General features: G+C 49.0%; 5 long non-coding RNA genes across 5 annotated transcripts; 2 read left to right on the top strand and 3 right to left on the bottom strand.

Annotated features, from left to right (window-relative positions):
• Positions 1 to 5,535: 5,535 nt before the first annotated feature.
• Positions 5,536 to 8,400, top strand: LOC148217674 (uncharacterized). Its single transcript, XR_015800872.1, has 3 exons — positions 5,536 to 5,929; positions 6,592 to 6,690; positions 8,200 to 8,400. It is a non-coding gene; the product is annotated as an uncharacterized LOC148217674 (long non-coding RNA).
• Positions 7,033 to 9,688, bottom strand: LOC148217673 (uncharacterized). The gene is made up of 2 exons (XR_015800873.1): positions 8,320 to 9,688; positions 7,033 to 8,002 (listed from the first exon to the last, which is right to left on the bottom strand). It is a non-coding gene; the product is annotated as an uncharacterized LOC148217673 (long non-coding RNA).
• A 14,530-nt stretch (positions 9,689 to 24,218) lies between these two features.
• Positions 24,219 to 26,905, top strand: LOC148217672 (uncharacterized). The gene is made up of 2 exons (XR_015800876.1): positions 24,219 to 24,652; positions 25,315 to 26,905. It is a non-coding gene; the product is annotated as an uncharacterized LOC148217672 (long non-coding RNA).
• Positions 25,756 to 28,468, bottom strand: LOC148217671 (uncharacterized). The gene is made up of 2 exons (XR_015800875.1): positions 27,052 to 28,468; positions 25,756 to 26,725 (listed from the first exon to the last, which is right to left on the bottom strand). It is a non-coding gene; the product is annotated as an uncharacterized LOC148217671 (long non-coding RNA).
• A 15,481-nt stretch (positions 28,469 to 43,949) lies between these two features.
• LOC148217670 (uncharacterized) lies at positions 43,950 to 46,683 on the bottom strand. Its single transcript, XR_015800874.1, has 3 exons — positions 46,515 to 46,683; positions 45,246 to 45,413; positions 43,950 to 44,919 (listed from the first exon to the last, which is right to left on the bottom strand). It is a non-coding gene; the product is annotated as an uncharacterized LOC148217670 (long non-coding RNA).
• Between the last annotated feature and the right edge of the window lie 16,700 nt (positions 46,684 to 63,383).

Below are 63,383 nucleotides of genomic sequence, written 5' to 3'. Positions count from 1 at the left end.
TCGGTATGGCTACTTTGAGCCTTGTAAAAGCTGCGTTAAGTCCAATTTCTTGGGTAGTTCTACTAGCTCTAGCCTTGCTTTTCATCCCCTCAGTAACAAAGCAACTCCCTCTCGAGAATGTTATTTACTTTCCATATGATGTGCCTACCAATTTCTGGAATTGCAAATGTCTTTGGATACATGCGTAAATTTAAGTTTCAAGAAAGCTGTCAAGCTAAAACAAAGGCTTGCCATAATGCAGAAGAAAATGTTTTATGGAAGAACTGAGAGGTCCCTACCTGGGCATAGAATTTGCTATACTAAGGTGTGTTCCAAACGGATCTGCCATCTAAACAAGCAGAAAAATAGTTGGAATGTAGTGAGTTCAATTTAACTATTGCTAGAAATAGGAATTATTAGCAGAGCTTGGAGCATGATATCACTAGCAGCAGTAAGACGCTTTTAGCTTGCTTCTCATAAATTACTTGTGAAAAGCATTTGTACCTAGTGTGTAGCAATTAATATTTCCCCATTTTCTTCCCCCCCCGCCCCCCAGTCTCAGGTACTCCTTTTATTTTACCCTTTTCTGTCTTGTAACATCACCTTCCTATATTTTATTCTATCTTCTGTTCTCAGAACATCGCAGCATCCTCTGTCAATGTGAAAGCATTTGTTCATCCTGTCTTGGAATGGCTGTCAATGTTGCCCTCTTCTGGATCACTTTTTTTTTTTTTTTTTTTAACAATATGTTGCTAAATGTCAGGAAAATTAATCCACAAACACCAGCGGTTTATGTCCAAAAAGGAAACGGAGGAGTCCTTTTTGCTTTATTCGAATAAAGGGAGAGGCCATGGGACATTCCCCTGGGATCTCTCAAATTTTTGGAGGACGCAGCCTCCTTTTTATCCTATTTTCCCGGCCGCATTTCCCTCTCTCTTTTCCCATTGGCTGAGGTACTTGAGAGGCACAGACTTCCCGGAACGCCTGATACCTGAAATTCCCCTCTAATGTATAACCCTCCCTTTTAATTTTTAATTCTTATAGAATTCATAGTTTCCCCCCGTTGCTTCTTTCATCTTTCGATATCCAATTTCATTTATCAGCAGCCCTGCAGTTTGTTTGTAAAGGCAACTATCTCTTTCCATTCATCAATCAGTGGAATCCATCCCATTGTTTCTTTTATCTCTCAGTGCTAGCCTTATCTACAGGCTGATCCACAGCTCATTTGTAAGACAAATTCAACATTCCTCTCAGCTAATAAATGAGAAGTTAGCTGAAAAAAGTAAAAACTGGATTTTTTTTCCGGTGTGTGTCGGACAATACAGTGGAGAGAATTTGCGGGAGGATGATCGAGGATATCCTATTATAATATCGTTCTCGGACATTTTACTATTTTAGATCATCAGTTGTATTCTGAAAGAAATATATTTTAATGATATGTGTACGTTTGCACGAAGTTATAGTTAAATATAGCTTGCGGCTGGGCTCTTTAATGAATAGGGGTATTTTTGGTTTTAATTCAATATTTTATGCTTGTGGTGTGTAGTGTGCTGATTTATTTTTTAATGTTATTTACTACGTGCGCTTTTGTTTTGAGTGAAGGTAACTTTCTGGATGGCTTTCTATTTGAGGCAGAATGAATTGAAGTAGGTTTTTAAAACTGATTTTTCATATGTACGATGGGGAGTTTAGTAGGGGCAGCTCTGATGGTGGGGGCTTGGTTGTTAATTTTATCAGACGGCTTTTGTTAGATACAGCTTTTAATTCTGGAAAGTTTTTTTTTCTAATGTCGTGCTTTGAAGGTGGTTTTCGAGGATGTATGGTATAGCTTTATTTTGTTTGTAGATGGTGTATGATAAGGGCTATGGTCTATTTATCTAATGCCATGTTTTTTCATTCAGGTGTTGATAAGGGAGTTCTTGAATGGCGTTTTGTGTTGTTTTTGTTTTTGGTGGGGCGTTGTTTTTAAAGGATACCTTGATAAGGTTTGCCGATGGCGTTCTAGCCTGTAGCATAAGGCATAGGGTAGTTTTTGAATTATTTTGTGGTGGCTTTGATTCTTGCCAGTATGTAGTGTTTGTTTGAGGTAATGCTGTGTAGCTAATTTCTGTTTTCTTATTAATATTAGAATTGGAGTGTTGTAGTATATGGGCTGTTATTATATCATAGGGGTTCTATTTATTTGGTTTGATTGTTTTCTAGTTATGGATAATTTTTCTCAAAAAACCATTTTCAGAATTTCAGGCGTGACACAAAAGAAGACTCAGATTGCTGGAAGGGAAAGGTGTGCCCAGATTGTCTCGAAGCAGTGCTGCTGTTGGTTCTCGTTCAGTTGTGTCTTCTGAAAATGAGACTGTTGTATTCATTGCGCTGTGCTAAACACTTGTCATTCTCCCAATGCCAGGAAACAGATGAAGCTTGAAGAAAGAGGAAGGAATTTGGAAGCGTACAAACAAGCTGAGAAGAGGTTCAGAGATCAGGGTGCTCACTGGCAGCAGGGGCTGGGGTTAGGGGCTGAGCAGGAGCAAAGCCGGAGCACATCAACCTCACCTCGTGTTTTCTCGGGGGCTTTATGGCCCTGGCAAGAGAGAGACGTTCACTGACGAGTCCCAGGCCGAGCCGTGAGCACAGCATGTTGTGTTGGAGCTGGGGGTTTTTTTTGAGACGTTCAGCAGCCACACTCTCTAGTCAAGAGTCCTGAGGTTTGTTGCTGCTCCACTTTCATCCTCATATCCAGCTTCCAGCCCTTTTCTTCTCTCTGTCCAGTGTGTCTTTTGTGTTCCTTTCTTGTCCTGTGTGCTCCCCATCCCATTCCCGTTCCCTACGGAGGGGGAGGGTGTGGAGACTGGGGGCTCCGACGTGGTTTGGGGCACCCCAAGGTCCCTGAGAAAGGGAGCCGGGCTGCGCTGGAGGAGCAGGTGAGTCGGGCATGGGGGGGGGGGGGGGGGGGGGATCATGCTGGGTGCCAGAACATTGAGAGGGAGGGGTGGGTGTAGAATGCATGAAAAACAGAACCATAAAAAATACCTAAATATAGTCTAAAAGGAATGTTTAAATGCTTTTTATTTGGGTAGAGGCACGGTTTTTATAGCTAATATAAAAATAAAATATAAAGAATAGAAATAGATTGGTATACATGTAAAATATAATGAAATATAAGTAGCAAATATCTATGAAAAATCTAGTGTATAACAGAAATAATGCAAATATAAGAATATGTATAAATATAAAATAGAGCTATGAGAATGGGAATAAGAATGGGGTAAAACATCAGTGAGAAATGGAAAAAAACCACATGAAAAATGGTGGAAAATCAGTGAGAAATGGAGAAAAATCAGTGAAAAACGGGGGGGGAATCTTTGAAAAATGGGGAAAAAAATCAGTGAGAAATGGGGGAAAAAAAATCCATGAAAAATGGGGGAATAAATCAGTGAGAAACGGGGAAAAGTGGGGAAAAAATAATTGAGAAATGGGGGAAAAAATCCGTGACGAATGGCGGGAAAAGTCATTAAGAAATGGGGAGAAAAATCAGTGAGAAACAGGGAAAAAAATCAATGAGAAATGGGGGAAAATTTGGGACAAAATCAGCGAGAAATGGGGGAAAAATCAGTGGTAAATGGGGGAAAAGTCGATGAAAAATGGGGGAATATTCAGTGAGAAATGGGGGGGGCGGGAAATCAGTGAGAAATGGGGAAAAAATCCATGGAAAACAGGCAAACAATCCATGGGCAATGGCGGGAACAGAGCGAGCTGTTGTTGCTCGTGCTGTGGTGGCCGATGCTGTGGGGAAAAAATAAGTGAAAAATGGGGGCAATAATCAGTGATAAATGGGGAGAAAATCAGTGATTAATGGGCGGAAAAATGCATGAAAAATGGAAGGAAAAATTCAGAGAGAAATGGGGGCAAATATCAGTGATAAATGGGGAAAAAAAATCAGTGATTAATGGGGGGAAAAATGCATGGAAAATGGGGGAAAATTCAGAGAGAAATGGGGGCAAAAATCAGTGAGCAATGGGGGGGAAAATCGGGAAATATCCATGGAAAAATGGGGGGAAAAAATCAGTGAGAAATGGGGAAAAAATCAGTGAGAAATGGGGAAAAAAAATCTTTGATAAATTGGGGAAACAAATCATTGAGAAATGGGGGGAAAAAATCAGTGAGAAATGGGGAAAATATGGGAAAAAATCCACGAAAATTGCGGGAAAAAATGCATGAAAAATTGGGGAAAAATCAGTAAGAAATGGGGGAAAAAATCCATGAAAAATGGCGGGAAAAATCAGATCGGCGATCGATAGCTAATGCGTGCCGATCGATTATATCGGCGATCGATTGCTAATGCCTGCCGATCGATTATATCGGCGATCGATTGCTAATGCCTGCCGATCGATTAGATCGGCGATCGATTGGTAATGCCTGCCGATCGATTAGATCGGCGATCGATTGCTAATGCCTGCCGATCGATTAGATCGGCGATCGATTGATCGCGCCTGCCGATCGATTAGATCGGCGATCGATTGCTAATGCCTGCCGATCGATTAGATCGGCGATCGATTGCTAATGCCTGCCGATCGATTAGATCGGCGATCGATTGATCGCGCCTGCCGATCGATTAGATCGGCGATCGATTGCTAATGCCTGCCGATCGATTAGATCGGCGATCGATTGATCGCGCCTGCCGATCGATTAGATCGGCGATCGATTGCTAATGCCTGCCGATCGATTAGATCGGCGATCGATTGCTAATGCCTGCCGATCGATTAGATCGGCGATCGATTGCTAATGCCTGCCGATCGATTAGATCGGCGATCGATTGATCACGACTACCGATCGATTAGATCGGCGATCGATTGATCGCGCCTGCCGATCGATTAGCTCGGCGATCGATTGCTAATGCCTGCCGATCGATTAGATCGGCGATCGATTGATCGCGCCTGCCGATCGATTAGATCGGCGATCGCTTTCCAATGCCTGCCGATCGATTGCTAATGCACACTATTTGCACACTCCTTGCACACCCTTTGCACTCATACAGATGCAGGAGGTTTCTCAGTTCTGGTCGGGGTTTTTTGGGGCGTTCATTCAGGGGGATTTCCTCAAGGATTGGGACACTCCTTGATTCCATCCCTTGCCTGTCTCCCAAGCGCCACCCTGTGGGCAGAGCGCGGTACTGCGCGCCTGCCTCTCCCAAGATGGCGGCTCGGGTGTCGCTCCCCGACCTTCTAACTCTGGCTGCAAAAGGAGGGGGGGCACAGCAAGGAGCCCGCTCGCTCTAGTGGGATGCCTGCGCACGACGCCGACACCGATCCCACGGGTGCGATTTTCGGCGGCGTTTCCAATCGTGCGGACATCTCCTTCAGCCCGCTTCGGCCCGGGGGAGAGGGGCGGGGCCGCCAGCGATGGTCCCGGCGCAGCCCGGGCAGGCTCGGGGCGGAGCCGGGGCTTGGCGAGGCGGGGCACGGAGGTCCCGGGGACGGGACCGGGCGGGGCCGGGGCGGTGCTTTAGGGGCGGTCCCCAGTGGTCCCGGGCGGCACCGGGGGGCGGGGCCGGGTGATCCCGGAGCGGTACCGAGCTGTGCTGGGGACGGTGCTGCAGGGGCGGTGCCGGGCCCGCCTCAGGGTGATTGAATGCCCAGAAATCGCCTCCTCTGCCCCGTGCTCACACTGAGCTGCGGGCTGCAGCGTGCTGTCGGAGCTCCGCACACAGCACGGATTTGGGCTTCCCCTCCTCTCAAACCCTCTCCCCCTTCTTCCTCCTCCTCATCTTCCTCTTTGTCCTCTGTCACTGCTGAGGCTCTGGAAAGAACTGAAATTCTGCAGGGAGAGATGTCCTCTCGTGGCCCCAGGGACTGCCTCGGCACGGGCCACGAGCGCCTCCGGCCCCTGCCTTCTCCTGCTTGAAAAGATCACCTGGAGCCCGAGCTCGGGGGGGGTGAAATCAGCTGAAATCCAGGTAACTCTGTCAAGTGCCCCCCAGGGACATCGGCGGGGCTGGGGGATGAGGGTTTGAAACAGCAAATTCTTTGGAATATACACCTGTCCCTGTGCCGATGCTGCTGAGCTTCCTGCCACAGTATATCCCCACTCCATGAGGCGCTGTGAGGTTATGGCAGTGGGAATTGAGCAGGGAATTCGGGGCTATGGGCATAATTCACGGGAGCTAGCAAAGCTGACAGCCAACCCCAAATCGGGGCACAGCACAGAGAACAATCTGTGTGCTGCCCTGTCAGCTCAAGCTCCTGGGCTGGCAAGTATTGGGAGTTAAATGTATGGAATTACACAAATCACAGCAACTGGCATCACCCAGAGGGACAATCCAAGGCCCAAACAATTCCTCCACAGTCCACTCTGGGAAAAACACCCTGTGCCTGCCAGGAGCTCTGACCCTGCTTTTCCTACCAGCTCCTGAGCAGTGTCAGGGCCACCACGACGCCTTTAAAATCCAGATAAACCCCAAATCCTACACAGTGAATAATCCAAAGAAAGTACTGAATTGTTGTCATTAAAAGCTCAAAACTCATTAAGAATTCTATGACAACAGTGTAATGGACTCCCAGGAACCTCATGAATGCTCTCGGTTTCATTTTTGTGTATTTTTACTCCCTCATTTGGCAGCTTGTAAAACTTATCCTGGAATTCAGAGGTCAAGCAGGATCGACTTTGGATTGACCTTCACCTCTGGTCCCACTTTGTGCAAACACAACTCGTGCCCAGGTGGGTGAACTCATCACCTCAGCTTTTCACTCCAGAGTATCCCCTCCTTATTTCCCTGTAGATGAACTCAGATCCACTCCTCACCTCCACTGGTCATCCAAGCGTCCATTCTGTTCCCCACAGGCCCTGGTGGCCCCAGGGAGCTCCCTTGGCCTTTCTCCTGCCCCTCTGCAGCCCGAGGTCGCTACACAAACAGTTCTTGTGTCCCCTCTAAATGACCCCGGGTTTTCTGCTCAATGAATGGCATGACCCGTGCCCACTGCTCATGATTCACACAACCAAAATCAAGAGCAAATGTTGCTTGGGCTTTAAGAACTTGAAATAACTCTGAAGCAAAAGAAATCACCTTTTTCTCCTGGTTTTTATTTTTATTTTTTCATTTAAGATGCTGGACTTGCCTCTGTGGATGTGTGCTGAGCTCTCACTGCAGGGGACTGTCAGGCCTGAATGGCTGTGAGTTCGTGTTCTTCTCAGTAGGGAATCAGAAATTATTCTTAGACCATAGAATTGTTTTCTGAAACCTTTCCCCTTTCCTCTTTGTGCCTTTGAATTTTTCAGCTGTTCCCTGTTGTCACTTCCCCTGCCTGACTTCTGTGCAGCTCCTAGCTGGGAAAAACTGGGAAAACTTAGGGGGTACAGAGGTGGAATTTTTGGCTGGATTTTTCTAACATTTCTAATTTTGCTGAACTTATTTCCCCAGTGAGAAGAGCACGAACTCACAGCCATGCAGGCCTGACAGTCACTGCGGGAAATCTGACACAGTATTAATAAGTAACCTTTCCTGAGAGCAGTCACCACCCCAGTCCTCCAGCCTTGTCAAATGTTTGCAATGAATGGACCCAAGTTCTAATCCTTAATCTAAATTTATGTCAGCTTTTGTTAGAAAGATACCGGACAGTAAATCATACAAGAGAATTTAAAAATTGCACAAAGAATAACAGGCCCAGACCAAACCCAACCGCCCCCATCAGTGCTCCACCCCAATTTTGGGAGAAACAGTGATACAGTTTATAAATACTCTCCTTCCACACTATTCAGTCCTTCACCGCACATCCCCAGAAAGGAGTCCCTCAGACCTTGCTCCCCTGAACACCAGGAGAGCTGGAGTTTCACCCAGATCCCACATTCCCATGGCAGTTAATCCCAGCAGGGAGGCAAAGAGGAACCCTGCATCCTCTGACATAGCCCACAGCACGGGCAGCACCAGGAGCCCTCCAGGCTCAGACCTCTGGTGCTGAAGCCTCTGGGCTTTGGCTGATCAAACACCACAGCTCTTGGCAAAGATGCCAGGAGAGTCGTGATTCTTCCTGTCCTGAAAGAGAGGAGGAAAAGAAAATTAAGTCGACTGCAGAAGGATTCCAGCTCTCAACTTCTGCTCTGATTCCTCACTCTGGGGTTTTATCCATGACAAGTGACACCAATTCAGAGTGCCCTTTTCCAGCATTTTTATTCCTAACTATTAAAAGGATGCTCATTTCTCTTATTGTATTCTTTGCTTAATTTTATTAGAGGCATTTTCATCCCAGACCCCACTTGTCAGTTCTTCAATCCTTTAGCACTGGACTTGGCACAAAGGGATACCCGTGGTGCTGCATCACAAGAAATCCCAAAGAGAAACCCCTTCCAAACCTGACGGAGAAAGCTTTCAAGGCACTCCAGAACACAGACAGCTTTTCCTGCCTTGTCAGGCCACACCAATTCTGTCCCATCCACCTGAACTGTGCAGGTGAGGAAAAGGCTTTCCTTGCTCCTCGGGAATCACTGTCTGAGACCACAGATGTCCATCCTGGGCAGCACCTGGAAACAACGTGGGAAAGGCAAAATGAGAGTGTTTTCTATCAGAAAATTACTACTACTAATAAAAATAACAATCAGAACTTCTGGACAAATTTAGTAACATCACTTTGATATGAGAAATACAGGCCATGCCCATCCTTGTAGCCCAGGTGAAAACAGGAAGGAGAACTAGAGGAAAAGCAGAGTCCCTTATTTGATCTCTGGACACAAACTGAGGCCTTTTCCCTGTGAAACCAAACTCACCCTTCCAGGGTTCCTGAGATCAGCTACGAGGAGGCTTTTGGCACTCCAAGAGCAGCTGGGTCACAGCTGGATGCGGCTTGGGTCTGGGAGACACCGTGCTCCTTCTGGAATTATAGCACGCAAATGCCTGCTCCTGGCCCCAGGCCCGGAGATAAAATCTGTGGGGTTTTTCCCTGTGCAACATTGCTCACCCCTCCCAGGTTCCTGAGATCTGCACAGAGGAGGCTTTGGGCACCCCAAAGGCAGCCAGGGTTACAGGTGGGGGCAGCTTGGGGCTGGGAGAAATCCTCATCCATTTGGAATTTTATCAGGCAGAAACCTGGCTGGGTGCACAGGTCTCTGGACACGACCAGTGGCCCTTTCCCCTGTGAAACAAAACTCACCCTGCCAGGCTCCTGAGACCACTTAGGAGGAGGGGTTTGACTCTCCAAGAGCAGTCGCAACGAGAGATGCTCACACAGAAGGCCATGCAGAAGAGGAAACGAGCGCACCCGCAGCCCCCCAAGGCGCGCCCCAACGCCCCAGACCCGGCACTGCCAGCTCGGGCAGTCCCATAAAGCATCCCCCGCCTCCGCAGCGGCGGGACAGGCGGGGCCCGGGGTCCCGAGGAAACCGAGCGTGCCCGGAGGCGCGGCAGGACGGCAGCGCAGCGCCGCCTGGCGGCGGAGCAGGAGAGCAGCGCCGGGCCCCATGGCAGTATCGGTACCCGTGCGCCCCCTGCTGTCCGCGGCGATGCAGCGCCCGATGCCGAGTTCCACGCCCGTGTCGCCGAGGGAGAGGGGCACCGCTGGCTGGGGCCTCCCCGCCGACACGGACAGAAGCCGAAGCAGAAGCCCCGGTGCCATTGGCGGCCCCTACCCAGCGGGCCGGGCTCCGCCGGGCCCGCGGCCCCGCGCGGTATCGGGTCGGCCCGCTCCCGTCTTCGTCGCACCCGGGCCCTGCTCCTGGCATGAAGCGCGTCACCGCCCCGCGCCGTCCCGCCCCCCGCGCGTCATCGCGTGCGTTCGGCGGCCCGCCCCGGGGGCGGTGCCGGGGGCGCTACCCGGGGCGGTGCCGGGGCAGTGCCGGGGGCGGCACCGGGGGCGGTGCCGGGGCGGTGCCGGGGGCGTTCCCGGTCGCCGTGCCGGGGTAGCCCGGGGAGCGGTTCCGGGAGCGGTTCGGGGGGCGGTGCCGATTGCAGTCCCGGTCACTGTCCCCAGTCCCCGTCCCCAGTCCTGGTCCCGGTCCCAGTCCCCGGTTCCGGTCCCCGATCCTGGTCCCAGTCCCAGTTCCCCGTCCCGGAACCCGATCACGGTCCTGGTCCCAGTCCCCAATCCCGGTCCCGGTCCCTGTCTCCAGTCCCCGTCCCCGATCCCGGTTCCGGTCCCTGTCCCAGGTCCCCGTCCGCGATCCCGGTCCCTGTCCCATTTCCCCGTCCCGGTCCCCGATCCCAGTCCCGGTCCACGTCCCCGATCCCGATTTTTCCCCCCCTTTCACACTGATTTTTCCCCCGATTTATCAATGATTTTTTTCCCCATTTTTTCCCATTTCTCACTGATATTTTCCCCCATTTTTCAGGGATTTTTTTCCCCATTTCTCACTGATTTTTTTTCCCATTCTTCATGGAGTTTTGCCCCCGTTTTTCACTGATTTTTCCCCATTTCTCACTGACTTTTTCCCCATTTTCCCCCATTTCTCACTGATATTTTCCCCCATTTTTCATGGATTTTTTCCAGATTTATCCCCATTTCCCACTGATTTTTCCCCATTTTTCATGGACTTTCCCCCCCGTTTCTTACTTATGTTTTTCCCCGATTTCTCATTGATTTCCCCCCCCCCCCCCCCCCCCCCCACCCATTTCTAACGGATTTTTTCCCCACTTTTCCCCATTTCTCACTGATTTTTCCCCCCATTCTTCAGGGATTTTTTTCCCCATTTCTCACTGATTTTTCCCCCCATTCTTCATGATTTACAGGATACTCTATCGTGAATGGAAAGCAATTAAAGGAAGGGGGGAGGTTACCAGCCACCTGGTCAGCTCAGACAGCAGAGCTGCACACGCTTGTGAGAGCCTGTGAATTATAGCAGGACAAGACATTAAATATATTTACTGATTCTAAATATGCATATGCGGTAATACATGCATTTGGAAAACTATGGGGAAAAAAAGAGGTTTATTAAGCTGCAGAAGAAAGAAGAAAAAAATTGGTTTACAAGGGATGGCAAGCAGTGGATACCAAAAGCTCTAGCCTTACAATTGTTAAAACAACTTCATTAAAGGAGTCGTTCTGTGCCTTCTTTGGGGTGAGGAAAAAAGGCTGAGGGGGGCTCCGACGTGGTTTGGGGCACCCCAAGGTCCCTGGGAGAGGGAGCCGGGCTGCGCTGGAGGAGCAGGTGAGTCGGGCATGGGGGGGGGGTCATGGTGGGTGCCAGAACATTGAGAGGGAGGGGTGGGTGTAGAATGCATGAAAAACAGAACCTTAAAAAATAGCTAAATATAGTCTAAAAGGAATGTTTTATTGGCTTGTGTTTGGATAGAGGTAGGGTTTTTTTATAGATACTGTAAATAGAAAAGATAAAGAATAAAAATATAGAAGCAAATATAAGAAACCAATATATAAATATATTACATTACATTATATTATGTTATGAAAATAGAAATATATAAATATTCAGACTTTAAAAGGAATGTTTTATTGGTTTTTATTTGGTTAGAGGAGGGTTTTTTGAAAATAATACAGGCAAAAATATACAAATATGCAAAAATAGATACTGACATAAAATTATTATAACTATATATGCATATATATATGTAAGTATAAATATATAGAAATAAATATAAATATAAAATACATGTATGTAGTATGTAATAGAAATAATTTATCGATTTTAATATGTTCTATTAAATAGTATGTTATAATAGAATGTAAATAGCATCTAGTATATTAATATACTAGTAAAAACTACATTAAATAGTATATAAATATAGAATACACAATATAGACATATAAATCTACAGATATAAATATGAAAACTAAATAGAAAAATATATTCAAATAGAATTTAAAATAATCGAGTTTTTTGTTTCTATTTGGTTAGAGGCAGAGCTTTTAAAGAAATAATATTAAAAACTATGAACCTCCAAATATAGATGGATATAGATAAAATAGAAATAACATTAGTAATATAAATCTATGTATATAATGAATAATAAAATAATATTGTATATATGATAAATAGAATAGCAATTAAATTGAATATATGAAATATGTCTAGATTATGACTAGAAATTAAATATTAAAAAATAGATGATTTATATATATAAAAGGTTTTTTTTTCATTTGGTCAGAGGCAGGGCATTTTTAGTTTGGGTCGGGGTTTTTTTGGGGCGTTCATTGAGAGGATTTTATGACGGGTGGGGACTCTGGTGCTTGGAACTCTCTCCCTTCTCTGTCTGTCCCTGACAGGGCGGCAGTGCCGGGCTGAGTTGGGCGGCAGTGCTGCCGCCGTGTGGACACGGGCGGGTACTGCACCGTGCCCCTCTCAGGATGGCGGAAGGGCCCGCGGGCCGGGACCCAGCCGTGCGGCAGCGCTCAAGATGGCGGCCTCTCTAGGACCCCGGCGGATAGGCGTCTACATAAAACGCCTGCCCGCGCCCGCCGGCGCCCTCACGCCCGCGGCACCGCGGACCGCGCGGCCGTTGTCGGCACGCTCTGAAACATCCGGGAAAATTGTCGGCGAGCGGATCGGCGTCGGCGATTTAATCAGGCATCTTATGCCTACACACCGGGGGTCCTGATTTTTTCCCGCCCTTTCTGCCGCCATTTTTGGCAGGTCAGCCGGGGTGCCTCCCGAGCCGCCATTTTGAGAGTGCGGACACACTCAAGATGGCGGCCTCTCTAGGACCCCGGCGGATAGGCGTTTACATAAAACGCCTGTTCGCGCCCGCCGGCGCCCTCACGCCCGCGGCACCGGGGACCGCGCGGCCGTTGTCGGCACGCTCTGACACGTCCGGGAAAATTGTCGGCGAGCGGATCGGCGTCGGCGATGTAATCAGGCATCTTATGCCTACACACCGGGGTCCTGATTTTTTCCCGCCCTTTCTGCCGCCATTTTTGGCAGGTCAGCCGGGGTGCCGCCCGAGCCGCCATTTTGAGAGTGCGGACACACTCAAGATGGCGGCCTCTCTAGGACCCCGGCGGATAGGCGTTTACATAAAACGCCTGCCCGCGCCCGCCGGCGCCCTCACGCCCGCGGCACCGGGGACCGCGCGGCCGTTGTCGGCACGCTCTGAAACATCCGGGAAAATTGTCGGCGAGCGGATCGGCGTCGGCGATTTAATCAGGCATCTTATGCCTACACACCGGGGTCCTGATTTTTTCCCGCCCTTTCTGCCGCCATTTTTGGCAGGTCAGCCGGGGTGCCGCCCGAGGCGCCATTTTGAGAGTCCCGACACGCTCAAGATGGCGGCCTCTCTAGGACCCCGGCGGATAGGCGTTTACATAAAACGCCTGCCCGCGTTCGCCGGCATAAAAATAAATATGCATAAATATAAACATAGACATAAACATGCACAAACGTTAACCTGCATAGATATAAACATAAACATAAACATAAACATAAACATAAACATAAACATAAACATAAACATAAACATGCAAAACAATAATAATAAATATAAATATAAATAGAAATAGAAATACAAACATTAATAAAATCAGTGAGAAAGGGGGTAAAATCAGTGAGAAATGGGGGGGAAAAACCATGAAAAATGATGGAAAAATCAGAGAGAAATGGGGGAAAAATCGGTGAGGAATGGGGAAAAAGATCAACGAAAAATTGGGAAAAATCAGTCAGAAGTGGGGGATAAAAATCAGTGAGAAATGGGGGGAAAAGTCGGTGAGAAATGGGGAAAAAATCAGTGATTAATGGGCGGGAAAATGCATGAAAAATGGGGGGAATAATTCAGAGAGAAATGGGGGCAAATATCAGTGAGAAATGGGGGGGAAAATCAGGAAATATCCATGAAAATTGGGGGAAACATCCATGAAAAATGGCGGAAAAAATCAGTGAGAAATGGGGAAAAATGGGGAAAAAGGAGTGATAAATGGGGGAAAAAATCAGTGAGAAATGGGGAAAAATGGGGAAAAAATCCACGAAAAATGGGTGGAAAAATCCATGAAAAATCAACGGAAAAATCAGTGAGAAATGGGGAAAACATCATGGTGAAATGGGGCAAAAATCAGAGAGAAATGGGGAAAAATTATTGAAAAATGGGGGATAAAAATCAGTGAGAAATGGGGGGAAAATGGGGAAAAACATCAGTGAGAAATGGGGAAAAAAAATCTTTGATAAATTGGGGCAAAAATCATTGAGAAATGGGGAAAATAATCAGTGAGAAATGGGGAAAATTTGGGAAAAATCCAGGAAAACTGCGGGAAAAATGCTTGAAAAATTGGGGAAAAAATCCGAGAGAAAATCCCCGGGAATCCCCGGGAAAAACCCCCCGGAATCCCCGAGAAAATCCCCCGGAATTCCCCGGGAAAATCCCCCCGGAATCCCCTGGAAAATCCCCCTGAATTCCCCGAGAAACTCATCCCGGAATCCCCGTGATAATCCGTCCGCTATCCCCGAGAAAATCCCCCAGGAATCCCCCAGAAAATCTCCCCGGAATCCCCGGGATAATCTCCCCGGAATCCCCGAGAAAATCCGCCCCGAATCCCCTGGAAGATTCCCCCGGAATCCCCGAGAAAATCCCTCGGAATTCCCCGGGAAAATCAACCCGGAATCCCCGAGAAAATCCCCCGGAATCCCCGGGAAAATCCCCCAGGAAAATCCCCGGGATAATCACCCCGGAATCCCCTGGAAAATCCCCTAGGAATCCCCGAGAAAATCCCCCCGGAATTCGCCGGGAAAATCCCCCCGGAATCCCCCAGAAAATCCCCCCGGAATACTCTGCAATATCCCCCCGGAATCCCCTGGATAATCCCCCCGGAATCCCCGATAAAATCCCCCTGGAATCTCCAGGAAAATGCCCCGGGAATACGGGAGAAAATCTCCCCGGAATCCCCGAGAAAATCCCCCCGGAATCCCGTGGAAAATCCCCCAGGAATCCCCCAGAAAATCTCCCCGGAATCCCCGGGATAATCTCCCCGGAATCCCCGAGAAAATCCCTCGGAATTCCCCGGGAAAATCCTCCCGGAATCCAAGAGAAAATCCTCCCGGAATCCACGAGAAAATCCGCCCGGAATCCCCGGGAAAATCCTCCAGAAATCCCCGAGAAAATCCCCCGGAGTCCCCGGGAAAATCAACCCGGAATCGCCGGGAAAATCCCCCCAGAATCCCCGAGAAAATCCCCCGGAATTCCCCTAGAAAATCCCCCCGGACTCCCCGAGAAATTTCCCCCGGAATCCCCGGGAAAATAGCCCCCGGAATCCGCGAGAAAATCCCCCCGGAATCCACGCGAAAATCCCCCAGAAATCCCTGTGAAAGCCCTCCCGGAATCCCCAAGAAAATCTCCCCGGAATCCCCGAGAAAATTCGCCCGTAATACTCGGGAAAATATGCCCGGAATCCCCTGGAAAAACCCCCCGGAATCCCCTGGATAATCCCCCCGGAATCCCCGATAAAATCCCCCTGGAATCTCCAGGAAAATGCCCCGGGAATACGCGAGAAAATCCCCCCGGAATCCCCTGGAAAATCCCCCCTGAATCCCCGAGAAAAACCCCCCTGAATCCCCGAGAAAATCCCCCCGGATTCCCCTGAAAATCCCTCGGAATCCCCGGGCAAATCTCCCCGGACTCCCCGAGAAAATCCCCCCGGAATTCCCCGGGAAAATCCCCCCGGAATCCCCGAGAAAATCCCCCCGGAATCGCCGGAATAATCCCCTGGAATTCCCCGGGAAAATCATCCCGGAATCCCCGAGAATATCCCCCCGGTATCGCCGAGAAAACCCCCCCGGAATTCCTCGTAAAATCCCCCCGGAATCCCCGGGAAAATCCCTCCGGACTCCCCGAAAAAATCCCCCGGAATACTCGGGAAAATCCCCCGGAATCCCCGAGAAAATCCCCCGGAATTTCCCGGGAAAATCACCCCGGAATCCCCGAGAAAATTCTCCCGAAATACTCGGCAAAATCCCCCAGGAATCCACGGAAAATTCCCCGGAATCCAGGAGAAAATACCCCGGAATCCCCATGAAAATCCCCCCGGAATCTCCGCGAATATCCCCCCGGAATCCCCGGGAAAATCCCCATGAATTCCCCGGGAAAATAATCTCGGAATCCCCGAGAAAATCTCCCCGGAATCACCGAGATAATGGCCCCGGAATACCCGAGAACATCCCCCGGAATTGCCCGAGAAAATCATCCCGTAATCCCCGAGGAAATCCCCCCGGAACACTCGGGAAAATCCCCCCGGAATTCCTCGTAAAATCACCCCGGATACCCCGGGAAAATCCCTCCGGACTCCCCGAAAAATCCCCCCGGAATCCCCGAGAAAATCCACCCGGAATCCCCTGGAAAATCCACCGGGAATTCCCCGGGAAATTCCTCGCTGAAACCCCTGGAAAATCCCCCCGGAATCCCGGAGAAAATCCCCCCGGAATTCCCCGGGAATATCCCCTCGGAATCCCCGGGAAAATCCCCCCGGACTCCCCGAAAAAATCCCCCCGGAATACTCGGGAAAATCCCCCCGGAATACTCGGGAAAATCCTCCCGGAATTCCCGAGAAAATCCCCCGGAATTCCCTGAGAAAATCGCCCCGGAATCCCAGTGAAAATCCCCCCGGAATCCCCGGGAAAATCCCCCAGGAATCCCCTGGAAAATCCCCCAGGTATCCCCGATAAAATCCCCCTGGAATCCCCTGGAAAATCCCCCTGGAATCGCGGGGAAAAAGCCCCCCGCATTTCCCGGGAAAAATCCCCCCGGAATCCCCGATAAAATCTCCCCGGAATCCCTGAGAAAATCCCCCCGGAATCCCCGATAAAATCTCCCCGGAATCCCTGAGAAAATCCCCCCGGAATCCGCGAGAAAATATGCCCAGAATCCCCGATAAAATCCCCCCGGAATCCCCGGGAATATCCCCCAGGAATCCCCGATAAAATCCCCCCGGAATCCCCCAGAAATTCCCCCCGGAATTCCCGACAAAATCCTCCCGGAATCCCCAGAAAATCCCCCCGGAATTCGCGAGAAAATCCCCCCGGAATCCCCGGAAAATCCCCCCGGAATTCCGGTCCATTTCTGTAGGAGAATAGTTTGTAAGGATAGTGCAGAAGGCACTAGTTGCCAACGAGTTACAGCTGTACTGATTAGCAAGGAGTGGAAACAGCCTTGCCTGCCCAGTGAGGCTGGTTGTTATAAAAGCGTGGGTCAGCTGGCTGCCAGTTTCACTAAGCACAGCTCCAGCTGGAGGTGCAGAGCCTGCTGCAGTGTGGGCTGGAGCCTGCTGGCTGTGCTGCGAGGAGGAAGGGACACGTGGCCGTGCAAGGGATGGACAAGGTGAGAGGATGCTGTGTGTGGGACAGACAGGCTCAGGTGGCTGGGGAAGGGACAGGCCGGGGTTTAGCCAGTCGTACAGAGGAGAGGAGGAGTCGGTGCTGTGTGGAGCTGCCTGTGAGAAAAGGAGTCAGAGTTGCCTCAAAGAAATCTGTGGAGAGAAGGCATGAAAAGTGTGTAATGAAAGACTAATGTTGGTGCCTGTCATGTCTGTCTTGATAGAATTGCTACACGTTTTCTCGGAATGCTTGAATTTAGACATAAAATGAAAACTTTATTGTAAGAAAGGAATGCATTTCTCACCAAAGTGGTGTAGGGTGGGGGATCACAACTCACAGATGGCCTGGAAGCGGAACGGCCACAGGGGTTACTGTAACTGGGCCTCCAGTACCAAAGCCCCAGTGGGTTTAAAGGCTAGAGCTGGGCTGGGATTAGCACGGGCTATGCAGCTGGGCTCATGCACAGGTCTGTCAGCACTCCTACCCGAGGACAGTCCCTCACCTAGGGAGAGGTTCTAGGCCTGGAGATGAGGCTGAGTTTGGGAAGGGTGATGAGGACATGGTTAGGGAGGGATGTAAATGCATATCAAAAGACTTAATTTTGAGGGGTGGCAAGCATTAGCTATAAACCAGTAAGTATTTACAGCTAAAGGCTGGAGGTGGGGGCTGTCTGAGGAGGACAGGACTGTTTAAGGCTGAAGTTGGAAGAGAAACCTTGGTGAAGCTTTTGCGTTAGAAACGGCCTCACCTGCCAAATCAGATTTTTGTCTTCAGGATTGCATGAGTGAGGATGCCACAGCCAAGGAAAAGGTTCAGGTTTGGGAGGCAAAGGCGAGTTAGGCAGGGCTGCAGGGCTGGGGCTTGGCTGTTTCCATACTGCTCAGGGCAGCAAAGGGTAGCTGGCTCACTGGGCCTTGGATCTAGAACTCTTTCTGGAACAAGGTGGAGAGCTGAGGTTCATGCAAGGAAGGGGCCAGGAATTCTTTGTCTGACTGGAAAATGCCAGAGGGGCAGTGTGTGACTCGGATAGGATGATATGTTCGTCTGGCGAGAGTCACAAAAGAATATTTTGGTTTACTGATAACTGGGCAGCTCAGAAGTTACTACTTGACTTAGTTGCTGCTCCCATCTGTTGCACACATAAACAGAGCAAAGCAGACGAATTCTCTCGGAGCCTGAGGTCTTTGACTGGCCCTCCAAAAATGCTGCCCGCTAAAAAACAGACGTGGGGGAGGAAAGTTGTCAGATACAATAGAGCAAGAAAAGGCCACGGGCTTCAAAGTGCCCTCCAGCAGACCATGGAAGTGACGTGTCTGGAAGTGAAACCAGCAGTCTGCTTCCCCAGCCTCCTGGAAGCCTCTAACAGCTACACAGGCAGTGAGGGGAGAGAACAATTCAACCTAAAAATAATTTTCAGTAGCGTTCTGCACTGCTGTTAAAAATACTGCAACCAGGGAATGTGGTGTGGTGATAACTATTAGGCCTGTAAGTCTGGTAACTGGGGCTTTTAGCTCAAACATCTCGGTATGGCTACTTTGAGCCTTGTAAAAGCTGCGTTAAGTCCAATTTCTTGGGTAGTTCTACTAGCTCTAGCCTTGCTTTTCATCCCCTCAGTAACAAAGCAACTCCCTCTCGAGAATGTTATTTACTTTCCATATGATGTGCCTACCAATTTCTGGAATTGCAAATGTCTTTGGATACATGCGTAAATTTAAGTTTCAAGAAAGCTGTCAAGCTAAAACAAAGGCTTGCCATAATGCAGAAGAAAATGTTTTATGGAAGAACTGAGAGGTCCCTACCTGGGCATAGAATTTGCTATACTAAGGTGTGTTCCAAACGGATCTGCCATCTAAACAAGCAGAAAAATAGTTGGAATGTAGTGAGTTCAATTTAACTATTGCTAGAAATAGGAATTATTAGCAGAGCTTGGAGCATGATATCACTAGCAGCAGTAAGACGCTTTTAGCTTGCTTCTCATAAATTACTTGTGAAAAGCATTTGTACCTAGTGTGTAGCAATTAATATTTCCCCATTTTCTTCCCCCCCCGCCCCCCAGTCTCAGGTACTCCTTTTATTTTACCCTTTTCTGTCTTGTAACATCACCTTCCTATATTTTATTCTATCTTCTGTTCTCAGAACATCGCAGCATCCTCTGTCAATGTGAAAGCATTTGTTCATCCTGTCTTGGAATGGCTGTCAATGTTGCCCTCTTCTGGATCACTTTTTTTTTTTTTTTTTTTTAACAATATGTTGCTAAATGTCAGGAAAATTAATCCACAAACACCAGCGGTTTATGTCCAAAAAGGAAACGGAGGAGTCCTTTTTGCTTTATTCGAATAAAGGGAGAGGCCATGGGACATTCCCCTGGGATCTCTCAAATTTTTGGAGGACGCAGCCTCCTTTTTATCCTATTTTCCCGGCCGCATTTCCCTCTCTCTTTTCCCATTGGCTGAGGTACTTGAGAGGCACAGACTTCCCGGAACGCCTGATACCTGAAATTCCCCTCTAATGTATAACCCTCCCTTTTAATTTTTAATTCTTATAGAATTCATAGTTTCCCCCCGTTGCTTCTTTCATCTTTTGATATCCAATTTCATTTATCAGCAGCCCTGCAGTTTGTTTGTAAAGGCAACTATCTCTTTCCATTCATCAATCAGTGGAATCCATCCCATTGTTTCTTTTATCTCTCAGTGCTAGCCTTATCTACAGGCTGATCCACAGCTCATTTGTAAAGACAAATTCAACATTCCTCTCAGCTAATAAATGAGAAGTTAGCTGAAAAAAGTAAAAACTGGATTTTTTTTCCGGTGTGTGTCGGACAATACAGTGGAGAGAATTTGCGGGAGGATGATCGAGGATATCCTATTATAATATCGTTCTCGGACATTTTACTATTTTAGATCATCAGTTGTATTCTGAAAGAAATATATTTTAATGATATGTGTACGTTTGCACGAAGTTATAGTTAAATATAGCTTGCGGCTGGGCTCTTTAATGAATAGGGGTATTTTTGGTTTTAATTCAATATTTTATGCTTGTGGTGTGTAGTGTGCTGATTTATTTTTTAATGTTATTTACTACGTGCGCTTTTGTTTTTGAGTGAAGGTAACTTTCTGGATGGCTTTCTATTTGAGGCAGAATGAATTGAAGTAGGTTTTTAAAACTGATTTTTCATATGTACGATGGGGAGTTTAGTAGGGGCAGCTCTGATGGTGGGGGCTTGGTTGTTAATTTTATCAGACGGCTTTTGTTAGATACAGCTTTTAATTCTGGAAAGTTTTTTTTTCTAATGTCGTGCTTTGAAGGTGGTTTTCGAGGATGTATGGTATAGCTTTATTTTGTTTGTAGATGGTGTATGATAAGGGCTATGGTCTATTTATCTAATGCCATGTTTTTTCATTCAGGTGTTGATAAGGGAGTTCTTGAATGGCGTTTTGTGTTGTTTTTGTTTTTGGTGGGGCGTTGTTTTTAAAGGATACCTTGATAAGGTTTGCCGATGGCGTTCTAGCCTGTAGCATAAGGCATAGGGTAGTTTTTGAATTATTTTGTGGTGGCTTTGATTCTTGCCAGTATGTAGTGTTTGTTTGAGGTAATGCTGTGTAGCTAATTTCTGTTTTCTTATTAATATTAGAATTGGAGTGTTGTAGTATATGGGCTGTTATTATATCATAGGGGTTCTATTTATTTGGTTTGATTGTTTTCTAGTTATGGATAATTTTTCTCAAAAAACCATTTTCAGAATTTCAGGCGTGACACAAAAGAAGACTCAGATTGCTGGAAGGGAAAGGTGTGCCCAGATTGTCTCGAAGCAGTGCTGCTGTTGGTTCTCGTTCAGTTGTGTCTTCTGAAAATGAGACTGTTGTATTCATTGCGCTGTGCTAAACACTTGTCATTCTCCCAATGCCAGGAAACAGATGAAGCTTGAAGAAAGAGGAAGGAATTTGGAAGCGTACAAACAAGCTGAGAAGAGGTTCAGAGATCAGGGTGCTCACTGGCAGCAGGGGCTGGGGTTAGGGCTGAGCAGGAGCAAAGCCGGAGCACATCAACCTCACCTCGTGTTTTCTCGGGGGCTTTATGGCCCTGGCAAGAGAGAGACGTTCACTGACGAGTCCCAGGCCGAGCCGTGAGCACAGCATGTTGTGTTGGAGCTGGGGGTTTTTTTTGAGACGTTCAGCAGCCACACTCTCTAGTCAAGAGTCCTGAGGTTTGTTGCTGCTCCACTTTCATCCTCATATCCAGCTTCCAGCCCTTTTCTTCTCTCTGTCCAGTGTGTCTTTTGTGTTCCTTTCTTGTCCTGTGTGCTCCCCATCCCATTCCCGTTCCCTACGGAGGGGGAGGGTGTGGAGACTGGGGGCTCCGACGTGGTTTGGGGCACCCCAAGGTCCCTGAGAAAGGGAGCCGGGCTGCGCTGGAGGAGCAGGTGAGTCGGGCATGGGGGGGGGGGGGGGGGGGGGGATCATGCTGGGTGCCAGAACATTGAGAGGGAGGGGTGGGTGTAGAATGCATGAAAAACAGAACCATAAAAAATACCTAAATATAGTCTAAAAGGAATGTTTAAATGCTTTTTATTTGGGTAGAGGCACGGTTTTTATAGCTAATATAAAAATAAAATATAAAGAATAGAAATAGATTGGTATACATGTAAAATATAATGAAATATAAGTAGCAAATATCTATGAAAAATCTAGTGTATAACAGAAATAATGCAAATATAAGAATATGTATAAATATAAAATAGAGCTATGAGAATGGGAATAAGAATGGGGTAAAACATCAGTGAGAAATGGAAAAAAACCACATGAAAAATGGTGGGAAAATCAGTGAGAAATGGAGAAAAATCAGTGAAAAACGGGGGGGGAATCTTTGAAAAATGGGGAAAAAAATCAGTGAGAAATGGGGGAAAAAAAATCCATGAAAAATGGGGGAATAAATCAGTGAGAAACGGGGAAAAGTGGGGGAAAAAATAATTGAGAAATGGGGGAAAAAATCCGTGACGAATGGCGGGAAAAGTCATTAAGAAATGGGGAGAAAAATCAGTGAGAAACAGGGAAAAAAATCAATGAGAAATGGGGGAAAATTTGGGACAAAATCAGCGAGAAATGGGGGAAAAATCAGTGGTAAATGGGGGAAAAGTCGATGAAAAATGGGGGAATATTCAGTGAGAAATGGGGGGGCGGGAAATCAGTGAGAAATGGGGAAAAAATCCATGGAAAACAGGCAAACAATCCATGGGCAATGGCGGGAACAGAGCGAGCTGTTGTTGCTCGTGCTGTGGTGGCCGATGCTGTGGGGAAAAAATAAGTGAAAAATGGGGGCAATAATCAGTGATAAATGGGGAGAAAATCAGTGATTAATGGGCGGAAAAATGCATGAAAAATGGAAGGAAAAATTCAGAGAGAAATGGGGGCAAATATCAGTGATAAATGGGGAAAAAAAATCAGTGATTAATGGGGGGAAAAATGCATGGAAAATGGGGGGAAAATTCAGAGAGAAATGGGGGCAAAAATCAGTGAGCAATGGGGGGGAAAATCGGGAAATATCCATGGAAAAATGGGGGGAAAAAATCAGTGAGAAATGGGGGAAAAAATCAGTGAGAAATGGGGAAAAAAAATCTTTGATAAATTGGGGAAACAAATCATTGAGAAATGGGGGGAAAAAATCAGTGAGAAATGGGGAAAATATGGGAAAAAATCCACGAAAATTGCGGGAAAAAATGCATGAAAAATTGGGGAAAAATCAGTAAGAAATGGGGGAAAAAATCCATGAAAAATGGCGGGAAAAATCAGATCGGCGATCGATAGCTAATGCGTGCCGATCGATTATATCGGCGATCGATTGCTAATGCCTGCCGATCGATTATATCGGCGATCGATTGCTAATGCCTGCCGATCGATTAGATCGGCGATCGATTGGTAATGCCTGCCGATCGATTAGATCGGCGATCGATTGCTAATGCCTGCCGATCGATTAGATCGGCGATCGATTGATCGCGCCTGCCGATCGATTAGATCGGCGATCGATTGATCGCGCCTGCCGATCGATTAGATCGGCGATCGATTGCTAATGCCTGCCGATCGATTAGATCGGCGATCGATTGATCGCGCCTGCCGATCGATTAGATCGGCGATCGATTGCTAATGCCTGCCGATCGATTAGATCGGCGATCGATTGATCGCGCCTGCCGATCGATTAGATCGGCGATCGATTGCTAATGCCTGCCGATCGATTAGATCGGCGATCGATTGATCGCGACTGCCGATCGATTAGATCGGCGATCGATTGCTAATGCCTGCCGATCGATTAGATCGGCGATCGATTGATCACGACTACCGATCGATTAGATCGGCGATCGATTGATCGCGCCTGCCGATCGATTAGCTCGGCGATCGATTGCTAATGCCTGCCGATCGATTAGATCGGCGATCGATTGATCGCGCCTGCCGATCGATTAGATCGGCGATCGCTTTCCAATGCCTGCCGATCGATTGCTAATGCACACTATTTGCACACTCCTTGCACACCCTTTGCACTCATACAGATGCAGGAGGTTTCTCAGTTCTGGTCGGGGTTTTTTGGGGCGTTCATTCAGGGGGATTTCCTCAAGGATTGGGACACTCCTTGATTCCATCCCTTGCCTGTCTCCCAAGCGCCACCCTGTGGGCAGAGCGCGGTACTGCGCGCCTGCCTCTCCCAAGATGGCGGCTCGGGTGTCGCTCCCCGACCTTCTAACTCTGGCTGCAAAAGGAGGGGGGCACAGCAAGGAGCCCGCTCGCTCTAGTGGGATGCCTGCGCACGACGCCGACACCGATCCCACGGGTGCGATTTTCGGCGGCGTTTCCAATCGTGCGGACATCTCCTTCAGCCCGCTTCGGCCCGGGGGAGAGGGGCGGGGCCGCCAGCGATGGTCCCGGCGCAGCCCGGGCAGGCTCGGGGCGGAGCCGGGGCTTGGCGAGGCGGGGCACGGAGGTCCCGGGGACGGGACCGGGCGGGGCCGGGGCGGTGCTTTAGGGGCGGTCCCCAGTGGTCCCGGGCGGCACCGGGGGCGGGGCCGGGTGATCCCGGAGCGGTACCGAGCTGTGCTGGGGACGGTGCTGCAGGGGCGGTGCCGGGCCCGCCTCAGGGTGATTGAATGCCCAGAAATCGCCTCCTCTGCCCCGTGCTCACACTGAGCTGCGGGCTGCAGCGTGCTGTCGGAGCTCCGCACACAGCACGGATTTGGGCTTCCCCTCCTCTCAAACCCTCTCCCCCTTCTTCCTCCTCCTCATCTTCCTCTTTGTCCTCTGTCACTGCTGAGGCTCTGGAAAGAACTGAAATTCTGCAGGGAGAGATGTCCTCTCGTGGCCCCAGGGACTGCCTCGGCACGGGCCACGAGCGCCTCCGGCCCCTGCCTTCTCCTGCTTGAAAAGATCACCTGGAGCCCGAGCTCGGGGGGGTGAAATCAGCTGAAATCCAGGTAACTCTGTCAAGTGCCCCCCAGGGACATCGGCGGGGCTGGGGGATGAGGGTTTGAAACAGCAAATTCTTTGGAATATACACCTGTCCCTGTGCCGATGCTGCTGAGCTTCCTGCCACAGTATATCCCCACTCCATGAGGCGCTGTGAGGTTATGGCAGTGGGAATTGAGCAGGGAATTCGGGGCTATGGGCATAATTCACGGGAGCTAGCAAAGCTGACAGCCAACCCCAAATCGGGGCACAGCACAGAGAACAATCTGTGTGCTGCCCTGTCAGCTCAAGCTCCTGGGCTGGCAAGTATTGGGAGTTAAATGTATGGAATTACACAAATCACAGCAACTGGCATCACCCAGAGGGACAATCCAAGGCCCAAACAATTCCTCCACAGTCCACTCTGGGAAAAACACCCTGTGCCTGCCAGGAGCTCTGACCCTGCTTTTCCTACCAGCTCCTGAGCAGTGTCAGGGCCACCACGACGCCTTTAAAATCCAGATAAACCCCAAATCCTACACAGTGAATAATCCAAAGAAAGTACTGAATTGTTGTCATTAAAAGCTCAAAACTCATTAAGAATTCTATGACAACAGTGTAATGGACTCCCAGGAACCTCATGAATGCTCTCGGTTTCATTTTTGTGTATTTTTACTCCCTCATTTGGCAGCTTGTAAAACTTATCCTGGAATTCAGAGGTCAAGCAGGATCGACTTTGGATTGACCTTCACCTCTGGTCCCACTTTGTGCAAACACAACTCGTGCCCAGGTGGGTGAACTCATCACCTCAGCTTTTCACTCCAGAGTATCCCCTCCTTATTTCCCTGTAGATGAACTCAGATCCACTCCTCACCTCCACTGGTCATCCAAGCGTCCATTCTGTTCCCCACAGGCCCTGGTGGCCCCAGGGAGCTCCCTTGGCCTTTCTCCTGCCCCTCTGCAGCCCGAGGTCGCTACACAAACAGTTCTTGTGTCCCCTCTAAATGACCCCGGGTTTTCTGCTCAATGAATGGCATGACCCGTGCCCACTGCTCATGATTCACCCAACCAAAATCAAGAGCAAATGTTGCTTGGGCTTTAAGAACTTGAAATAACTCTGAAGCAAAAGAAATCACCTTTTTCTCCTGGTTTTTATTTTTATTTTTTCATTTAAGATGCTGGACTTGCCTCTGTGGATGTGTGCTGAGCTCTCACTGCAGGGGACTGTCAGGCCTGAATGGCTGTGAGTTCGTGTTCTTCTCAGTAGGGAATCAGAAATTATTCTTAGACCATAGAATTGTTTTCTGAAACCTTTCCCCTTTCCTCTTTGTGCCTTTGAATTTTTCAGCTGTTCCCTGTTGTCACTTCCCCTGCCTGACTTCTGTGCAGCTCCTAGCTGGGAAAAACTGGGAAAACTTAGGGGGTACAGAGGTGGAATTTTTGGCTGGATTTTTCTAACATTTCTAATTTTGCTGAACTTATTTCCCCAGTGAGAAGAGCACGAACTCACAGCCATGCAGGCCTGACAGTCACTGCGGGAAATCTGACACAGTATTAATAAGTAACCTTTCCTGAGAGCAGTCACCACCCCAGTCCTCCAGCCTTGTCAAATGTTTGCAATGAATGGACCCAAGTTCTAATCCTTAATCTAAATTTATGTCAGCTTTTGTTAGAAAGATACCGGACAGTAAATCATACAAGAGAATTTAAAAATTGCACAAAGAATAACAGGCCCAGACCAAACCCAACCGCCCCCATCAGTGCTCCACCCCAATTTTGGGAGAAACAGTGATACAGTTTATAAATACTCTCCTTCCACACTATTCAGTCCTTCACCGCACATCCCCAGAGAGGAGTCCCTCAGACCTTGCTCCCCTGAACACCAGGAGAGCTGGAGTTTCACCCAGATCCCACATTCCCATGGCAGTTAATCCCAGCAGGGAGGCAAAGAGGAACCCTGCATCCTCTGACATAGCCCACAGCACGGGCAGCACCAGGAGCCCTCCAGGCTCAGACCTCTGGTGCTGAAGCCTCTGGGCTTTGGCTGATCAAACACCACAGCTCTTGGCAAAGATGCCAGGAGAGTCGTGATTCTTCCTGTCCTGAAAGAGAGGAGGAAAAGAAAATTAAGTCGACTGCAGAAGGATTCCAGCTCTCAACTTCTGCTCTGATTCCTCACTCTGGGGTTTTATCCATGACAAGTGACACCAATTCAGAGTGCCCTTTTCCAGCATTTTTATTCCTAACTATTTCAGACATTAAAAGGATGCTCATTTCTCTTATTGTATTCTTTGCTTAATTTTATTAGAGGCATTTTCATCCCAGACCCCACTTGTCAGTTCTTCAATCCTTTAGCACTGGACTTGGCACAAAGGGATACCCGTGGTGCTGCATCACAAGAAATCCCAAAGAGAAACCCCTTCCAAACCTGACGGAGAAAGCTTTCAAGGCACTCCAGAACACAGACAGCTTTTCCTGCCTTGTCAGGCCACACCAATTCTGTCCCATCCACCTGAACTGTGCAGGTGAGGAAAAGGCTTTCCTTGCTCCTCGGGAATCACTGTCTGAGACCACAGATGTCCATCCTGGGCAGCACCTGGAAACAACGTGGGAAAGGCAAAATGAGAGTGTTTTCTATCAGAAAATTACTACTACTAATAAAAATAACAATCAGAACTTCTGGACAAATTTAGTAACATCACTTTGATATGAGAAATACAGGCCATGCCCATCCTTGTAGCCCAGGTGAAAACAGGAAGGAGAACTAGAGGAAAAGCAGAGTCCCTTATTTGATCTCTGGACACAAACTGAGGCCTTTTCCCTGTGAAACCAAACTCACCCTTCCAGGGTTCCTGAGATCAGCTACGAGGAGGCTTTTGGCACTCCAAGAGCAGCTGGGTCACAGCTGGATGCGGCTTGGGTCTGGGAGACACCGTGCTCCTTCTGGAATTATAGCACGCAAATGCCTGCTCCTGGCCCCAGGCCCGGAGATAAAATCTGTGGGGTTTTTCCCTGTGCAACATTGTTCACCCCTCCCAGGTTCCTGAGATCTGCACAGAGGAGGCTTTGGGCACCCCAAAGGCAGCCAGGGTTACAGGTGGGGGCAGCTTGGGGCTGGGAGAAATCCTCATCCATTTGGAATTTTATCAGGCAGAAACCTGGCTGGGTGCACAGGTCTCTGGACACGACCAGTGGCCCTTTCCCCTGTGAAACAAAACTCACCCTGCCAGGCTCCTGAGACCACTTAGGAGGAGGGGTTTGACTCTCCAAGAGCAGTCGCAACGAGAGATGCTCACACAGAAGGCCATGCAGAAGAGGAAACGAGCGCACCCGCAGCCCCCCAAGGCGCGCCCCAACGCCCCAGACCCGGCACTGCCAGCTCGGGCAGTCCCATAAAGCATCCCCCGCCTCCGCAGCGGCGGGACAGGCGGGGCCCGGGGTCCCGAGGAAACCGAGCGTGCCCGGAGGCGCGGCAGGACGGCAGCGCAGCGCCGCCTGGCGGCGGAGCAGGAGAGCAGCGCCGGGCCCCATGGCAGTATCGGTACCCGTGCGCCCCCTGCTGTCCGCGGCGATGCAGCGCCCGATGCCGAGTTCCACGCCCGTGTCGCCGAGGGAGAGGGGCACCGCTGGCTGGGGCCTCCCCGCCGACACGGACAGAAGCCGAAGCAGAAGCCCCGGTGCCATTGGCGGCCCCTACCCAGCGGGCCGGGCTCCGCCGGGCCCGCGGCCCCGCGCGGTATCGGGTCGGCCCGCTCCCGTCTTCGTCGCACCCGGGCCCTGCTCCTGGCATGAAGCGCGTCACCGCCCCGCGCCGTCCCGCCCCCCGCGCGTCATCGCGTGCGTTCGGCGGCCCGCCCCGGGGGCGGTGCCGGGGGCGCTACCCGGGGCGGTGCCGGGGCAGTGCCGGGGGCGGCACCGGGGGCGGTGCCGGGGCGGTGCCGGGGGCGTTCCCGGTCGCCGTGCCGGGGTAGCCCGGGGAGCGGTTCCGGGAGCGGTTCGGGGGGCGGTGCCGATTGCAGTCCCGGTCACTGTCCCCAGTCCCCGTCCCCAGTCCTGGTCCCGGTCCCAGTCCCCGGTTCCGGTCCCCGATCCTGGTCCCAGTCCCAGTTCCCCGTCCCGGAACCCGATCACGGTCCTGGTCCCAGTCCCCAATCCCGGTCCCGGTCCCTGTCTCCAGTCCCCGTCCCCGATCCCGGTTCCGGTCCCTGTCCCAGGTCCCCGTCCGCGATCCCGGTCCCTGTCCCATTTCCCCGTCCCGGTCCCCGATCCCAGTCCCGGTCCACGTCCCCGATCCCGATTTTTCCCCCCCTTTCACACTGATTTTTCCCCCGATTTATCAATGATTTTTTCCCCATTTTTTCCCATTTCTCACTGATATTTTCCCCCATTTTTCAGGGATTTTTTTCCCCATTTCTCACTGATTTTTTTCCCCATTCTTCATGGAGTTTTCCCCCCGTTTTTCACTGATTTTTCCCCATTTCTCACTGACTTTTTCCCCATTTTCCCCCATTTCTCACTGATATTTTCCCCCATTTTTCATGGATTTTTTCCAGATTTATCCCCATTTCCCACTGATTTTTCCCCATTTTTCATGGACTTTTCCCCCCCGTTTCTTACTTATGTTTTTCCCCGATTTCTCATTGATTTCCCCCCCCCCCCCCCCCCCCCATTTCGCACTGATTTTTTACCCATTTTTCCCCATTTCTCACTGATTTCTTTCGCCATTTTTCATGGAATTTCCCCACCCATTTCTAACGGATTTTTTCCCCACTTTTCCCCATTTCTCACTGATTTTTCCCCCCATTCTTCAGGGATTTTTTTCCCCATTTCTCACTGATTTTTCCCCCATTCTTCATGATTTACAGGATACTCTATCGTGAATGGAAAGCAATTAAAGGAAGGGGGGAGGTTACCAGCCACCTGGTCAGCTCAGACAGCAGAGCTGCACACGCTTGTGAGAGCCTGTGAATTATAGCAGGACAAGACATTAAATATATTTACTGATTCTAAATATGCATATGCGGTAATACATGCATTTGGAAAACTATGGGGAAAAAAAGAGGTTTATTAAGCTGCAGAAGAAAGAAGAAAAAAATTGGTTTACAAGGGATGGCAAGCAGTGGATACCAAAAGCTCTAGCCTTACAATTGTTAAAACAACTTCATTAAAGGAGTCGTTCTGTGCCTTCTTTGGGGTGAGGAAAAAAGGCTGAGGGGGGCTCCGACGTGGTTTGGGGCACCCCAAGGTCCCTGGGAGAGGGAGCCGGGCTGCGCTGGAGGAGCAGGTGAGTCGGGCATGGGGGGGGGGTCATGGTGGGTGCCAGAACATTGAGAGGGAGGGGTGGGTGTAGAATGCATGAAAAACAGAACCTTAAAAAATAGCTAAATATAGTCTAAAAGGAATGTTTTATTGGCTTGTGTTTGGATAGAGGTAGGGTTTTTTTATAGATACTGTAAATAGAAAAGATAAAGAATAAAAATATAGAAGCAAATATAAGAAACCAATATATAAATATATTACATTACATTATATTATGTTATGAAAATAGAAATATATAAATATTCAGACTTTAAAAGGAATGTTTTATTGGTTTTTATTTGGTTAGAGGAGGGTTTTTTGAAAATAATATAGGCAAAAATATACAAATATGCAAAAATAGATACTGACATAAAATTATTATAACTATATATGCATATATATATGTAAGTATAAATATATAGAAATAAATATAAATATAAAATACATGTATGTAGTATGTAATAGAAATAATTTATCGATTTTAATATGTTCTATTAAATAGTATGTTATAATAGAATGTAAATAGCATCTAGTATATTAATATACTAGTAAAAACTACATTAAATAGTATATAAATATAGAATACACAATATAGACATATAAATCTACAGATATAAATATGAAAACTAAATAGAAAAATATATTCAAATAGAATTTAAAATAATCGAGTTTTTTGTTTCTATTTGGTTAGAGGCAGAGCTTTTAAAGAAATAATATTAAAAACTATGAACCTCCAAATATAGATGGATATAGATAAAATAGAAATAACATTAGTAATATAAATCTATGTATATAATGAATAATAAAATAATATTGTATATATGATAAATAGAATAGCAATTAAATTGAATATATGAAATATGTATAGATTATGACTAGAAATTAAATATTAAAAAATAGATGATTTATATATATAAAAGGGTTTTTTTTTCATTTGGTCAGAGGCAGGGCATTTTTAGTTTGGGTCGGGGTTTTTTTGGGGCGTTCATTGAGAGGATTTTATGACGGGTGGGGACTCTGGTGCTTGGAACTCTCTCCCTTCTCTGTCTGTCCCTGACAGGGCGGCAGTGCCGGGCTGAGTTGGGCGGCAGTGCTGCCGCCGTGTGGACACGGGCGGGTACTGCACGGTGCCCCTCTCAGGATGGCGGAAGGGCCCGCGGGCCGGGACCCAGCCCTGCGGCAGCGCTCAAGATGGCGGCCTCTCTAGGACCCCGGCGGATAGGCGTTTACATAAAACGCCTGCCCGCGCCCGCCGGCGCCCTCACGCCCGCGGCACCGCGGACCGCGCGGCCGTTGTCGGCACGCTCTGAAACATCCGGGAAAATTGGCGGCGAGCGGATCGGCGTCGGCGATGTAATCAGGCATCTTATGCCTACACACTGGGGTCCTGATTTTTTCCCGCCCTTTCTGCCGCCATTTTTGGCAGGTCAGCCGGGGTGCCGCCCGAGGCGCCATTTTGAGAGTCCCGACACGCTCAAGATGGCGGCCTCTCTAGGACCCCGGCGGATAGGCGTTTACATAAAACGCCTGCCCGCGTTCGCCGGCATAAAAATAAATATGCATAAATATAAACATAGACATAAACATGCACAAACGTTAACCTGCATAGATATAAACATAAACATAAACATAAACATAAACATAAACATAAACATGCAAAACAATAATAATAAATATAAATATAAACATAAATAGAAATAGAAATACAAACATTAATAAAATCAGTGAGAAAGGGGGTAAAATCAGTGAGAAATGTGGGGGAAAAACCATGAAAAATGATGGAAAAATCAGAGAGAAATGGGGGAAAAATCGGTGAGGAATGGGGAAAAAGATCAACGAAAAATTGGGAAAAATCAGTCAGAAGTGGGGGATAAAAATCAGTGAGAAATGGGGGGAAAAGTCGGTGAGAAATGGGGAAAAAATCAGTGATTAATGGGCGGGAAAATGCATGAAAAATGGGGGGAATAATTCAGAGAGAAATGGGGGCAAATATCAGTGAGAAATGGGGGGGAAAATCAGGAAATATCCATGAAAATTGGGGGAAACATCCATGAAAAATGGCGGAAAAAATCAATGAAAAATGGCGGAAAAGATCAGTGAGAATTGGGGAAAAATGGGGAAAAAGGAGTGATAAATGGGGGAAAAAATCAGTGAGAAATGGGGAAAAATGAGGAAAAAATCCACGAAAAATGGGTGGAAAAATCCATGAAAAATCAACGGAAAAATCAGTGAGAAATGGGGAAAACATCATGGTGAAATGGGGCAAAAATCAGAGAGAAATGGGGAAAAATTATTGAAAAATGGGGGATAAAAATCAGTGAGAAATGGGGGGAAAATGGGGAAAAACATCAGTGAGAAATGGGGAAAAAAAATCTTTGATAAATTGGGGCAAAAATCATTGAGAAATGGGGAAAATAATCAGTGAGAAATGGGGAAAATTTGGGAAAAATCCAGGAAAACTGCGGGAAAAAATGCTTGAAAAATTGGGGAAAAAATCCGAGAGAAAATCCCCGGGAATCCCCGGGAAAAACCCCCCGGAATCCCCGAGAAAATCCCCCGGAATTCCCCGGGAAAATCCCCCCGGAATCCCCTGGAAAATCCCCCTGAATTCCCCGAGAAACTCATCCCGGAATCCGCGTGATAATCCGTCCGCTATCCCCGAGAAAATCCCCCAGGAATCCCCCAGAAAATCTCCCCGAAATCCCCGGGATAATCTCCCCGGAATCCCCGAGAAAATCCGCCCCGAATCCCCTGGAAGATTCCCCCGGAATCCCCGAGAAAATCCCTCGGAATTCCCCGGGAAAATCAACCCGGAATCCCCGAGAAAATCCCCCGGAATCCCCGGGAAAATCCCCCAGGAAAATCCCCGGGATAATCACCCCGGAATCCCCTGGAAAATCCCCTAGGAATCCCCGAGAAAATCCCCCCGGAATTCGCCGGGAAAATCCCCCCGGAATCCCCCAGAAAATCCCCCCGGAATACTCTGCAATATCCCCCCGGAATCCCCTGGATAATCCCCCCGGAATCCCCGAGAAAATCCCCCTGGAATCTCCAGGAAAATGCCCCGGGAATCCCCGAGAAAATCCCCCCGGAATCCCGTGGAAAATCCCCCCGGAATCCCGTGGAAAATCCCCCCTGAATCCCCGAGAAAATCCCCCCGGAATCCCCGAGAAAATCCCCCCGGATTCCCCTGAAAATCCCTCGGAATTCCCCGGGAAAATCCTCCCGGAATCCAAGAGAAAATCCTCCCGGAATCCACGAGAAAATCCGCCCGGAATCCCCGGGAAAATCCTCCAGAAATCCCCGAGAAAATCCCCCGGAGTCCCCGGGAAAATCAACCCGGAATCGCCGGGAAAATCCCCCCAGAATCCCCGAGAAAATCCCCCGGAATTCCCCTAGAAAATCCCCCCGGACTCCCCGAGAAATTTCCCCCGGAATCCCCGGGAAAATAGCCCCCGGAATCCGCGAGAAAATCCCCCCGGAATCCACGCGAAAATCCCCCAGAAATCCCTGTGAAAGCCCCCCCGGAATCCCCAAGAAAATCTCCCCGGAATCCCCGAGAAAATTCGCCCGTAATACTCGGGAAAATATGCCCGGAATCCCCTGGAAAAACCCCCCGGAATCCCCTGGATAATCCCCCCGGAATCCCCGATAAAATCCCCCTGGAATCTCCAGGAAAATGCCCCGGGAATACGCGAGAAAATCCCCCCGGAATCCCCTGGAAAATCCCCCCTGAATCCCCGAGAAAATCCCCCCTGAATCCCCGAGAAAATCCCCCCGGATTCCCCTGAAAATCCCTCGGAATCCCCGGGCAAATCTCTCCGGACTCCCCGAGAAAATCCCCCCGGAATTCCCCGGGAAAATCCCCCCGGAATCCCCGAGAAAATCCCCTAGAATTCCCCGGGATAATCCCCCCGGAATCCCCGAGAAAATCCCCCCGGAATCGCCGGAATAATCCCCTGGAATTCCCCGGGAAAATCATCCCGGAATCCCCGAGAATATCCCCCCGGTATCGCCGAGAAAACCCCCCCGGAATTCCTCGTAAAATCCCCCCGGAATCCCCGGGAAAATCCCTCCGGACTCCCCGAAAAAATCCCCCGGAATACTCGGGAAAATCCCCCGGAATTTCCCGGGAAAATCACCCCGGAATCCCCGAGAAAATTCTCCCGAAATACTCGGCAAAATCCCCCAGGAATCCACGGAAAATTCCCCGGAATCCAGGAGAAAATACCCCGGAATCCCCATGAAAATCCCCCCGGAATCTCCGAGAAAATCCCCCGGAATCCCCGCGAATATCCCCCCGGAATCCCCGGGAAAATCCCCATGAATTCCCCGGGAAAATAATCTCGGAATCCCCGAGAAAATCTCCCCGGAATCACCGAGATAATGGCCCCGGAATACCCGAGAACATCCCCCGGAATTGCCCGAGAAAATCATCCCGTAATCCCCGAGGAAATCCCCCCGGAACACTCGGGAAAATCCCCCCGGAATTCCTCGTAAAATCACCCCGGATACCCCGGGAAAATCCCTCCGGACTCCCCGAAAAATTCCCCCCGGAATACTCGGGAAAATCCCCCCGGAATCCCCGAGAAAATCCACCCGGAATCCCCTGGAAAATCCACCGGGAATTCCCCGGGAAATTCCTCGCTGAAACCCCTGGAAAATCCCCCCGGAATCCCGGAGAAAATCCCCCCGGAATTCCCCGGGAATATCCCCTCGGAATCCCCGGGAAAATCCCCCCGAACTCCCCGAAAAAATCCCCCCGGAATACTCGGGAAAATCCCCCCGGAATACTCGGGAAAATCCTCCCGGAATTCCCGAGAAAATCCCCCGGAATTCCCTGAGAAAATCGCCCCGGAATCCCAGTGAAAATCCCCCCGGAATCCCCGTGAAAATCCCCCCGGAATCCCCGGGAAAATCCCCCAGGAATCCCCTGGAAAATCCCCCAGGTATCCCCGATAAAATCCCCCTGGAATCCCCTGGAAAATCCCCCTGGAATCGCGGGGAAAAAGCCCCCCGCATTTCCCGGGAAAAATCCCCCCGGAATCCCCGATAAAATCTCCCCGGAATCCCTGAGAAAATCCCCCCGGAATCCCCCAGAAATTCCCCCCGGAATCCCCGAGAAAATCCCCCCGGAATCCCCGGAAAATCCCCGCAGAATTCCGGTCCATTTCTGTAGGAGAATAGTTTGTAAGGATAGTGCAGAAGGCACTAGTTGCCAACGAGTTACAGCTGTACTGATTAGCAAGGAGTGGAAACAGCCTTGCCTGCCCAGTGAGGCTGGTTGTTATAAAAGCGTGGGTCAGCTGGCTGCCAGTTTCACTAAGCACAGCTCCAGCTGGAGGTGCAGAGCCTGCTGCAGTGTGGGCTGGAGCCTGCTGGCTGTGCTGCGAGGAGGAAGGGACACGTGGCCGTGCAAGGGATGGACAAGGTGAGAGGATGCTGTGTGTGGGACAGACAGGCTCAGGTGGCTGGGGAAGGGACAGGCTGGGGTTTAGCCAGTCGTACAGAGGAGAGGAGGAGTCGGTGCTGTGTGGAGCTGCCTGTGAGAAAAGGAGTCAGAGTTGCCTCAAAGAAATCTGTGGAGAGAAGGCATGAAAAGTGTGTAATGAAAGACTAATGTTGGTGCCTGTCATGTCTGTCTTGATAGAATTGCTACACGTTTTCTCGGAATGCTTGAATTTAGACATAAAATGAAAACTTTATTGTAAGAAAGGAATGCATTTCTCACCAAAGTGGTGTAGGGTGGGGGATCACAACTCCCAGATGGCCTGGAAGCGGAACGGCCACAGGGGTTACTGTAACTGGGCCTCCAGTACCAAAGCCCCAGTGGGTTTAAAGGCTAGAGCTGGGCTGGGATTAGCACGGGCTATGCAGCTGGGCTCATGCACAGGTCTGTCAGCACTCCTACCCGAGGACAGTCCCTCACCTAGGGAGAGGTTCTAGGCCTGGAGATGAGGCTGAGTTTGGGAAGGGTGATGAGGACATGGTTAGGGAGGGATGTAAATGCATATCAAAAGACTTAATTTTGAGGGGTGGCAAGCATTAGCTATAAACCAGTAAGTATTTACAGCTAAAGGCTGGAGGTGGGGGCTGTCTGAGGAGGACAGGACTGTTTAAGGCTGAAGTTGGAAGAGAAACCTTGGTGAAGCTTTTGCGTTAGAAACGGCCTCACCTGCCAAATCAGATTTTTGTCTTCAGGATTGCATGAGTGAGGATGCCACAGCCAAGGAAAAGGTTCAGGTTTGGGAGGCAAAGGCGAGTTAGGCAGGGCTGCAGGGCTGGGGCTTGGCTGTTTCCATACTGCTCAGGGCAGCAAAGGGTAGCTGGCTCACTGGGCCTTGGATCTAGAACTCTTTCTGGAACAAGGTGGAGAGCTGAGGTTCATGCAAGGAAGGGGCCAGGAATTCTTTGTCTGACTGGAAAATGCCAGAGGGGCAGTGTGTGACTCGGATAGGATGATATGTTCGTCTGGCGAGAGTCACAAAAGAATATTTTGGTTTACTGATAACTGGGCAGCTCAGAAGTTACTACTTGACTTAGTTGCTGCTCCCATCTGTTGCACACATAAACAGAGCAAAGCAGACGAATTCTCTCGGAGCCTGAGGTCTTTGACTGGCCCTCCAAAAATGCTGCCCGCTAAAAAACAGACGTGGGGGAGGAAAGTTGTCAGATACAATAGAGCAAGAAAAGGACACGGGCTTCAAAGTGCCCTCCAGCAGACCATGGAAGTGACCTGTCTGGAAGTGAAACCAGCAGTCTGCTTCCCCAGCCTCCTGGAAGCCTCTAACAGCTACACAGGCAGTGAGGGGAGAGAACAATTCAACCTAAAAATAATTTTCAGTAGCGTTCTGCACTGCTGTTAAAAATACTGCAACCAGGGAATGTGGTGTGGTGATAACTATTAGGCCTGTAAGTCTGGTAACTGGGGCTTTTAGCTCAAACATCTCGGTATGGCTACTTTGAGCCTTGTAAAAGCTGCGTTAAGTCCAATTTCTTGGGTAGTTCTACTACCTCTAGCCTTGCTTTTCATCCCCTCAGTAACAAAGCAACTCCCTCTCGAGAATGTTATTTACTTTCCATATGATGTGCCTACCAATTTCTGGAATTGCAAATGTCTTTGGACACATGCGTAAATTTAAGTTTCAAGAAAGCTGTCAAGCTAAAACAAAGGCTTGCCATAATGCAGAAGAAAATGTTTTATGGAAGAACTGAGAGGTCCCTACCTGGGCATAGAATTTGCTATACTAAGGTGTGTTCCAAACGGATCTGCCATCTAAACAAGCAGAAAAATAGTTGGAATGTAGTGAGTTCAATTTAACTATTGCTAGAAATAGGAATTATTAGCAGAGCTTGGAGCATGATATCACTAGCAGCAGTAAGACGCTTTTAGCTTGCTTCTCATAAATTACTTGTAAAAAGCATTTCTACCTAGTGTGTAGCAATTAATATTTCCCCATTTTCTTCCCCCCCGCCCCCCAGTCTCAGGTACTCCTTTTATTTTACCCTTTTCTGTCTTGTAACATCACCTTCCTTTATTTTATTCTATCTTCTGTTCTCAGAACATCGCAGCATCCTCTGTCAATGTGAAAGCATTTGTTCATCCTGTCTTGGAATGGCTGTCAATGTTGCCCTCTTCTGGACCACTTTTTTTTTTTTTTTTTTTTTTTTTTTTTTTTTTTTTTTTTTAACAATATGTTGCTAAATGTCAGGAAAATTAATCCACAAACACCAGCGGTTTATGTCCAAAAAGGAAACAGAGGAGTCCTTTTTGCTTTATTCGAATAAAGGGAGAGGCCATGGGACATTCCCCTGGGATCTCTCAAATTTTTGGAGGACGCAGCCTCCTTTTTATCCTATTTTCCCGGCCGCATTTCCCTCTCTCTTTTCCCATTGGCTGAGGTACTTGAGAGGCACAGACTTCCCGGAACGCCTGATACCTGAAATTCCCCTCTAATGTATAACCCTCCCTTTTAATTTTTAATTCTTATAGAATTCATAGTTTCCCCCCGTTGCTTCTTTCATCTTTCGATATCCAATTTCATTTATCAGCAGCCCTGCAGTTTGTTTGTAAAGGCAACTATCTCTTTCCATTCATCAATCAGTGGAATCCATCCCATTGTTTCTTTTATCTCTCAGTGCTAGCCTTATCTACAGGCTGATCCACAGCTCATTTGTAAAGACAAATTCAACATTCCTCTCAGCTAATAAATGAGAAGTTAGCTGAAAAAAGTAAAAACTGGATTTTTTTTCCGGTGTGTGTCGGACAATACAGTGGAGAGAATTTGCGGGAGGATGATCGAGGATATCCTATTATAATATCGTTCTCGGACACTTTACTATTTTAGATCATCAGTTGTATTCTGAAAGAAATATATTTTAATGATATGTGTACGTTTGCACGAAGTTATAGTTAAATATAGCTTGCGGCTGGGCTCTTTAATGAATAGGGGTATTTTTGGTTTTAATTCAATATTTTATGCTTGTGGTGTGTAGTGTGCTGATTTATTTTTTAATGTTATTTACTACGTGCGCTTTTGTTTTTGAGTGAAGGTAACTTTCTGGATGGCTTTCTATTTGAGGCAGAATGAATTGAAGTAGGTTTTTAAAACTGATTTTTCATATGTACGATGGGGAGTTTAGTAGGGGCAGCTCTGATGGTGGGGGCTTGGTTGTTAATTTTATCAGACGGCTTTTGTTAGATACAGCTTTTAATTCTGGAAAGTTTTTTTTTCTAATGTCGTGCTTTGAAGGTGGTTTTCGAGGATGTATGGTATAGCTTTATTTTGTTTGTAGATGGTGTATGATAAGGGCTATGGTCTATTTATCTAATGCCATGTTTTTTCATTCAGGTGTTGATAAGGGAGTTCTTGAATGGCGTTTTGTGTTGTTTTTGTTTTTGGTGGGGCGTTGTTTTTAAAGGATACCTTGATAAGGTTTGCCGATGGCGTTCTAGCCTGTAGCATAAGGCATAGGGTAGTTTTTGAATTATTTTGTGGTGGCTTTGATTCTTGCCAGTATGTAGTGTTTGTTTGAGGTAATGCTGTGTAGCTAATTTCTGTTTTCTTATTAATATTAGAATTGGAGTGTTGTAGTATATGGGCTGTTATTATATCATAGGGGTTCTATTTATTTGGTTTGATTGTTTTCTAGTTATGGATAATTTTTCTCAAAAAACCATTTTCAGAATTTCAGGCGTGACACAAAAGAAGACTCAGATTGCTGGAAGGGAAAGGTGTGCCCAGATTGTCTCGAAGCAGTGCTGCTGTTGGTTCTCGTTCAGTTGTGTCTTCTGAAAATGAGACTGTTGTATTCATTGCGCTGTGCTAAACACTTGTCATTCTCCCAATGCCAGGAAACAGATGAAGCTTGAAGAAAGAGGAAGGAATTTGGAAGCGTACAAACAAGCTGAGAAGAGGTTCAGAGATCAGGGTGCTCACTGGCAGCAGGGGCTGGGGTTAGGGCTGAGCAGGAGCAAAGCCGGAGCACATCAACCTCACCTCGTGTTTTCTCGGGGGCTTTATGGCCCTGGCAAGAGAGAGATGTTCACTGACGAGTCCCAGGCCGAGCCGTGAGCACAGCATGTTGTGTTGGAGCTGGGGTTTTTTTTTGAGACGTTCAGCAGCCACACTCTCTAGTCAAGAGTCCTGAGGTTTGTTGCTGCTCCACTTTCATCCTCATATCCAGCTTCCAGCCCTTTTCTTCTCTCTGTCCAGTGTGTCTTTTGTGTTCCTTTCTTGTCCTGTGTGCTCCCCATCCCATTCCCGTTCCCTACGGAGGGGGAGGGTGTGGAGACTGGGGGCTCCGACGTGGTTTGGGGCACCCCAAGGTCCCTGGGAAAGGGAGCCGGGCTGCGCTGGAGGAGCAGGTGAGTCGGGCATGGGGGGGGGGGGGGGGGTCATGCTGGGTGCCAGAACATTGAGAGGGAGGGGTGGGTGTAGAATGCATGAAAAACAGAACCATAAAAAATACCTAAATATAGTCTAAAAGGAATGTTTAAATGCTTTTTATTTGGGTAGAGGCACGGTTTTTATAGCTAATATAAAAATAAAATATAAAGAATAGAACTAGATTGGTATACATGTAAAATATAATGAAATCTAAGTAGCAAATATCTATGAAAAATCTAGTGTATAACAGAAATAATGCAAATATAAGAATATGTATAAATATAAAATAGAGCTATGAGAATGGGAATAAGAATGGGGTAAAACATCAGTGAGAAATGGAAAAAAAACACATGAAAAATGGTGGGAAAATCAGTGAGAAATGGAGAAAAATCAGTGAAAAACGGGGGGGGAATCTTTGAAAAATGGGGAAAAAAATCCGTGAGAAATGGGGGAAAAAAATCCATGAAAAATGGGGGAATAAATCAGTGAGAAACGGGGAAAAGTGGGGGAAAAAATAATTGAGAAATGGGGAAAAAAATCAGTGAGAAATGGGGGAAAAAATCCGTGACGAATGGCGGGAAAAGTCATTAAGAAATGGGGGAAAAATCAGTGAGAAACAGGGAAAAAAATCAATGAGAAATGGGGGAAAATTTGGGACAAAATCAGCGAGAAATGGGGGAAAAATCAGTGGTAAATGGGGGAAAAGTCGATGAAAAATGGGGGAATATTCAGTGAGAAATGGGGGGGGAAATCAGTGAGAAATGGGGAAAAAATCCATGGAAAACAATCCATGGGCAATGGCGGGAACAGAGCGAGCTGTTGTCGCTCGTGCTGTGGTGGCCGATGCTGTGGGGAAAAAATAAGTGAAAAATGGGGGCAATAATCAGTGATAAATGGGGAGAAAATCAGTGATTAATGGGCGGAAAAATGCATGAAAAATGGAAGGAAAAATTCAGAGAGAAATGGGGGCAAATATCAGTGATAAATGGGGAAAAAAATCAGTGATTAATGGGGGGAAAAATGCATGGAAAATGGGGGGAAAATTCAGAGAGAAATGGGGGCAAAAATCAGTGAGCAATGGGGGGGAAAATCGGGAAATATCCATGGAAAAATGGGGGGAAAAAATCAGTGAGAAATGGGGGAAAAAATCAGTGAGAAATGGGGGAAACATCATGGTGAAATGGGGAAAAAAATCTTTGATAAATTGGGGAAAAAAATCAGTGAGAAATGGGGGAAAAAAATCAGTGAGAAATGGGGAAAATATGGGAAAAAATCCACGAAAATTGCGGGAAAAAATGCATGAAAAATTGGGGAAAAATCAGTAAGAAATGGGGGAAAAAATCCATGAAAAATGGCGGGAAAAATCAGATCGGCGATCGATAGCTAATGCGTGCCGATCGATTAGATCGGCGATCGATTGATCACGACTACCGATCGATTATATCGGCGTTCGATTGCTAATGCCTGCCGATCGATTAGATCGGCGATCGATTGATCGCGCCTGCCGATCGATTAGATCGGCGATCGATTGCTAATGCCTGCCGATCGATTAGATCGGCGATCGATTGATCGCGCCTGCCGATCGATTAGATCGGCGATCGATTGCTAATGCCTGCCGATCGATTAGATCGGCGATCGATTGATCGCGCCTGCCGATCGATTAGATCGGCGATCGATTGATCGCGCCTGCCGATCGATTAGATCGGCGTTCGATTGCCAATGCCTGCCGATCGATTAGATCGGCGATCGATTGCCAATGCCTGCCGATCGATTAGATCGGCGATCGATTGCCAATGCCTGCCGATCGATTAGATCGGCGATCGATTGCTAATGCCTGCCGATCGATTAGATCGGCGATCGATTGCTAATGCCTGCCGATCGATTAGCTCGGCGATCGATTGATCGCGCCTGCCGATCGATTAGATCGGCGATCGATTGATCGCGCCTGCCGATCGATTAGATCGGCGATCGATTGCTAATGCCTGCCGATCGATTAGATCGGCGATTGATTGATCGCGCCTGCCGATCGATTAGATCGGCGATCGCTTTCCAATGCCTGCCGATCGATTGCTAATGCACACTATTTGCACACTCCTTGCACACCCTTTGCACTCATACAGAGGCAGGAGGTTTCTCAGTTCTGGTCGGGGTTTTTTGGGGCGTTCATTCCGGGGGATTTCCTCAAGGATTGGGACACTCCTTGATTCCATCCCTTGCCTGTCTCCCAAGCGCCACCCTGTGGGCAGAGCGCGGTACTGCGCGCCTGCCTCTCCCAAGATGGCGGCTCGGGTGTCGCTCCCCGACCTTCTAACTCTGGCTGCAAAAGGAGGGGGGCACAGCAAGGAGCCCGCTCGCTCTAGTGGGATGCCTGCGCACGACGCCGACACCGATCCCACGGGTGCGATTTTCGGCGGCGTTTCCAATCGTGCGGACATCTCCTTCAGCCCGCTTCGGCCCGGGGGAGAGGGGCGGGGCCGCCAGCGATGGTCCCGGCGCAGCCCGGGCAGGCTCGGGGCGGAGCCGGGGCTTGGCGAGGCGGGGCACGGAGGTCCCGGGGACGGGACCGGGCGGGGCCGGGGCGGTGCTTTAGGGGCGGTCCCCAGTGGTCCCGGGCGGCACCGGGGGCGGGGCCGGGTGATCCCGGAGCGGCACCGAGCTGTGCTGGGGACGGTGCTGCAGGGGCGGTGCCGGGCCCGCCTCAGGGTGATTGAATGCCCAGAAATCGCCTCCTCTGCCCCGTGCTCACACTGAGCTGCGGGCTGCAGCGTGCTGTCGGAGCTCCGCACACAGCACGGATTTGGGCTTCCCCTCCTCTCAAACCCTCTCCCCCTTCTTCCTCCTCCTCATCTTCCTCTTTGTCCTCTGTCACTGCTGAGGCTCTGGAAAGAACTGAAATTCTGCAGGGAGAGATGTCCTCTCGTGGCCCCAGGGACTGCCTCGGCACGGGCCACGAGCGCCTCCGGCCCCTGCCTTCTCCTGCTTGAAAAGATCACCTGGAGCCCGAGCTCGGGGGGGTGAAATCAGCTGAAATCCAGGTAACTCTGTCAAGTGCCCCCCAGGGACATCGGCGGGGCTGGGGGATGAGGGTTTGAAACAGCAAATTCTTTGGAATATACACCTGTCCCTGTGCCGATGCTGCTGAGCTTCCTGCCACAGTATATCCCCACTCCATGAGGCGCTGTGAGGTTATGGCAGTGGGAATTGAGCAGGGAATTCGGGGCTATGGGCATAATTCACGGGAGCTAGCAAAGCTGACAGCCAACCCCAAATCGGGGCACAGCACAGAGAACAATCTGTGTGCTGCCCTGTCAGCTCAAGCTCCTGGGCTGGGAAGTATTGGGAGTTAAATGTATGGAATTACACAAATCACAGCAACTGGCATCACCCAGAGGGACAATCCAAGGCCCAAACAATTCCTCCACAGTCCACTCTGGGAAAAACACCCTGTGCCTGCCAGGAGCTCTGACCCTGCTTTTCCTACCAGCTCCTGAGCAGTGTCAGGGCCACCACGACGCCTTTAAAATCCAGATAAACCCCAAATCCTACACAGTGAATAATCCAAAGAAAGTACTGAATTGTTGTCATTAAAAGCTCAAAACTCATTAAGAATTCTATGACAACAGTGTAATGGACTCCCAGGAACCTCATGAATGCTCTCGGTTTCATTTTTGTGTATTTTTACTCCCTCATTTGGCAGCTTGTAAAACTTATCCTGGAATTCAGAGGTCAAGCAGGATCGACTTTGGATTGACCTTCACCTCTGTTCCCACTTTGTGCAAACACAACTCGTGCCCAGGTGGGTGAACTCATCACCTCAGCTTTTCACTCCAGAGTATCCCCTCCTTATTTCCCTGTAGATGAACTCAGATCCACTCCTCACCTCCACTGGTCATCCAAGCGTCCATTCTGTTCCCCACAGGCCCTGGTGGCCCCAGGGAGCTCCCTTGGCCTTTCTCCTGCCCCTCTGCAGCCCGAGGTCGCTACACAAACAGTTCTTGTGTCCCCTCTAAATGACCCCGGGTTTTCTGCTCAATGAATGGCATGACCCGTGCCCACTGCTCATGATTCACCCAACCAAAATCAAGAGCAAATGTTGCTTGGGCTTTAAGAACTTGAAATAACTCTGAAGCAAAAGAAATCACCTTTTTCTTCTGGTTTTTATTTTTATTTTTTCATTTAAGATGCTGGACTTGCCTCTGTGGATGTGTGCTGAGCTCTCACTGCAGGGGACTGTCAGGCCTGAATGGCTGTGAGTTCGTGTTCTTCTCAGTAGGGAATCAGAAATTATTCTTAGACCATAGAATTGTTTTCTGAAACCTTTCCCCTTTCCTCTTTGTGCCTTTGAATTTTTCAGCTGTTCCCTGTTGTCACTTCCCCTGCCTGACTTCTGTGCAGCTCCTAGCTGGGAAAAACTGGGAAAACTTAGGGGGTACAGAGGTGGAATTTTTGGCTGGATTTTTCTAACATTTCTAATTTTGCTGAACTTATTTCCCCAGTGAGAAGAGCACGAACTCACAGCCATGCAGGCCTGACAGTCACTGCGGGAAATCTGACACAGTATTAATAAGTAACCTTTCCTGAGAGCAGTCACCACCCCAGTCCTCCAGCCTTGTCAAATGTTTGCAATGAATGGACCCAAGTTCTAATCCTTAATCTAAATTTATGTCAGCTTTTGTTAGAAAGATACCGGACAGTAAATCATACAAGAGAATTTAAAAATTGCACAAAGAATAACAGGCCCAGACCAAACCCAACCACCCCCATCACCGCTCCACCCCAATTTTGGGAGAAACAGTGATACAGTTTATAAATACTCTCCTTCCACACTATTCAGTCCTTCACCGCACATCCCCAGAGAGGAGTCCCTCAGACCTTGCTCCCCTGAACACCAGGAGAGCTGGAGTTTCACCCAGATCCCACATTCCCATGGCAGTTAATCCCAGCAGGGAGGCAAAGAGGAACCCTGCATCCTCTGGCATAGCCCACAGCACGGGCAGCACCAGGAGCCCTCCAGGCTCAGACCTCTGGTGCTGAAGCCTCTGGGCTTTGGCTGATCAAACACCACAGCTCTTGGCAAAGATGCCAGGAGAGTCGTGATTCTTCCTGTCCTGAAAGAGAGGAGGAAAAGAAAATTAAGTCGACTGCAGAAGGATTCCAGCTCTCAACTTCTGCTCTGATTCCTCACTCTGGGGTTTTATCCATGACAAGTGACACCAATTCAGAGTGCCCTTTTCCAGCATTTTTATTCCTAACTATTTCAGACATTAAAAGGATGCTCATTTCTCTTATTGTATTCTTTGCTTAATTTTATTAGAGGCATTTTCATCCCAGACCCCACTTGTCAGTTCTTCAATCCTTTAGCACTGGACTTGGCACAAAGGGATACCCGTGGTGCTGCATCACAAGAAATCCCAAAGAGAAACCCCTTCCAAACCTGACGGAGAAAGCTTTCAAGGCACTCCAGAACACAGACAGCTTTTCCTGCCTTGTCAGGCCACACCAATTCTGTCCCATCCACCTGAACTGTGCAGGTGAGGAAAAGGCTTTCCTTGCTCCTCGGGAATCACTGTCTGAGACCACAGATGTCCATCCTGGGCAGCACCTGGAAACAACGTGGGAAAGGCAAAATGAGAGTGTTTTCTATCAGAAAATTACTACTACTAATAAAAATAACAATCAGAACTTCTGGACAAATTTAGTAACATCACTTTGATATGAGAAATACAGGCCATGCCCATCCTTCTAGCCCAGGTGAAAACAGGAAGGAGAACTAGAGGAAAAGCAGAGTCCCTTATTTGATCTCTGGACACAAACGGAGGCCTTTTCCCTGTGAAACCAAACTCACCCTTCCAGGGTTCCTGAGATCAGCTACGAGGAGGCTTTTGGCACTCCAAGAGCAGCTGGGTCACAGCTGGATGCGGCTTGGGTCTGGGAGACACCGTGCTCCTTCTGGAATTATAGCACGCAAATGCCTGCTCCTGGCCCCAGGCCCGGAGATAAAATCTGTGGGGTTTTTCCCTGTGCAACATTGTTCACCCCTCCCAGGTTCCTGAGATCTGCACAGAGGAGGCTTTGGGCACCCCAAAGGCAGCCAGGGTTACAGGTGGGGGCAGCTTGGGGCTGGGAGAAATCCTCATCCATTTGGAATTTTATCAGGCAGAAACCTGGCTGGGTGCACAGGTCTCTGGACACGACCAGTGGCCCTTTCCCCTGTGAAACAAAACTCACCCTGCCAGGCTCCTGAGACCACTTAGGAGGAGGGGTTTGACTCTCCAAGAGCAGTCGCAACGAGAGATGCTCACACAGAAGGCCATGCAGAAGAGGAAACGAGCGCACCCGCAGCCCCCCAAGGCGCGCCCCAACGCCCCAGACCCGGCACTGCCAGCTCGGGCAGTCCCATAAAGCATCCCCCGCCTCCGCAGCGGCGGGACAGGCGGGGCCCGGGGTCCCGAGGAAACCGAGCGTGCCCGGAGGCGCGGCAGGACGGCAGCGCAGCGCCGCCTGGCGGCGGAGCAGGAGAGCAGCGCCGGGCCCCATGGCGGTATCGGTACCCGTGCGCCCCCTGCTGTCCGCGGCGATGCAGCGCCCGATGCCGAGTTCCACGCCCGTGTCGCCGAGGGAGAGGGGCACCGCTGGCTGGGGCCTCCCCGCCGACACGGACAGAAGCCGAAGCAGAAGCCCCGGTGCCATTGGCGGCCCCTACCCAGCGGGCCGGGCTCCGCCGGGCCCGCGGCCCCGCGCGGTATCGGGTCGGCCCGCTCCCGTCTTCGTCGCACCCGGCCCTGCTCCTGGCATGAAGCGCGTCACCGCCCCGCGCCGTCCCGCCCCCCGCGCGTCATCGCGTGCGTTCGGCGGCCCGCCCCGGGGGCGGTGCCGGGGGCGCTACCCGGGGCGGTGCCGGGGCAGTGCCGGGGGCGGCACCGGGGGCGGTGCCGGGGCGGTGCCGGGGGCGTTCCCGGTCGCCGTGCCGGGGTAGCCCGGGGAGCGGTTCCGGGAGCGGTTCGGGGGGCGGTGCCGATTGCAGTCCCGGTCACTGTCCCCAGTCCCCGTCCCCAGTCCTGGTCCCGGTCCCAGTCCCCGGTTCCGGTCCCCGATCCTGGTCCCAGTCCCAGTTCCCCGTCCCGGAACCCGATCACGGTCCTGGTCCCAGTCCCCAATCCCGGTCCCGGTCCCTGTCTCCAGTCCCCGTCCCCGATCCCGGTTCCGGTCCCTGTCCCAGGTCCCCGTCCGCGATCCCGGTCCCTGTCCCATTTCCCCGTCCCGGTCCCCGATCCCAGTCCCGGTCCACGTCCCCGATCCCGATTTTTCCCCCCCTTTCACACTGATTTTTCCCCCGATTTATCAATGATTTTTTTCCCTATTTTTTCCCATTTCTCACTGATATTTTCCCCCATTTTTCATGGATTTTTTCCAGATTTATCCCCATTTCCCACTGATTTTTCCCCATTTTTCATGGACTTTTCCCCCCGTTTCTTACTTATGTTTTTCCCCGATTTCTCATTGATTCCCGCCCCCCCCCCCCCCCCATTTCGCACTGATTTTTTACCCATTTTTCCCCATTTCTCACTGATTTCTTTCGCCATTTTTCATGGAATTTCCCCACCCATTTCTAACGGATTTTTTCCCCACTTTTCCCCATTTCTCACTGATTTTTTCCCCCCATTCTTCAGGGTTTTTTTTCCCCATTTCTCACTGATTTTTCCCCCCATTCTTCATGATTTACAGGATACTCTATCGTGAATGGAAAGCAATTAAAGGAAGGGGGGAGATTACCAGCCACCTGGTCAGCTCAGACAGCAGAGCTGCACACGCTTGTGAGAGCCTGTGAATTATAGCAGGACAAGACATTAAATATATTTACTGATTCTAAATATGCATATGCGGTAATACATGCATTTGGAAAACTATGGGGGAAAAAAGAGGTTTATTAAGCTGCAGAAGAAAGAAGAAAAAAATTGGTTTACAAGGGATGGCAAGCAGTGGATACCAAAAGCTCTAGCCTTACAATTGTTAAAACAACTTCATTAAAGGAGTCGTTCTGTGCCTTCTTTGGGGTGAGGAAAAAAGGCTGAGGGGGCTCTGACGTGGTTTGGGGCACCCCAAGGTCCCTGGGAGAGGGAGCCGGGCTGCGCTGGAGGAGCAGGTGAGTCGGGCATGGCGGGGGGTCATGGTGGGTGCCAGAACATTGAGAGGGAGGGGTGGGTGTAGAATGCATGAAAAACAGAACCATAAAAAATAGCTAAATATAGTCTAAAAGGAATGTTTTATTGGCTTGTGTTTGGATAGAGGTAGGGTTTTTTTATAGATACTGTAAATAGAAAAGATAAAGAATAAAAATATAGAAGCAAATATAAGAAACCAATATATAAATATATTACATTACATTATATTATGTTATGAAAATAGAAATATATAAATATTCAGACTTTAAAAGGAATGTTTTATTGGTTTTTATTTGGTTAGAGGAGGGTTTTTTGAAAATAATATAGGCAAAAATATACAAATATGCAAAAATAGATACTGACATAAAATTATTATAACTATATATGCATATATATATGTAAGTATAAATCTATAGAAATAAATATAAATATAAAATACATGTATGTAGTATGTAATAGAAATAATTTATCGATTTTAATATGTTCTATTAAATAGTATGTTATAATAGAATGTAAATAGCATCTAGTATATTAATATACTAGTAAAAACTACATTAAATAGTATATAAATATAGAATACACAATATAGACATATAAATCTACAGATATAAATATGAAAACTAAATAGAAAAATATATTCAAATATAAATTAAAATAATCGAGTTTTTTGTTTCTATTTGGTTAGAGGCAGAGCTTTTAAAGAAATAATATTAAAAACTATGAACCTCCAAATATAGATGGATATAGATAAAATAGAAATAACATTAGTAATATAAATCTATGTATATAATGAATAATAAAATAATATTGTATATATGATAAATAGAATAGCAATTAAATTGAATATATGAAATATGTATAGATTATGACTAGAAATTAAATATTAAAAAATAGATGATTTATATATATAAAAGGTTTTTTTTTTCATTTGGTCAGAGGCAGGGCATTTTTAGTTTGGGTCGGGGTTTTTTTGGGGCGTTCATTGAGAGGATTTTATGACGGGTGGGGACTCTGGTGCTTGGAACTCTCTCCCTTCTCTGTCTGTCCCTGACAGGGCGGCAGTGCCGGGCTGAGTTGGGCGGCAGTGCTGCCGCCGTGTGGACACAGGCGGGTACTGCACCGTGCCCCTCTCAGGATGGCGGAAGGGCCCGCGGGCCGGGACCCAGCCCTGCGGCAGCGCTCAAGATGGCGGCCGCTCTAGGACCCCGGCGGATAGGCGTTTACATAAAACGCCTGTCCGCGCTCGCCGGCGCCCTCACGCCCGCGGCACCGCGGACCGCGCGGCTGTTGTCGGCACGCTCTGACACGTCCGGGAAAATTGTCGGCGAGCGAATCGGCGTCGGCGATTTAATCAGGCATCTTATGCCTACACACCGGGGTCCTGATTTTTTCCCGCCCTTTCTGCCGCCATTTTTGGCAGGTCAGCCGGAGTGCCGCCCGAGCCGCCAATTTGAGAGTGCGGACACACTCAAGATGGCGGCCTCTCTAGGACCCCGGCGGATAGGCGTTTACATAAAACGCCTGTCCGCGCTTGCCGGCGCCCTCACGCCCGCGGCACCGCGGACCGCGCGGCCGTTGTCGGCACGTCTGAAACATCCGGGAAAATTGTCGGCGAGCGAATCGGCGTCGGCGATGTAATCAGGCATCTTATGCCTACACACCGGGGTCCTGATTTTTTCCCGCCCTTTCTGCCGCCATTTTTGGCAGGTCAGCCGGGGTACCGCCCGAGCCGCCATTTTGAGAGTGCGGACACACTCAAGAAGGCGGCCGCTCTAGGACCCCGGCGGATAGGCGTTTACATAAAACGCCTGTCCGCGCTCGCCGGCGCCCTCACGCCCGCGGCACCGCGGACCGCGCGGCCGTTGTCGGCACGCTCTGACACGTCCGGGAAAATTGTCGGCGAGCGGATCGGCGTCGGCGATTTAATCAGGCATCTTATGCCTACACACCGGGGTCCTGATTTTTTCCCGCCCTTTCTGCCGCCATTTTTGGCAGGTCAGCCGGGGTGCCGCCCGAGCCGCCATTTTGAGAGTGCGGACACACTCAAGATGGCGGCCTCTCTAGGACCCCGGCGGATAGGCGTTTACATAAAACGCCTGCCCGCGCTCGCCGGCGCCCTCACGCCCGCGGCACCGGGGACCGCGCGGCCGTTGTCGGCACGCTCTGAAACATCCGGGAAAATTGTCGGCGAGCGGATCGGCGTCGGCGATTTAATCAGGCATCTTATGCCTACACACCGGGGTCCTGATTTTTTCCCGCCCTTTCTGCCGCCATTTTTGGCAGGTCAGCCGGGGTGCCGCCCGAGGCGCCATTTTGAGAGTCCCGACACGCTCAAGATGGCGGCCTCTCTAGGACCCCGGCGGATAGGCGTTTACATAAAACGCCTGCCCGCGTTCGCCGGCATAAAAATAAATATGCATAAATATAAACATAGACATAAACATGCACAAACGTTAACCTGCATAGATATAAACATAAACATAAACATAAACATAAACATAAACATAAACATAAACATAAACATAAACATAAACATAAACATAAACATGCAAAACAATAATAATAAATATAAATATAAACATAAATAGAAATAGAAATACAAACATTAATAAAATCAGTGAGAAAGGGGGTAAAATCAGTGAGAAATGGGGGGGAAAAACCATGAAAAATGATGGAAAAATCAGAGAGAAATGGGGGAAAAATCGGTGAGGAATGGGGAAAAAGATCAACGAAAAATTGGGAAAAATCAGTCAGAAGTGGGGGATAAAAATCAGTGAGAAATGGGGGGAAAAGTCGGTGAGAAATGGGGAAAAAATCAGTGATTAATGGGCGGGAAAATGCATGAAAAATGGGGGGAATAATTCAGAGAGAAATGGGGGCAAATATCAGTGAGAAATGGGGGGGGAAATCAGGAAATATCCATGAAAATTGGGGGAAACATCCATGAAAAATGGCGGAAAAAATCAATGAAAAATGGCGGAAAAAATCAGTGAGAAATGGGGAAAAATGGGGAAAAAGGAGTGATAAATGGGGGAAAAAATCAGTGAGAAATGGGGAAAAATGGGGAAAAAATCCACGAAAAATGGGTGGAAAAATCCATGAAAAATCAACGGAAAAATCAGTGAGAAATGGGGAAAACATCATGGTGAAATGGGGCAAAAATCAGAGAGAAATGGGGAAAAATCATTGAAAAATGGGGGATAAAAATCAGTGAGAAATGGGGGGAAAATGGGGAAAAACATCAGTGAGAAATGGGGAAAAAAAATCTTTGATAAATTGGGGCAAAAATCATTGAGAAATGGGGAAAATAATCAGTGAGAAATGGGGAAAATTTGGGAAAAATCCAGGAAAATTGCGGGAAAAAATGCTTGAAAAATTGGGGAAAAAATCCGAGAGAAAATCCCCGGGAATCCCCGGGAAAAACCCCCCGGAATCCCCGAGAAAATCCCCCGGAATTCCCCGGGAAAATCCCCCCGGAATCCCCTGGAAAATCCCCCTGAATTCCCCGAGAAACTCATCCCGGAATCCCCGTGATAATCCGTCCGCTATCCCCGAGAAAATCCCCCAGGAATCCCCCAGAAAATCTCCCCGAAATCCCCGGGATAATCTCCCCGGAATCCCCGAGAAAATCCGCCCCGAATCCCCTGGAAGATTCCCCCGGAATCCCCGAGAAAATCCCTCGGAATTCCCCGGGAAAATCAACCCGGAATCCCCGAGAAAATCCCCCGGAATCCCCGGGAAAATCCCTCAGGAAAATCCCCGGGATAATCACCCCGGAATCCCCTGGAAAATCCCCTAGGAATCCCCGAGAAAATCCCCCCGGAATTCGCCGGGAAAATCCCCCCGGAATCCCCCAGAAAATCCCCCCGGAATACTCTGCAATATCCCCCCGGAATCCCCTGGATAATCCCCCCGGAATCCCCGATAAAATCCCCCTGGAATCTCCAGGAAAATGCCCCGGGAATACGTGAGAAAATCTCCCCGGAATCCCCGAGAAAATCCCCCCGGAATCCCGTGGAAAATCCCCCCTGAATCCCCGAGAAAATCCCCCCGGAATCCCCGAGAAAATCCCCCCGGATTCCCCTGAAAGTCCCTCGGAATTCCCCGGGAAAATCCTCCCGGAATCCAAGAGAAAATCCTCCCGGAATCCACGAGAAAATCCGCCCGGAATCCCCGGGAAAATCCTCCAGAAATCCCCGAGAAAATCCCCCGGAGTCCCCGGGAAAATCAACCCGGAATCGCCGGGAAAATCCCCCCAGAATCCCCGAGAAAATCCCCCGGAATTCCCCTAGAAAATCCCCCCGGACTCCCCGAGAAATTTCCCCCGGAATCCCCGGGAAAATAGCCCCCGGAATCCGCGAGAAAATCCCCCCGGAATCCACGCGAAAATCCCCCAGAAATCCCTGTGAAAGCCCCCCCGGAATCCCCAAGAAAATCTCCCCGGAATCCCCGAGAAAATTCGCCCGTAATACTCGGGAAAATATGCCCGGAATCCCCTGGAAAAACCCCCCGGAATCCCCTGGATAATCCCCCCGGAATCCCCGATAAAATCCCCCTGGAATCTCCAGGAAAATGCCCCGGGAATACGTGAGAAAATCTCCCCGGAATCCCCGAGAAAATCCCCCCGGAATCCCGTGGAAAATCCCCCCTGAATCCCCGAGAAAATCCCCCCGGAATCCCCGAGAAAATCCCCCCGGATTCCCCTGAAAATCCCTCGGAATTCCCCGGGAAAATCCTCCCGGAATCCAAGAGAAAATCCTCCCGGAATCCACGAGAAAATCCGCCCGGAATCCCCGGGAAAATCCTCCAGAAATCCCCGAGAAAATCCCCCGGAGTCCCCGGGAAAATCAACCCGGAATCGCCGGGAAAATCCCCCCAGAATCCCCGAGAAAATCCCCCGGAATTCCCCTAGAAAATCCCCCCGGACTCCCCGAGAAATTTCCCCCGGAATCCCCGGGAAAATAGCCCCCGGAATCCGCGAGAAAATCCCCCCGGAATCCACGCGAAAATCCCCCAGAAATCCCTGTGAAAGCCCCCCCGGAATCCCCAAGAAAATCTCCCCGGAATCCCCGAGAAAATTCGCCCGTAATACTCGGGAAAATATGCCCGGAATCCCCTGGAAAAACCCCCCGGAATCCCCTGGATAATCCCCCCGGAATCCCCGATAAAATCCCCCTGGAATCTCCAGGAAAATGCCCCGGGAATACGCGAGAAAATCCCCCCGGAATCCCCTGGAAAATCCCCCCTGAATCCCCGAGAAAAACCCCCCTGAATCCCCGAGAAAATCCCCCCGGATTCCCCTGAAAATCCCTCGGAATCCCCGGGCAAATCTCCCCGGACTCCCCGAGAAAATCCCCCCGGAATTCCCCGGGAAAATCCCCCCGGAATCCCCGAGAAAATCCCCTAGAATTCCCCGGGATAATCCCCCCGGAATCCCCGAGAAAATCCCCCCGGAATCGCCGGAATAATCCCCTGGAATTCCCCGGGAAAATCATCCCGGAATCCCCGAGAATATCCCCCCGGTATCGCCGAGAAAACCCCCCCGGAATTCCTCGTAAAATCCCCCCGGAATCCCCGGGAAAATCCCTCCGGACTCCCCGAAAAAATCCCCCGGAATACTCGGGAAAATCCCCCGGGAATCCCCGAGAAAATCCCTCGGAATTCCCCGGGAAAATCAACCCGGAATCCCCGAGAAAATCCCCCGGAATCCCCGGGAAAATCCCTCAGGAAAATCCCCGGGATAATCACCCCGGAATCCCCTGGAAAATCCCCTAGGAATCCCCGAGAAAATCCCCCCGGAATTCGCCGGGAAAATCCCCCCGGAATCCCCCAGAAAATCCCCCCGGAATACTCTGCAATATCCCCCCGGAATCCCCTGGATAATCCCCCCGGAATCCCCGATAAAATCCCCCTGGAATCTCCAGGAAAATGCCCCGGGAATACGTGAGAAAATCTCCCCGGAATCCCCGAGAAAATCCCCCCGGAATCCCGTGGAAAATCCCCCCTGAATCCCCGAGAAAATCCCCCCGGAATCCCCGAGAAAATCCCCCCGGATTCCCCTGAAAATCCCTCGGAATTCCCCGGGAAAATCCTCCCGGAATCCAAGAGAAAATCCTCCCGGAATCCACGAGAAAATCCGCCCGGAATCCCCGGGAAAATCCTCCAGAAATCCCCGAGAAAATCCCCCGGAGTCCCCGGGAAAATCAACCCGGAATCGCCGGGAAAATCCCCCCAGAATCCCCGAGAAAATCCCCCGGAATTCCCCTAGAAAATCCCCCCGGACTCCCCGAGAAATTTCCCCCGGAATCCCCGGGAAAATAGCCCCCGGAATCCGCGAGAAAATCCCCCCGGAATCCACGCGAAAATCCCCCAGAAATCCCTGTGAAAGCCCCCCCGGAATCCCCAAGAAAATCTCCCCGGAATCCCCGAGAAAATTCGCCCGTAATACTCGGGAAAATATGCCCGGAATCCCCTGGAAAAACCCCCCGGAATCCCCTGGATAATCCCCCCGGAATCCCCGATAAAATCCCCCTGGAATCTCCAGGAAAATGCCCCGGGAATACGCGAGAAAATCCCCCCGGAATCCCCTGGAAAATCCCCCCTGAATCCCCGAGAAAAACCCCCCTGAATCCCCGAGAAAATCCCCCCGGATTCCCCTGAAAATCCCTCGGAATCCCCGGGCAAATCTCCCCGGACTCCCCGAGAAAATCCCCCCGGAATTCCCCGGGAAAATCCCCCCGGAATCCCCGAGAAAATCCCCTAGAATTCCCCGGGATAATCCCCCCGGAATCCCCGAGAAAATCCCCCCGGAATCGCCGGAATAATCCCCTGGAATTCCCCGGGAAAATCATCCCGGAATCCCCGAGAATATCCCCCCGGTATCGCCGAGAAAACCCCCCCGGAATTCCTCGTAAAATCCCCCCGGAATCCCCGGGAAAATCCCTCCGGACTCCCCGAAAAAATCCCCCGGAATACTCGGGAAAATCCCCCGGGAATCCCCGAGAAAATCCCCCGGAATTTCCCGGGAAAATCACCCCGGAATCCCCGAGAAAATTCTCCCGAAATACTCGGCAAAATCCCCCAGGAATCCACGGAAAATTCCCCGGAATCCAGGAGAAAATACCCCGGAATCCCCATGAAAATCCCCCCGGAATCTCCGAGAAAATCCCCCGGAATCCCCGCGAATATCCCCCCGGAATCCCCGGGAAAATCCCCATGAATTCCCCGGGAAAATAATCTCGGAATCCCCGAGAAAATCTCCCCGGAATCACCGAGATAATGGCCCCGGAATACCCGAGAACATCCCCCGGAATTGCCCGAGAAAATCATCCCGTAATCCCCGAGGAAATCCCCCCGGAACACTCGGGAAAATCCCCCCGGAATTCCTCGTAAAATCACCCCGGATACCCCGGGAAAATCCCTCCGGACTCCCCGAAAAATTCCCCCCGGAATACTCGGGAAAATCCCCCCGGAATCCCCGAGAAAATCCACCCGGAATCCCCTGGAAAATCCACCGGGAATTCCCCGGGAAATTCCTCGCTGAAACCCCTGGAAAATCCCCCCGGAATCCCGGAGAAAATCCCCCCGGAATTCCCGACAAAATCCTCCCGGAATCCCCAGAAAATCCCCCCGGAATTCCCGAGAAAATCCCCCCGGAATCCCCGGAAAATCCCCGCAGAATTCCGGTCCATTTCTGTAGGAGAATAGTTTGTAAGGATAGTGCAGAAGGCACTAGTTGCCAACGAGTTACAGCTGTACTGATTAGCAAGGAGTGGAAACAGCCTTGCCTGCCCAGTGAGGCTGGTTGTTATAAAAGCGTGGGTCAGCTGGCTGCCAGTTTCACTAAGCACAGCTCCAGCTGGAGGTGCAGAGCCTGCTGCAGTGTGGGCTGGAGCCTGCTGGCTGTGCTGCGAGGAGGAAGGGACACGTGGCCGTGCAAGGGATGGACAAGGTGAGAGGATGCTGTGTGTGGGACAGACAGGCTCAGGTGGCTGGGGAAGGGACAGGCTGGGGTTTAGCCAGTCGTACAGAGGAGAGGAGCAGTCGGTGCTGTGTGGAGCTGCCTGTGAGAAAAGGAGTCAGAGTTGCCTCAAAGAAATCTGTGGAGAGAAGGCATGAAAAGTGTGTAATGAAAGACTAATGTTGGTGCCTGTCATGTCTGTCTTGATAGAATTGCTACACGTTTTCTCGGAATGCTTGAATTTAGACATAAAATGAAAACTTTATTGTAAGAAAGGAATGCATTTCTCACCAAAGTGGTGTAGGGTGGGGGATCACAACTGACAGATGGCCTGGAAGCGGAACGGCCACAGGGGTTACTGTAACTGGGCCTCCAGTACCAAAGCCCCAGTGGGTTTAAAGGCTAGAGCTGGGCTGGGATTAGCACGGGCTATGCAGCTGGGCTCATGCACAGGTCTGTCAGCACTCCTACCCGAGGACAGTCCCTCACCTAGGGAGAGGTTCTAGGCCTGGAGATGAGGCTGAGTTTGGGAAGGGTGATGAGGACATGGTTAGGGAGGGATGTAAATGCATATCAAAAGACTTAATTTTGAGGGGTGGCAAGCATTAGCTATAAACCAGTAAGTATTTACAGCTAAAGGCTGGAGGTGGGGGCTGTCTGAGGAGGACAGGACTGTTTAAGGCTGAAGTTGGAAGAGAAACCTTGGTGAAGCTTTTGCGTTAGAAACGGCCTCACCTGCCAAATCAGATTTTTGTCTTCAGGATTGCATGAGTGAGGATGCCACAGCCAAGGAAAAGGTTCAGGTTTGGGAGGCAAAGGCGAGTTAGGCAGGGCTGCAGGGCTGGGGCTTGGCTGTTTCCATACTGCTCAGGGCAGCAAAGGGTAGCTGGCTCACTGGGCCTTGGATCTAGAACTCTTTCTGGAACAAGGTGGAGAGCTGAGGTTCATGCAAGGAAGGGGCCAGGAATTCTTTGTCTGACTGGAAAATGCCAGAGGGGCAGTGTGTGACTCGGATAGGATGATATGTTCGTCTGGCGAGAGTCACAAAAGAATATTTTGGTTTACTGATAACTGGGCAGCTCAGAAGTTACTACTTGACTTAGTTGCTGCTCCCATCTGTTGCACACATAAACAGAGCAAAGCAGATGAATTCTCTCGGAGCCTGAAGTCTTTGACTGGCCCTCCAAAAATGCTGCCCGCTAAAAAACAGACGTGGGGGAGGAAAGTTGTCAGATACAATAGAGCAAGAAAAGGACACGGGCTTCAAAGTGCCCTCCAGCAGACCATGGAAGTGACCTGTCTGGAAGTGAAACCAGCAGTCTGCTTCCCCAGCCTCCTGGAAGCCTCTAACAGCTACACAGGCAGTGAGGGGAGAGAACAATTCAACCTAAAAATAATTTTCAGTAGCGTTCTGCACTGCTGTTAAAAATACTGCAACCAGGGAATGTGGTGTGGTGATAACTATTAGGCCTGTAAGTCTGGTAACTGGGGCTTTTAGCTCAAACATCTCGGTATGGCTACTTTGAGCCTTGTAAAAGCTGCGTTAAGTCCAATTTCTTGGGTAGTTCTACTAGCTCTAGCCTTGCTTTTCATCCCCTCAGTAACAAAGCAACTCCCTCTCGAGAATGTTATTTACTTTCCATATGATGTGCCTACCAATTTCTGGAATTGCAAATGTCTTTGGATACATGCGTAAATTTAAGTTTCAAGAAAGCTGTCAAGCTAAAACAAAGGCTTGCCATAATGCAGAAGAAAATGTTTTATGGAAGAACTGAGAGGTCCCTACCTGGGCATAGAATTTGCTATACTAAGGTGTGTTCCAAACGGATCTGCCATCTAAACAAGCAGAAAAATAGTTGGAATGTAGTGAGTTCAATTTAACTATTGCTAGAAATAGGAATTATTAGCAGAGCTTGGAGCATGATATCACTAGCAGCAGTAAGACGCTTTTAGCTTGCTTCTCATAAATTACTTGTAAAAAGCATTTGTACCTAGTGTGTAGCAATTAATATTTCCTCATTTTCTTCCCCCCCGCCCCCCAGTCTCAGGTACTCCTTTTATTTTACCCTTTTCTGTCTTGTAACATCACCTTCCTTTATTTTATTCTATCTTCTGTTCTCAGAACATCGCAGCATCCTCTGTCAATGTGAAAGCATTTGTTCATCCTGTCTTGGAATGGCTGTCAATGTTGCCCTCTTCTGGATCACTTTTTTTTTTTTTTTTTTTTTTTTTTTAACAATATGTTGCTAAATGTCAGGAAAATTAATCCACAAACACCAGCGGTTTATGTCCAAAAAGGAAACAGAGGAGTCCTTTTTGCTTTATTCGAATAAAGGGAGAGGCCATGGGACATTCCCCTGGGATCTCTCAAATTTTTGGAGGACGCAGCCTCCTTTTTATCCTATTTTCCCGGCCGCATTTCCCTCTCTCTTTTCCCATTGGCTGAGGTACTTGAGAGGCACAGACTTCCCGGAACGCCTGATACCTGAAATTCCCCTCTAATGTATAACCCTCCCTTTTAATTTTTAATTCTTATAGAATTCATAGTTTCCCCCCGTTGCTTCTTTCATCTTTCGATATCCAATTTCATTTATCAGCAGCCCTGCAGTTTGTTTGTCAAGGCAACTATCTCTTTCCATTCATCAATCAGTGGAATCCATCCCATTGTTTCTTTTATCTCTCAGTGCTAGCCTTATCTACAGGCTGATCCACAGCTCATTTGTAAAGACAAATTCAACATTCCTCTCAGCTAATAAATGAGAAGTTAGCTGAAAAAAGTAAAAACTGGATTTTTTTTCTGGTGTGTGTCGGACAATACAGTGGAGAGAATTTGCGGGAGGATGATCGAGGATATCCTATTATAATATCGTTCTCGGACATTTTACTATTTTAGATCATCAGTTGTATTCTGAAAGAAATCTATTTTAATGATATGTGTACGTTTGCACGAAGTTATAGTTAAATATAGCTTGCGGCTGGGCTCTTTAATGAATAGGGGTATTTTTGGTTTTAATTCAATATTTTATGCTTGTGGTGTGTAGTGTGCTGATTTATTTTTTAATGTTATTTACTACGTGCGCTTTTGTTTTTGAGTGAAGGTAACTTTCTGGATGGCTTTGTATTTGAGGCAGAATGAATTGAAGTAGGTTTTTAAAACTGATTTTTCATATGTACGATGGGGAGTTTAGTAGGGGCAGCTCTGATGGTGGGGGCTTGGTTGTTAATTTTATCAGACGGCTTTTGTTAGATACAGCTTTTAATTCTGGAAAGTTTTTTTTTCTAATGTCGTGCTTTGAAGGTGGTTTTCGAGGATGTATGGTATAGCTTTATTTTGTTTGTAGATGGTGTATGATAAGGGCTATGGTCTATTTATCTAATGCCATGTTTTTTCATTCAGGTGTTGATAAGGGAGTTCTTGAATGGCGTTTTGTGTTGTTTTTGTTTTTGGTGGGGCGTTGTTTTTAAAGAATACCTTGATAAGGTTTGCCGATGGCGTTCTAGCCTGTAGCATAAGGCATAGGGTAGTTTTTGAATTATTTTGTGGTGGCTTTGATTCTTGCCAGTATGTAGTGTTTGTTTGAGGTAATGCTGTGTAGCTAATTTCTGTTTTCTTATTAATATTAGAATTGGAGTGTTGTAGTATATGGGCTGTTATTATATCCTAGGGGTTCTATTTATTTGGTTTGATTGTTTTCTAGTTATGGATAATTTTTCTCAAAAAACCATTTTCAGAATTTCAGGCGTGACACAAAAGAACACTCAGATTGCTGGAAGGGAAACGTGTGCCCAGATTGTCTCGAAGCAGTGCTGCTGTCGGTTCTCGTTCAGTTGTGTCTTCTGAAAATGAGACTGTTGTATTCATTGCGCTGTGCTAAACACTTGTCATTCTCCCAATGCCAGGAAACAGATGAAGCTTGAAGAAAGAGGAAGGAATTTGGAAGCGTACAAACAAGCTGAGAAGAGGTTCAGAGATCAGGGTGCTCACTGGCAGCAGGGGCTGGGGTTAGGGCTGAGCAGGAGCAAAGCCGGAGCACATCAACCTCACCTCGTGTTTTCTCGGGGGCTTTATGGCCCTGGCAAGAGAGAGATGTTCACTGATGAGTCCCAGGCCGAGCCGTGAGCACAGCATGTTGTGTTGGAGCTGGGGGTTTTTTTTGAGACGTTCAGCAGCCACACTCTCTAGTCAAGAGTCCTGAGGTTTGTTGCTGCTCCACTTTCATCCTCATATCCAGCTTCCAGCCCTTTTCTTCTCTCTGTCCAGTGTGTCTTTTGTGTTCCTTTCTTGTCCTGTGTGCTCCCCATCCCATTCCCGTTCCCTACGGAGGGGGAGGGTGTGGAGACTGGGGGCTCCGACGTGGTTTGGGGCACCCCAAGGTCCCTGGGAAAGGGAGCCGGGCTGCGCTGGAGGAGCAGGTGAGTCGGGCATGGGGGGGGGGGGGGGGGGTCATGCTGGGTGCCAGAACATTGAGAGGGAGGGGTGGGTGTAGAATGCATGAAAAACAGAACCATAAAAAATACCTAAATATAGTCTAAAAGGAATGTTTAAATGCTTTTTATTTGGGTAGAGGCACGGTTTTTATAGCTAATATAAAAATAAAATATAAAGAATAGAAATAGATTGGTATACATGTAAAATATAATGAAATATAAGTAGCAAATATCTATGAAAAATCTAGTGTATAACAGAAATAATGCAAATATAAGAATATGTATAAATATAAAATAGAGCTATGAGAATGGGAATAAGAATGGGGTAAAACATCAGTGAGAAATGGAAAAAAAACACATGAAAAATGGTGGGAAAATCAGTGAGAAATGGAGAAAAATCAGTGAAAAACGGGGGGGGAATCTTTGAAAAATGGGGAAAAAAATCCGTGAGAAATGGGGGAAAAAAAATCCATGAAAAATGGGGGAATAAATCAGTGAGAAACGGGGAAAAGTGGGGGAAAAAATAATTGAGAAATGGGGAAAAAATCAGTGAGAAATGGGGGAAAAAATCCGTGACGAATGGCGGGAAAAGTCATTAAGAAATGGGGGAAAAATCAGTGAGAAACAGGGAAAAAAATCAATGAGAAATGGGGGAAAATTTGGGACAAAATCAGCGAGAAATGGGGGAAAAATCAGTGGTAAATGGGGGAAAAGTCGATGAAAAATGGGGGAATATTCAGTGAGAAATGGGGGGGGAAATCAGTGAGAAATGGGGAAAAAATCCATGGAAAACAATCCATGGGCAATGGCGGGAACAGAGCGAGCTGTTGTCGCTCGTGCTGTGGTGGCCGATGCTGTGGGGAAAAAATAAGTGAAAAATGGGGGCAATAATCAGTGATAAATGGGGAGAAAATCAGTGATTAATGGGCGGAAAAATGCATGAAAAATGGAAGGAAAAATTCAGAGAGAAATGGGGGCAAATATCAGTGATAAATGGGGAAAAAAATCAGTGATTAATGGGGGGAAAAATGCATGGAAAATGGGGGGAAAATTCAGAGAGAAATGGGGGCAAAAATCAGTGAGCAATGGGGGGGAAAATCGGGAAATATCCATGGAAAAATGGGGGGAAAAAATCAGTGAGAAATGGGGGAAAAAATCAGTGAGAAATGGGGGAAACATCATGGTGAAATGGGGAAAAAAATCTTTGATAAATTGGGGAAAAAAATCAGTGAGAAATGGGGGAAAAAAATCAGTGAGAAATGGGGAAAATATGGGAAAAAATCCACGAAAATTGCGGGAAAAAATGCATGAAAAATTGGGGAAAAATCAGTAAGAAATGGGGGAAAAAATCCATGAAAAATGGCGGGAAAAATCAGATCGGCGATCGATAGCTAATGCGTGCCGATCGATTAGATCGGCGATCGATTGATCACGACTACCGATCGATTATATCGGCGTTCGATTGCTAATGCCTGCCGATCGATTAGATCGGCGATCGATTGATCGCGCCTGCCGATCGATTAGATCGGCGATCGATTGCTAATGCCTGCCGATCGATTAGATCGGCGATCGATTGATCGCGCCTGCCGATCGATTAGATCGGCGATCGATTGCTAATGCCTGCCGATCGATTAGATCGGCGATCGATTGATCGCGCCTGCCGATCGATTAGATCGGCGATCGATTGATCGCGCCTGCCGATCGATTAGATCGGCGTTCGATTGCCAATGCCTGCCGATCGATTAGATCGGCGATCGATTGCCAATGCCTGCCGATCGATTAGATCGGCGATCGATTGCCAATGCCTGCCGATCGATTAGATCGGCGATCGATTGCTAATGCCTGCCGATCGATTAGATCGGCGATCGATTGCTAATGCCTGCCGATCGATTAGCTCGGCGATCGATTGATCGCGCCTGCCGATCGATTAGATCGGCGATCGATTGATCGCGCCTGCCGATCGATTAGATCGGCGATCGATTGCTAATGCCTGCCGATCGATTAGATCGGCGATTGATTGATCGCGCCTGCCGATCGATTAGATCGGCGATCGCTTTCCAATGCCTGCCGATCGATTGCTAATGCACACTATTTGCACACTCCTTGCACACCCTTTGCACTCATACAGAGGCAGGAGGTTTCTCAGTTCTGGTCGGGGTTTTTTGGGGCGTTCATTCCGGGGGATTTCCTCAAGGATTGGGACACTCCTTGATTCCATCCCTTGCCTGTCTCCCAAGCGCCACCCTGTGGGCAGAGCGCGGTACTGCGCGCCTGCCTCTCCCAAGATGGCGGCTCGGGTGTCGCTCCCCGACCTTCTAACTCTGGCTGCAAAAGGAGGGGGGCACAGCAAGGAGCCCGCTCGCTCTAGTGGGATGCCTGCGCACGACGCCGACACCGATCCCACGGGTGCGATTTTCGGCGGCGTTTCCAATCGTGCGGACATCTCCTTCAGCCCGCTTCGGCCCGGGGGAGAGGGGCGGGGCCGCCAGCGATGGTCCCGGCGCAGCCCGGGCAGGCTCGGGGCGGAGCCGGGGCTTGGCGAGGCGGGGCACGGAGGTCCCGGGGACGGGACCGGGCGGGGCCGGGGCGGTGCTTTAGGGGCGGTCCCCAGTGGTCCCGGGCGGCACCGGGGGCGGGGCCGGGTGATCCCGGAGCGGCACCGAGCTGTGCTGGGGACGGTGCTGCAGGGGCGGTGCCGGGCCCGCCTCAGGGTGATTGAATGCCCAGAAATCGCCTCCTCTGCCCCGTGCTCACACTGAGCTGCGGGCTGCAGCGTGCTGTCGGAGCTCCGCACACAGCACGGATTTGGGCTTCCCCTCCTCTCAAACCCTCTCCCCCTTCTTCCTCCTCCTCATCTTCCTCTTTGTCCTCTGTCACTGCTGAGGCTCTGGAAAGAACTGAAATTCTGCAGGGAGAGATGTCCTCTCGTGGCCCCAGGGACTGCCTCGGCACGGGCCACGAGCGCCTCCGGCCCCTGCCTTCTCCTGCTTGAAAAGATCACCTGGAGCCCGAGCTCGGGGGG

This window comes from Sturnus vulgaris, unplaced genomic scaffold, assembly GCF_052056855.1.
Source record: "Sturnus vulgaris isolate bStuVul1 unplaced genomic scaffold, bStuVul1.hap1 Scaffold_501, whole genome shotgun sequence".
NCBI classification, from domain to species: domain Eukaryota; kingdom Metazoa; phylum Chordata; class Aves; order Passeriformes; family Sturnidae; genus Sturnus; species Sturnus vulgaris.
The sequence above is the reverse complement of the archived record's forward strand: the minus strand, read 5'-3'. Positions and strand labels throughout refer to the sequence as shown.